Below are 72,089 nucleotides of genomic sequence, written 5' to 3' on the forward strand. Positions count from 1 at the left end.
GGAGGAGACGATGCGGGGTGAGAATGAAGACCCCGCGACAACCTTGCTCTTGTTTGTGGGCCCTAGCCTACCTTCCTTTCGTTGCGGATGTCGGTGTTCTAACCGATGTGTTTCACTAGGACTGCCCCTTGACCGACCATTGCGGCAATGAAACCTATCGCCCGCTCGCGTGTGGGATGGAATGCGGCCCGGTAATGTGACTGCTAGTGATGCTCCAGGTTTAATTTCCCTAGTTCTCGAAAGGTTCTAGAAATTCTAATTTGGTTTTTAATCTTATTGGTTTTTTCTTTTCCTTTTGTTTTTTTTGCTGCGTATGTTGGTTTTCTTCTAGCCTTTTATTTTTCTGCCATTTTTCGTTCTTTTCTTGTGTTTCTTTTTATTGAAATATTTGAACATTTTTCGGCATGGTTCATCGCAAGATACATGTTCGCATGTGCCTTGTGATCTATGAGGTCCTGTCAGCAGGGGTCATCGCAAGATACATGTTCGCATGTGCCTTTTGATCCATGAAGTAGCTCAGATCACGGTAGACAACATCGGGAGAGAGCGGAGTAACTGGAACTTAACACGCCCATCGTAGATCTTCTTCATCCGAGCATAGTTCTCTATGGGCTTGTTGATGAAATTCGCGTCCCTAGGGTGAGTCTACAATGATGAGGTTACTTAGTTCTTCTTCATGTGCAAGCTAATGAATGAAGTTAAACAAAAGGTGCACTGATCTAACCTTGATGTGGGCATAGTATGCATCATCGTCCATCATGTTTGCTGATGTCTTCTCCACCCAACGCACCTCCTCAAGAATTTCCAGCCTGCTGAAATGAACCCACCTTGCTCTCGAGTGCCTCGGGTGGTTTTAGAGCTAGTCGACATCAACTTCATTGCCATTATCTTAAGCTTCAAAGGTGTTCTACTATTTGGAATGAAGCAAGATAACTAATCAACTGAACTTTAAGAAAAATAGATAAGAAAGATTGACTCAAGTGTGTCAGGATTATTCTCAAGTGAATACCCATGTCAAGTCAAAAGAATAATTGGTTTAGCATAGTTGACTTAGCTAAGACTACTTCCTATAGACACTACCAAACCTATATGTCTCCTTTAAAGGGTTTTAATCCTAGGGTTAAAGCATTTGCTCTGATACCAGCTGTGATGACCCAGCGTACCACTGCATGGTGTAGTACACAAGTCGTTGACATAACACAAGTGAAACACCGTTCCACTCATATTACATCCCTCAGAGTGGTACAACAGAAACATATGCGAGTCCAAGGTATGTCTATAGAAGGATACACAAACTGTTTACAGAAGATCAACACAGCCTCCTACTTTACAGTGAGGTAAAACTTCAAATAAAGCTCCAGAAGAACGACTCGTAGTCTGACTTATCGCTAACTCAAGCTTAAGAGCTACTTAGCTTGCTATAGACATCTAGCTACTTAGGTGCTAGGATTAGGGAAAGGCTCCCTTCTATTACTAGACTAAGTTTCCACTCTAGTTGCTGCAGCAATTGACGTCATTGACTTCTTTGCTTGGATTCTTTATCTTGTTGCAGTTGACTCCTTTGTCTTCGAGTTCCACGGTAGTTTATCCTCTGATGCCTCCATAGCTAAGCAGGGGATTTAAGAGTGGGATGAGTACGAGCGTACTCAGCAAGTTCATATTAGGAAATAGGTGTATCATGCACTAGCTATAGCCATAGACCAGAGAGTCATAGGCGAATGCAAGTTTTCATAAACATTTCTTCACAAGGTTTATTTTATTCTGAAAACTATGCCCGCCAGTCTTCACAGGTTGACTAGAACTTCATGGAGTTCCTTTCCTGCTGCGTTCGCAATTCCCTTCCCGGAACAGGGAGTGACAGCCACAATTTTGATACCCTCTTCAGAGGTGCGTTACTTTTTACATAGGAGACCTTATCCTTGTTGCCAACCAGGCGCAAGCTTTCCCGTCCACACTTCCTTGGTGTGAGGCCAGGTGTAAGATCCAAGTCCACACCGCCTTCTCCGCGACCCTGCAAACCCACCCTTTTGTCCATCCGTACACCCCCGGTAGACATCTCCTGATCATACGGCTTTACCCCCGGTGTACTATGGACAATCCTTCATAGACGGTAGAGCCAGTCATCCACACGGATGGGGATTTAAAAGGCCATCCCAACCTACGACAGTGTTCTCCCAACACCCCGCCAGGCTCTATCAAGTCCGTTGGCGTGCAGGAGCGAAAAGATACAGCTGACTTCCCCAGAGCCATTATAGATCTTATGGTTAACGCGATATGTACGACGCTAGAATCACTAGACGGCATTGGTACTTAGTCCTAGATGAATAGTACCTGTGCAATGGAACCTCCACCAATCAACACATACCATGGTTCCATTGCCCACCACATAGTCATATTCATAATTGTATGGGCAATGGAACCATGGTATGATTGATATTTACTTCAAAAGAATTAATTTTGAAGAACAGGTTAACTAAGAACAAGAACTACTATAAATAGAAGCTATGGCCTTCTAGGGTTTACTATTAGATTCATTTTGTTTACCAATAGGGACTAATTGGTTTCTTAAATAGAATTGGTCTATATTTAACAAGTATTAGCAGGTTTATGACTATGGTTGATTATGGGTATCATATCAAAGAATGATGGTCAAGATGTTGCTATGAGTTAGGGTTTACTATGGCTTCACATTTTCTTCACTGAGTAATCACTATGGTTTCTAAGCTAAGTGGTTTATTACTTTCTAAGTAGGGTTTAGTGGGGTAGGAGCATGTTGTGTGCATTACTACACACAATTGGTGTTAGGGTTCATCACTAGGATTCTACTAGGGTTTGATGGTTGAGGTTGGTCCTAATGGTATGGTATATAGGAATAGTGATCAATGGTACTAATCCAATTAACAAGTTAGGATTTGCTCTTAAGTGACACTAGTGAATCATATAGGTTTTAATTAAGAATAGGGACATGAAATGATAATCTCATGTGACTTGGTTTTATGCTAATAGATCATAAGCATGGATTCATTTGTTTCTTACTAGCTTTTATAGGTATAAGTGAAGCTTGCATGATCACATGGGCTAAACTCCTAGGGTTTTAGAATTGAAACAATTTATGAACACATAAAATAATGGTTTCAAGGTCTTACTTATATTAGAACTAGGGTTTCTAAATTATGGTATTACTCTTAAAATGATAAATGACAATAGAGATGTGATCACTAATTACTTTGAAACAAAATTAATAATGGTTTTAGCATTTTATTAATTTTGACAAGAATTATAATTAGGGTAACTCCTATTTAGGTTTAATTAAGAAATCAAGGTTTAATAATCGTTATTAAGTTTTAAAATACTTAACTTGTTAACTAAAGAGGTTTAAGTAAATAAATTTTGAATTAACAAAATAATATTAGCCTTTAGCATTTTCTTGTTTTATTATCATTTAAAGAAAATAGGAAATGATAATTTGCAAATTAGGGTTTATGAATTACCACTAACATTTAAGTTAAGGAAATATGATAAAGAAAACTAATCTTAATATTTTATTTAGTTACTGAGTAGCTAATATTAAATTTTGAAACTTCATTAATTATTAAATTCAAATTGTATTCAAAACAATTGAAAAGGCATAATTAATAAAGTTAAAAATAAGTGAATTTTTATTTTTACACACATTTTTATTTTATATTTTATTTGAATAGAGTTTATTTTTCTGAGCATTTTGATATTTTATTTATATTTTTCTGAGCTAAAATGAATTTTATTTATTTCTTCAAAATTTCAGATATTTACTGGTTTTTAAATTAAACAGAAAATGTTATTTGTACCGATTTAGATCTAGTCCAAGACACTGACTGGTGGGGCCGTTGACTGGGTCAATTGCCACGCGGGCAAAGACCAGTCAACAACTGTTGACGAGGCAGGACACGTCGATCTCGCCGGCGGCTTGACGCCGGCGACCAGACGAATACGGCGACGCCGTTCTGGCCACCCCGCGGATGCGCGGATGTGACCAAACGAACGCCACCAACATGCTGAGCACGATGGTAGTGGCCCCGCCACCTATTGGTCACCGGAGATAGCTCCGGCGAACCCTACTGCGGCGGTGCACTCCGGCCAAGAGGCTAAACGGAGCTACATACGATGCTAAGAAGCGAGAGTAGGCTCTAAAGATGCGTATGCTCACCCTGAAGCTGACGGTGTGGTCGGCTCCGGCGATTGTCGACGGAGACGACGACGATTGGTGATTTCCCGGTGATGTGCTACAGAAGGGATCGACGAAATTCGTCGGCTTGAGGGAGATCCGGCACGATTCCTTCCTCCGAGATGCTCTACGGCGCCAGGCGCTCCTCCACGACCACGCGCCGGAGGCTGGGGTGGCCTGTACCGCCATGTTCTTCCTCGACACCGGCGAACTGGAGCAGATGGAATCGAGAGATAGAGAGGGTCCGAGAGTGAATGAAGGGGTGGAGATGAACAAGGACATCACGAAGGTTCTTCCCTCTCTACTTATAGGCCGGGGGAAGCTCTGAGGCCTCGACACGACGACGACGATGGTCGGGAGGTGGCAGTGCCTGGAGGGTTCATATGGGCGAAGATCTTTTGCTTCTGGATATGCTCGGACGCGAGAAGAGTTGGGCGTGGCTCTGAGATGGTCTGTGACGTCCAGGGTTATCCTTATCGCCGATGAGGTCGTGGCCTACTGTCGCCAACGCGCTGTCGAGCTCGGAGACGACGACGACGAAGGCTTTTCTTCTCGCACAAATTTTAAAGACACCAAAACGGTATCTGGCTTGGGCTGGGCTGCTCCTGGGCTTTGACGGGCTGGTTTGGTGGGCTGCTGCGGTCAGGTCTGGTAAGTTTCCCTCTCTTTTCTTATTTCAAATTTCTGTTTTATATTTTCTGTTTTCTATTTTGTTGTTTGAATTCAAATATGAATTCTATTTTGTTTTGCAGGTTCTAGATTATTTGAGTATCAAGATAATTTAATACTATTACTTTCTGCATAGTTTTGTGGTGTAACAATTATTTAATATATAATTAACTTGAGGTTCTTATAATTTTATGTGGAGAATTGATTATAAGAGTTTAAGCGAAGTGGTTGGATCAACTCTGTATTTACTAGTCTTGTTTATCAAAGTCTTGCTTGAATTATTTAAAATGAATCCTAAGCTCATCATGATTAACTCTCTTGCTAAGGTGATTCTATTTTATTAAACACTACTTTATTTGGTACACTAAACAAATTCCTTGGAAGGCAAAATAGAATTTAATATTGGTTCACTCTACTCACTTAAATATCACTTAAGCTTAGGTATATATGGCTTGGTTTATACTTGTGATACATGATACACAAGTTAGGAAACAATATTTTATGTGAATTGGATCCTATGTGAAAGGGTTTAGGAATTTGATGATGCTTCACTAATTGAAGTATAAAATAGGCATGAGGCATGGCAGGTTCTACTTATGATTCAAAGTAATCCATGGATTGGAATTCCAATGTGGTCTAGGGTTTTAGTTATGTGTCACTAATAGAGCATGGCTCTCATCCCCAAGATTGAAGGTTGGTTTGAACAAGTAAGATTTAATACTACTCTAATATTCTCTAAGATAGACATAGCTATGGTTAGCATCTATAATCTCTCTCACTTCTAAATGTCTTGGAATATCCTAAGGTCTTACTCAAGAGATGATGATATGATCCTCTAAATATATGGTTTGCCTAGGAATTCTACCTTGGTATCATATGTAGCTTGTTCTTCTGAAAATCTGATAAACCTGCATCTTGTGGTATGCCTCCACCTCCTAGCTTCTTCATATTGATCCTAGCTAATGTATGGAGTGGCTCTATGTGTTTTTTTCCTTGTATCATACTACAAGGTGATCAAATGGATGAAGGGTGGGGCTCCTTTTATAGGCTTGAGCAAGCTCTAATATCATGACACATAGGTGGGCGACTCTTGTTTTGGTGTGATAAGTAAGGTGCTTGGTTGTCATGCCCTCATCCATAGCAATCCTTTGAGCATGAGGTGGCATAGCTTGAAGTGCAAGTCATGTAGATATTTTCATCCTATGTGGCATGATCCTTATCCTCTCATATGACTTATCTTTGGATATCCAAGTGGCATTTGTTACTAAATATCTTGTGGATGGTTTTATTATTGTGGATGAGTCACTATATCATATTTGATTGGATTTACATTATAATATTGGTCAAAAGGTCAAGGTTGAGGGTTATTTCTCAATTTTGGATAGTTGGTGTTTGAATTCACCAAGGCATGATCATATGAGTTTCAAATTACTCATAGTTAGTTTTATTCAAACAGTTTGATCTATAATTTGTAATGTAAATGGATTTAGTTTTATGATATTCCATATATTTAATAAGTTATGATTTAACTAAGAATGTGTGACCTTTGTGCACTTTAGACCCTGTGATTTACCTTATTTATTAACAAATTTAGAAGTGAATTAAATTACACACAAAGGTAGTTGCTCACTTGTAAGTGTTAATAAGTTAGGGTTTGATTCTTAAAGAATGTGTTGTTGTAAGGAATGTCATGTTAAGATCTTTTATAAGATCTTGTAGTTGACCCTTACATAAGGTGTTGTCTGTTGTAAAGCTAATTCCATTTGATCTAGCCCATAGATCAAATCATCTCTACCCAAAACAGGGTTTTAGCAAAGATCACAGTGAAGTTTATAGCGCTTGACTTGATGATCTACTTCAATTCCAGCAAGTCAAGTGAAACTTCAGTTACTGTGGTAAGTTTTATTTGAAAGCGCGAAAATTCCCCGGATTTTCTATGCATGAATGCAATGCACACTTTGGTGTTCTCTCATTTTGTAGCCTCTAAACCTGGGATATTACAGGTTACTTAGTTCTTCTTCATGTGCAAGCTAGTGAATGAAGTTAAACAAAAGGTGCAATGATCTAACCTTGATGTGGGCATAGTATGCATCATCGTCCATCATGATTGTTGATGTCTTCTCCACCCAACGCACCTCCTCAAGAATTTTCAGCCTGCTGAAATGAACCCACCTTGCTCTCCAGTGCCTCGGGTGGTTTTAGAGCTAGTCAACATCAACTTCATTGTCGGTGAACTTGAGAAGTTCATGCTTCTTGTAGAACTTTACTCCGGTCATCCCTTCCTTGACCAACCCGCACACCCGGTTCAGCACGAAGGTGGACAGAGCAGCAAGCCATATCACGATGTTCTTCTTCATAATAGGCCAGTACATACCAGACACCTGGATGTACCGGAGAGGCTAAGCCGGCAGCAGAGTTTGCCAACAGATCAGGGGAGGCCGTGTCCTATAGAGATAATCAAAGTACCATAGTGCAAGAACATCATTGTGAATGGTAAGAAAGCAAGCATGCTAACAAGCTTCATGAAACTAGCAAACACCTTCTGTACAAAAACTATCAACATAAGACACAAACACTATGAACATAAGACAATATTAATCTTCTATACACGCAACCATGTAAAAGTGTGAAGTTGAAAGGGCATTTCTCCCGTAATGTTGTTTTGTGTGTTTTTAACAACATTATGATATTTTATTGTGTGCTTATGTGTTCTTGATTCTATCTTTGATAATGTAAGGGTATTTTACCCTTAACCATTATTTTGGTTAACAATGACACCGTTGCTATTGTGTGGACTAATGTTATCTATGAGTATATACACAGGTTTTAGTTCACATATGAGAATGCAAGGCGGCGACAAAATTTTCACTCGGGATACAAGGATAAGAGGTGATGAGAGACCCCCCAATTGTTGTTCTCAACTTGTGACGTTGTGTTGGCCATTTGTCTCTAAGGAGGAGTTCACCAAAGTCACACGAACACATAATCTTCACACCAAAAATGCTGAGAGGAAGAAATGCCGAGGAGAAGAAGATGTTCCGAAGCTCCAGGAAGATTCGGCACACAGCCCGGCAGACCGAGTGTTGTTGCCGGGCAGCTCGGTACTCAGCCCGGTCCATCGGGTGCTGTTGCCGAAAAGGTTGGCAGCCAGCCCGGTGTACCGGGTGCTGCTGCCGGGCTGTCTGGTATGTGGCCCGGTACCATCGGGTCAGCAACCGGATGACTCGAATCTGAAGTGGAAAACGGCTACTTTTCCGGGATGACTATATAAGCCCCTTCTTCTTCCTTGAAGGGGTAAGGTGACCAGTGCAAAAGACTAAGACATTTCTCTCTCTCTCATACTCCATTGTTGAGCTCCAAATCCTCCAGATCTCCCTCCTCCTCGACCCAAACTCAAATCCCTCCGGGGAAAAGCTAGAGGAGATCTTGATCTATAGTTCCACCAAGCAAAATCTTGTTCCCCCTTGTATTCATCAAGATACTTGCTCTCTAGGGTTCCTTGGAAACCCTAGGTGGGCAAGAGTGGTCCGGAATCATCCGGGCTATGGATTCGCTCCTGACAAGATTGTGAAGGTTTGGAGGCTACCTCAAAGTCTACCACAAGTGAATGAGCTATTCCTTCGTGGGATAGGCTCCGGAGAATAGGGGAGCCTTCGTGGCGTTAGGGAATCCTTCGTGGACCTCCACCCCTCCAAACGTGACGTACCTTCTTGCAAAGGAAGGAAACACAAGAATAAACTCTCGTCTCCGCGTGCTATCGGTTATCTCTAACCGAACTCCTTACTTGTGATATAACTGCCTGTGAGAGCCTTCGTGCTTGAGTTACTTGTATCATCATATAGGTTGCCTCACCTAGTTTGCATTAGGCTCACCTTTATATTCCGCAAAGCCTAATATTGCAAAGAAAGAATTAAAATTTGTAGAAACCTATTCACCCCCCTCTAGGTTTACCATCTCTGAACTTTCAGATAAGCATGTCTCAGTTGTCGACCCCTCAAAAGTGAAAAGAAGATGACGGTGCCCGTAGCTTTGTGGTGAAGTGTCTACAGGTGCTCAAGTTCAAGTGTAGGGGTTGGCGATGAATTGTGGTTGAGAGAACCACAATAATTGTGGATGTTGCAGGTTTTCAGACTGGAGACTCCGAACCTGCCATCATCGGAGACTCCGTCCCCTAGGACCGGAGACTCCGGTGAAGTCCTCGGACTCCCGATCTCTAGCATTGATTTGGGTCGTATGCCTCGCTCTCTGTAAGGGGGGTTGGGGCGTGATTTTTTTTTTGGAAGACCCCCGGACTCCCGATTGTGAGCTTTTGGCCCGTGTGCCCCACTCTCGGTATGGGGGTCCAGAATCTTTTCTGGTTAGACCGGGGACTCTTCCGGAGACTCTAGTTTAGGCAGTATTAGTTGCCTAGGACCGGATACTTCGGTCCCCTAGACCAGAGTCTCCGTTCTAAGTGATTTGGCGGACCGGAGACTCCGGACCCAGTTGGCCAACAACGTCTACATTTATTGTGGGGGTATAAATAGCACCATTCTTCTCAAATAAAGGTTGCGACTTCTACTCTCTCTCCTCCATTGTTCCAAAGATCGAAGCTCATAGATCTCCGTCCCTAGCCACTCAATCTTGTATCCCTCTCCGGAATCAAGGGAGGAACCCTAGATCTATACTTCCACCAAAGGGATTTGACTATCCCAACAATTTCAAGAAGATTCATGTTGTGAAATCCTAGCTTTGTGAGAAATCGCCCTCAGACTTTGCTTTGTGTTGTAAAAGCACCATGGTCGGTTGTTGGGAGCCTCCGATTAAGTTGTAGATGCGTCCCAACCTTTGTGTAAAGGTGTCGGTTGCCACCTTGAAGACTACCACTTGGTGGATCATGAGTTAACCTTTGTGGTTTGCTCAATAGGGTGAGGCATTTGTGGCATTGGTTGGCCTTCGTAGCACAACACTCTTCCAACATAGACATATTTCTCCTAAAAAGGATGGACCCACGGGAATCATACCTTTATATCTCCGTGTGCTTCACCTGGGTTACTTCTATCCTTTACCGCACTTTACTACTTGTATCTTGTTCCTTGTGTAGTTTGCTTTCATCTTGTTACATAGGAAAATTCATATAGTTGCATATCTAGAGAATTTACCTTTATGTCAAGCCTAAATTGAAAAAAAATTACAAAAAAATTGATTAGCACCTATTCAGCCCCTCTAAGTGCCCATACGATCCTTTCAGAAGCTGGTACAAGGAGAAGTTACACATGTCGTACAACCAATCCTCGTACCAACTATTGCACTTATACGTGGACTACGCAACTTAGAAGAACACAAGACCAAGTGTTCGACGCAAATACACCGACTCGAAATCCTAGCAATCCACTCTGGACTTACAGGTCAAAGCAAAACTAAGCAAAACCACTTTACGAATACAAATCGAAGCAAGAACTAAGTAAAATATTCTACCCCTACATATCGAAGCAAGAAATAAGCTGAACTACTATAGATTTTCAGATCAATGCAAGAACTAAGCAAAATTAGCAGCTCGAACCATGAATTAAGTTAAGCTACTATAGCCTTACAGATAGCAGCTACCATAGTTTAGATTTAAACTAGGGTTAGGAGGGACAGGGATTCAGTGACATTCAAACACCATGGCACGTTGTGCCATGACCTCCCATCCACCCTACACTCTTCATCTAACGGTTGCAATCAACCGATCTGAAAATTTTACCAAATTTGTTTTTTTGCTGCGACCAAACTATAAAGTATTTTTGATTGAAATTTTTCATAATTACAACATGATTCGTTGGCAACATGTAAATTTTTTAATTTGATTTTTTTGATGATTTTCAAAATATTTTTGAAAATCATCAAAAAAATCAAAATAAAAAATTTACATGTTGCCAACGAATCATGTTGTAATTACGGAAAATTTCAATCAAAAATACTTTGTATTTTGGGCGCAGCAAAAAAACAAATTTGGCAAAATTTTCAGATCGATTGATTGCAGCCGTTAGATGAAGAGTGTAGGGTGGATGAGAGATTATGGCACGTTGTGCCATGGTGTTTGAATGTCACTGAATCCCTGTCGGGTTAGGAGGTACTCACGGTGATCTGACAGTCGGTCTTAACGAAGAAAGACAACAACATGTTAGCGAGGTGTATGAGGATGAACAGCCGCGGCGGAGCTCCACCTGCTTGATGAGAAGAGACCGTCACTGGGTGGGAGAAAACGCATTCAGCCAAATGATGCGACGACAGGTGTTGGCAGCTTGAGAGCGACCTCTGGCCGGAGGCCAACTGAGAACGACCATGTGTCGCTCTTGGAACTCTCTGGTCACTTTAACGGCGGGACACCTGTGAACTTCCGTTGGTTTCTTTAGTCCCTGCTAAATTGTCGCCACTCACGGGCATCCGTTTGATTCTTCAGAAAGTCGAAGAACCAAGGTGTTGGTCAGAAACGAAAGGATCAAGTGAAGTTGATCCGGCGCAAAGTCGGGCCGTCGAACGGAGAAAATAAAACGCCAAGTTATTTGGCGCCACGGCACCACAGGACACGGCGCCTAGAAACCACACCACGCGGCGGCGCCACGCGCCCTGCCACCTCGCCCAAATCTCCCTCCCCGTCTCCCCAACCACCTTCGTCGATCGGCAACACTCTGCTTTGCTTCTGCCTACTCCAGAGTCCAAGCTCGATCGCCGCTGCGCCTCCTCCTCCAGACCCCGAGCGCCTTCGCCGCCTCCAACCCACCACCATGGCCGCGGCGATCCTCCGCCGCCTCAACCCCACCGCCGCGCAACGCGTGGCGCCGCTGCTACCCCTCGCACGAGCAGCCTCCGACTCGACCTCACCGCTCACCATCGAGACCTCCCTCCCCTTCTTCCCCCACAACATCGACCCGCCCTCCCGCACCGTCGCCACCACCCCCGCCGAGCTGCTCGCCACCTTCCGCACCATGGCGCTCATGCGGCGCGCCGAGATCGCCGCCGACTCGCTCTACAAGGCGAAGCTCATCCGGGGCTTCTGCCACCTCTACGACGGGCAGGAGGCGGTCGCGGTCGGCATGGAGGCGGCCATCACGCGCCGCGACGCCATCATCACCGCCTACCGCGACCACTGCCTCTACCTGGCCCGCGGGGGCACCCTCGTGGCCGCCTTCGCGGAGCTCATGGGCCGCGTCGACGGCTGCTCCAGGGGCAAGGGCGGGTCCATGCACTTCTACAAGAAGGACGCCGGCTTCTTTGGCGGGCATGGCATCGTCGGCGCCCAGGTGCCGCTCGGGTGCGGCCTCGCCTTCGCGCAGAGGTACAGGAAGGAAGGGACGGTCACGTTTGATCTGTATGGGGATGGTGCTGCTAACCAGGGCCAGCTCTTCGAGGCGCTCAACATGGCCGCGCTCTGGAAGCTGCCCGTCATACTCGTCTGCGAGAACAACCACTGTGAGTTCTTCTGAATTCAGAGTTCAGAGGGTCAGTGCAATTTCAGATCAATTCTATATCAGTGTGTTCGATTAATACGTGCAGATGGGATGGGGACGGCCGAGTGGAGGGCCTCCAAGAGCGCGGCCTACTACACGCGCGGGGACTATGTGCCCGGGCTCAAGGTACAGAGTTGGATCATCCTCGTCAGTTTGGCTCATCTCACAGTTGATGTGCATAACAAACGGACTGCATATTGGTGATGGTGTGATGGTTTCTGTTCGATGCAGGTTGATGGGATGGATTTCCTCGCGGTCAAGCAAGCCTGTAAATTTGCCAAAGAACATGTTCTTCAGAATGGACCAATCGTACGTATTCAGATAACTTGGACACTTTCTATCCTTTTCGGGATCCGTCAGTGATGGGTTGGGTCGGAATACTCTGCTTGTTGTTGGCTTATTTATCATTCCTCTGTTCCATGGATTCAACACCTAGATGTTATTTTTTGATTCTTCGTGTATCTTTTCCTGTGCTAGCTTAATATTGGTTGCTGCCCTGCTTCAGCAATGCTATACTTACTAGATTAAATGGTGAACTTTAGGTATTGTTGAAGGCTTTTGCTGACGCATTACGAGCAGCAGGCCATTTTCATTCAGATATTGCTCACTTCGTATTGCTGTTCAGTAAACTTCAGGAGGAGGACGTGTAGCCATGTCTTCTATTATCCTGGTTTTAACAACCTTTGCTACAGATTTTAACAACTGAATCTCTTCTTCCTTTTCTGTTAAGTGCTTATTTTGTACCCGTGATCTTGTGTACTAAGAGAGTAATCAGTAGTCGGCGTGCTTTCAAGTCTCAAGTTTCTCATTTACACTTACACACAACACATATCATACTTTATATAATGTTCACTTTGGTTACGAATAGCTTCTGGGTAACATGTTCTTGCGTGTTCACCTGGTGTTTCAGATTCTTGAGATGGACACATACAGATACCATGGCCATTCTATGTCGGATCCAGGCAGCACTTACCGCACTAGAGATGAGATTGCAGGAATAAGACAGGTTACGATGGCTGTTACTATGCTTGAAATTTTTATGTTCCACCACCTACCAAAAGATTGACAATATTAGTTGTTTACCTTTATGTATCAGGAACGTGATCCGATTGAGCGGGTCAGGAAGCTGATATTGGCCCATGACTTGGCAACAGCCCAGGAGCTCAAGGTATGCATTGTAACTAGAAAAAAGGGAATCTGACAGCATAATACCCAGAATGATATATGATTTGGTGGATGGAAAATACAGAGAAAGTCTTAAGTACTGTAGCTGAATATTCTTTTTTCACCATGACAATCTATTCTCTCTTTTAGGACATGGAGAAGGAAATTAGGAAGGAAGTTGACACTGCAATTGCCAAAGCAAAGGTCTGAGATGTAGCTAGATGTCTTAAAAGCTCTTTTCATTTGTTCGAAATAATAATTGTGCTTATGAGTGCCTCTTGCACAATTCAATACCTGCAGGAAAGCCCAATGCCTGACGAATCCGAGCTGTTCAAAAATGTGTATGTCAACGACTGCGGCCTGGAGGTATGCACATGCCAAGGATGAAATGCTTCAGTATTTTTCTTTGCATCCGTACAAATTTACAAAACCTAGTTCACTGAGACCATGTAAATCAAAATCCTATTCAAAATTTTAAAATCACACTGACACTAATTGGACTTGGCCCTTGTAGTATAGCTCGGTGTGATAACATAGTATCAGCTTTAAGTAACCTTCAGAATTGTGTCGGATAACACATGTAACTGATTGTCTCTTTCCCATGATGCAGTCTTTTGGGGTGGACAGGAAGGTTGTGAGAACCGTTCTTCCTTAGGCTGGCAAACGAGAAGCCTGGCTATTTTGTACTAGTACGATGGTATGTCCTGGGTAGGCATAATTCAGTCAGACCAAGGAGTCCTTAGTTGCACTGCGCGTTTTCTGCAGCTAAATAAATACAGTATGTACGTATATAGAGATATATCAACATTTGGATTCTTTACCGTGCTGTATTAGTGTATTGCAGTCATTTTCCAACTTCTTCTGGACCCCAGTTGAGGATGTGCACCTTAGCTTTTGGTGTTATCTTTTTATTAGGGCGTCTGTCGATTATCAGGTCATGCATGTTCGATGGTTTATGACAAAATGAGGTAGTGTACAATATGCAGTTGATTGTGTACTTCTTTTTTAAGAGACTTTAGGGCATCTCCACTGCCATCTCCGTGGCAGCACTACGTATATTGTACCCAAGCATTGGCACCATCGTCCATGCTAGTAGCACATACTTCAACTAATAAGCAAACATGAAGAAACATCAAGGCATTAGAAGGTTTGAGAATTTAAGTGATCCTTCATGGTTTTGGCACTCTCTTTCCTTCCTCGAACAGCCTAAAGATATCCAGCATCCACCAGATTATAATTCCTGATGTACACACCTTCGCGTTCTCTCTATATTGTCCGTGTTCATTGAATTGATTAAAAATCCTCCTTCAACAATCCCCATGGTTGTTGGGCGATTAATAGGGTCGAGCCTCATAATAGTAAGAAATAGCCTATAGGCAAAAAGAATGACGGCGCACCTAAAAAAATTCTACGCCACCGGTATTTGCATAAATACCGTTGGCGTACCGAAATATGGTATGTTACCAGTATTGTCTTACCAGCGACATGTGTTCATCATAGAGTCTGTCATCAAACAAAGAAACAACACAAGGGGATCCAAGCACTTTAAGTCTCCCCAGATTTTGTAATTTAAGACAATCTCAACAAAAAAAGGTTTATATATTGAATTTGGAAACACATATGCAACTTATCTGAGCATAAATTGTCTACAAAAATTTGTATTAGATATGGTCAAACAGCACAAAACTACTAGCACATATTAAAACCAATTACACTGATCACATCCAGTTGCCGAGCCAGGATCCAGCAACGCCCCGGGTCATCCTTTGCTACAGTAGCTACAGTGCTCGCTACAGTGTGAATTTTACTACAGTTAAGCCTAAGTTTTTGGCCCACGTCCCAGGTCAAGGCCCGTGCAGCCTGGGGTCTGGCTCCGCCACCGCTCACATCAACTACAACCAACGCAAGTGTTGTGAGTAGAACCACCCTATATGAAGGAAACTCATCCACACTACATGCACGTGTGATAATTTTGAATTTCGTTGCATACATTGATAAGATTAATCTTTGGTGGAGTTTCCCCTATATATTCAACCATACAAAACACTAAACAAAGAAGGAATGGATGAGAGGAAACATACTGAAGCACAAACCACACTTAATTATAATATTTTCCTTAAACCTACTAAACTTTCTTTCCCCCATTGGCAATAAGTGATAAAATGAGCGAATAAATTTAGAAGCCCAGTATATTGTGAGTTCATCCATAAGTTGTGTATTCTCATAACAAATGCAGGTATCTAGCGATAAATACTTGGAGAAAATCAAACGATGCAGATGATCAAAGATTACAGAAGGATCACATGGTGTAGAAACAATATTATTTTTAGCAAAGCTGGAATTCTAAACTTTTTGCAGATTATGCATATGCACGTTTGCGGCGGTGCTGGATTCGCCCGTTTGGAGATCTGCAACACACCACGACCCTCCAGTCCCCAGCCACAAGACTAGTGATATAAACCGGTTTCCGAGGCACGATGAGTGGGGCATTGACCATAGGTACGGGCGTACGGCATTACTCTCGAGAACCATTAAGGCTCAGTTAATTAGTCCGCGATTGACCGCACAGTGTATGCAGATGGAGATTGCTATTCTTTCTCGTGTGCAACATCTCTTGTGTACATAGACCTACCCGGAAAACAAGACTCCCACTGTTTGGCAGCCGTGTGGTGCCGATCGCTGGAGACCATGGGAGCTTACCAGCCACCGCACCAGTGCAGCCAGAAGCCGTTGCCGTCGCCGTCGCCGTCTCACGGCAGCGTCAGCCCTGGACCCAGAGCCGTCTTCGCCTGGCTAGCGCTCCTCTCCGCCGTGCTCTGCCTGGCTATCCTCCACCTCCTTCGCGGCTCCCAACTCGGAAGGGCCGTGGTCTCGCCTCTGTTCCAGTACATCACCAGCAGCACATATAATCACGGTACGTGTGCGCGCGCGTATGTGATCAAGGTACAAGCTAGATGCTACTACGCAGTACGTTTTTTGCTTGCTGGTTGCAGGAGTGTCGGCGTACAGCTGCGACTACTCGGAGGGGCAGTGGGTGTGGTCGCCGGGGCACGCCCGGCGGTACAACGGCACCGAGTGCAACGTCAAGGACAGCGAGAACTGCGTGCGCAACGGGCGTCCCGACAGTGGTTACCTCGACTGGCGGTGGCAGCCCTCAGCTGCCGCCGGGTGCCAGCTCCCGGACTTCGACGCCGCAGCGTTCCTCGCCGCCGTCCGCGGCAAGCACGTCGCCTTCGTCGGCGACTCGATGGCGCGGAACCAGGCCGAGTCCCTCGTCTGCCTCCTCGCCGCGTCGTTCCCGTACAGCATGGTGTACCGCGACCAGGACCCCGGGACCCGCTTGTTCTGGCGCTGGGCGTTCCCGTCGCACAACGTGACAGTGTCCTCCTACTGGGCGCCGTTCCTGGCGCGGGCCACGGGCAGGTCGGAGAACTACAGCATGACCTACAGCACAGTGTACCTCAACGAGCTCGCCGATCGGTGGTCGGCCGACGCCGAGAGCATGGACGTGGCGGTGGTCAGCACCGGCCACTGGTTCTGGAGGCCCAACATCTACTACAACGGCAGCGAGGTGCTCGGGACGCACCTCCTCTCTGGCCTCAACCACACCGAGATTGGCTTCTTGTCGCCGTACCGGGAGGCCATCCGGACGTCCGTAAAGCGCCTTGCCGGCTCCGGTAGCCGGACCGGTCGCGTCGTGGTGGTGTCGACCTTCTCGCCGTCGCACTTCGAGAAAGCTTGGGACGATCCCACGACGTGCGCGAGGAAGACGCCGTACATGGAAGGGGAGACGGAGGTGGGCGTCATTCCGGCGGAGCTTCGAAGCATCGTGAGAGAGGAGACGGCCGCGGCGGCGACGAGGAACGGTGGGGCAACGAGGATTGAGGTGCTAGACGTGACCAAGCTGGCGACGATGCGCCCGGATGGGCACCCCGGCGTCTACATGCACCGCGACCCGTTCGCGCGCGGCGTGCCGGAGCGATTGCAGAGCGACTGTCTCCACTTCTGCCTTCCCGGACCGGTGGACACGTTCAATGAGATTTTGCTTCAGCTTCTGAACAAGCGTCGGTTAGGCAAGTGAGTGTGAGTATATGGCAGGAGTATGTGAGTATTGTTGGTGTGTTTTGTAATTGTACAACTATCTAGGGACTAAAATGTAAGATGTAATTAATAATATCCCACGGTATGATTGCTGCACCCCCATGGAGCTCTCACAGCGCTTTGGATTTTCGGCCGTCCGATCAAGCTGATGTGGCGCGATCTCGGCCGGCCGTTCGTCCAGGGCGCTGAGGCCCTCCCGCAGACCCACTTTTTATCCATGGGTCGTGTAAAGCCCGCCTGGCCCGGTCGTGCGAGGAGAAACGAGCGCCCCAGCCACACCCACGCCCGTGCCGCTTCGTTCTCCCTCTTCCTCGTGAGAGGCGGCGGCTGCTGCGCCTCCTCCCCCAATCCCTCGCCCGGCGGCGCCGCTCCGCCTCCCTTGCCGCCCGCCGCTCCGGAGGAGGGGAAAATGCGGGTCTGCCCTGGTCGTCTCCAATCCCCTCCTCGTTCCTCTCGTCTCCCCCAAATCCTCTGCATCCTTATCCAAATCCCGCCGGCCGCCAGCAGGTATCGCGCTACGCCGGCCGCCTCCACACCAATGGTTGCCTCGCGAGGTGAGCAGCAAGAAGACGCCATGGGGCGAGCGGTTGACACGCAGAGGAGAAGCCATGGGACGAGGGGGTCGTCGGTGGGGTAAGTGGGGTGCGGCAGGAGCTCGTCCTTGGACGCCATGAGTGGGTACTCGAGGTAATCCACCTCCTCCAGGGTGCAGCACGCGGTGGCCTCCACGAACCACACGCCCTCGCCGGTACAGTCCACGATGAGCTCGCCGATGTCAGACATCGCGAGGCGGCCGAGGATGGGGTATCAGCTCACCAGCGTGGCAGCCAGAGCCCGCTCGATGTCCTCGACCAGGAACTCGCCGGCGTCATCTCCAGCAGCGCGGCCCTTAAAGACGCGCATGGACTCGATGAGGGCGCGCTGCATGGGCTAGCGGTCGAGCCAGGAGAATGGGAGTTCGCCGCTGGGCGTGTGCAACAAAGTGGCCTGCTGCTGCGCCTCGCACGTCACGGGCCTCGCGGAAGCCGCCGCACTCGCTCTGGCGGTCCTCATGGTGGTGGTTGTGGTCAGTGGCGGAGCTTGGGCCAAAATTTGGGGGGGCAAATGGGCCAGGGAGACACTTTGGGCCACTGTTGGGGGGGCAAATGGGCCAAATATAGACTATTTTTAGCCAAAAACTGTCAAATATGAAGGGGTATTAGGCAAATTTTTCTTGGGCTGGGGGGGCGGCGGCCCCTCCTGGCGGCTACATAGCTACGCCACTAGTTGTGGTGGGTGGAGATCTGGTTATTGTGTTGGCACACTCAGCTGCCTAGCTCAGCTGGGAAAACGAAGGTGCGTCCTTTGTTGGTTTTTTATACAAGGTCTTGTGAATTGCAGTGTGGCCACTGTTATGACAAGTGTTTGCGAGTTGTTGTTGATGATATGGAATTGCAGAGCATCAGTTGCGTGGTTATAGGGCAGCAGGCCGGAGCTGGTTTGGTGAAGAAGAGTCGATATGGAATTGAAGAAGAGGGCAGCTATCACATCATTTTTTAATATTCAGCCCAGGGTTAGGATTCATCTCTCCATCTTTTCCCACTACAATTAACTTAAGCTCTTGGTGATAGCTTGTCAATCCATGGCTGCCTTGACCTAGGCAACGTTCCTATCATGATCTTCCTTCGTGCGGAGTCCTCTTCGTGCTTCTTGCATCCCTGTGAAGGTACAACTCGCCCTCTCATCTTACCTTCTACTTTCTTTACACAAATTGGTGGTGGTTCTTAATTTGGATTGGTCTCCAGTATAAAGTACCAATCAATAAAAGTGCGCAATTTGAGTGCCTTTCAGTAATGCAGTGTTTTCTTTAAATTTTGATTTTTTTAAATCATAACATATGTACAATTATATCATGTATAAAGCTGCTTCACCAAATTTAAGGCACACACTTACAGTTCCAGCTATTTATTTATTAGATGAATAAAATCTGTTGTGACCTATGGCTACACATTTGTCATTGTTTTAAATAGTTTCAGTTCAAACAATTCTCTTTGCGATGTATTTCATTCTTCCTAACTTTTAAATTTGGTCTTCTCTGAAATTTTCCATGCATCTAGAGTGCCGGTAATGGTGTGCTTGATTATATAGAAGCCATAAACAGAACACTAATTGATTCAGGGATCACCATCGTCGGAGATAGCGGAGCAGATAGAATCACCTCCTCTTTTGATGCTGGTAAAACCATTTTGACAAGCAAATTCCTATTATATCGTTGTTTCTGCCGATCAAGTTATACATATTTCCTCTATGGTTGATTATATTATGCAGATGCTGAAGAAATGTGACCACATAACCATGTATACAGGAATAGGGAAGAGAAATTAACATACGAGGTACTATCAGATCTTGAGCCCAATATATATATATATATATACCAGGTTGTGCTAGAATGACTTCTTTGAACTGAGTACTCTATCTGCAATTTTTTCTGCAGCCCATGTAATGTGGTTGCAACCGAAGAAAACACTCTTGGCTTCACTTACACCACCTTCACATGCCTTGAAAAATTCTGAAATAGAGAGTCCACCCGTCATCTTAGTTAGTAGTGAAGTATTGTATAAATAAGCACTGATCGGAATGTATATACCAATCCACTCTACACTACGTATTTAGTTGTCTATGGCCAGTTAAGGCTTTCCCTATCTCTCAATTAAGTATGTAAGATTTATTGTTTGTCCAATTCATTTGCCTTTGAAAACACATGATCTGCCATTTTCAACTACAAAATGATCAACACAGGCATTGCGTACATCTTTGGTGATCAAATTGAGGTACGCTTCCTATTGATCAGAACGGCATCTAGCAGCAAAGCTTAATGTAGTAATAATTTAACATGATGTAGTCATATAAGTAACTATGAAATGTCATGAAATCCTCTGCCCCCTGCAAATAAACATGAATTGAAAAGATGTTTCAAAGTTTCTTTCCAATGGTCTGCATACTAAGAGATATTCCTATATGGTTACCCTAAAGCCAGTATTTACCGTCTGCTGATATAGGATTTTTTTTAAATACTGGAGGTGATACTTGTACTCAGATTCATACTGTTTAGTCCTTTTGTGGGGTTTTAAATTGCGTGCCATCATTGTTGTGGATTTAGGATAAAAGAGAGTACTCCGACAGGCCAAAAAAGGAGGAATTGTTTTCCTCCAGATCGGATAGGTTAAATGTGGTTCTACATTAATTTGGTGGTATCATTTATCCTAATTTACTGCTATCAACTCAAGTTATTTCACTTGCGTGATCTCCTTGAACGTGCTATTTTTTTATCAGCTTATGGTTTATACCCCCGAATGAAATAAGATAGGTTTTTCTTCGTATTTTGAAATTCTTTAAGTCGATGTTAAATAAGTTTTGGTTTAGTCTTCCATTTTACCATTATGTTGAGATTGGCAAACTATAGGTACGGTTAGGCTCTCAATGCTTATTTATTTGCCTTGACTTCTGTTTCTTAGGATACATATGAACGTTGTGGAACACCACAAAAGACATCTGCAGTAAAATCTGCTGTTGATGATTTTTCAGGTTAAGTTTTGTACTAAAATCAATTTGTTTCTACCTTGTAATTACTGCACATTGATCTACTACCTTTTATTCTTTTTTACATCAGAATATACTCCATCTAAGTCTGATTCTATGGCGTTCGATGATGTTCCTATGCGCTCAAAGAATTATATATTATCAGGGCATCGCCATCTGACAGAAGAACGAGAGTTGATGATCTTTAAATTTGGTTGTTTATTTTTTCCGTCAAAGAAGAATGTAGAAACATATCAACGCTCTCTTGAAGCTAGGAAGACAGGAACCAAGTTTTTTTGCTTTTATTTCGTATTTGGTTTTGTATAAAATAAATTGCTAAGCTCCATGATTCGTGAGGTATGCTTCCTCTTTTACTTTCTTTGTTTGGCCTTCCTTGCAGATGGCTCCATTATGGTGCCTGATGGTTACGGATTTTGTTTTTCTTTAGATTTGCACCATCTGAGTTTAGCTCCGGCCGCAGCGTCCAACTTCATAGGGCCTGGATTTCGTGTTTTCTCCCCACCGAGGTATGCCAACTTGTCTTCTAGACTCGCTTCAGGATGCTTTGCTTGCTTGTCTGTGTGGTTTTGTTTCATGTATATCCATCCGACTTCATGTGTTTGCTCTCATGCCTAAGAGGTGACAGTCGTGAACAGGTCAGACTGCCTCACAAATATCCACGCGCCCAAGACAATTCTTTGCAGCCTTTTGCGGAGTGCCACAAGCCCTGCTATTTTTCTGGTGCGAGTCAATTTCCTTCCGCATTTTCCTGGTTCTGCTCTGTGGTAATGCGAACATAAATTTAGGAGCAGTTCTTAATGCAATGAACACAAGGCTAGCTTTGGTCACTGTTAAAATCCATATTCCAAGTGAAAAATTGACACTGCTTGTTGTGCAAGTCATATGCTTTCTTTACATGCATAGGTGAAATAGAATGAAATCATGCGTCCATGACTCTCCATTATTTTTGGCCACTACACAGTAGTATATCAAGTTAGTGAAAACCTAACCATATAAGTAGGCTATAAGCTTTACACACGTCTGCGATAATAAATTGCAAGTTCAGTGCATGCAAGAGTAGCAAGAAATTACCTTGCGCTGAGCTTATAAAATTTACGTTCTAACTTCATACCTATATCCATATGTGTTGATACTTCACTGTCATTATAACTAATCAATTATGCATTCCATTTTAGGGATCTGTTTTTGATCCCAAGAATGGTGATTGTTTGCACATTGAGCTAGCAAAGACGAATTCACGCAAACGTAATGGAGGTATTGTCAGTACAATATTGCTAATTCTCTTACTCGTATCAGTTCCCTCCGGCAAAATATAATGAAAGCATTTACACCGTTGAATTGATTAAGATTTCCATGTTAGGTGGTGGTGATGCGTACAGAGTTATTGACAAGCGAGTACATAGAACAGAGGAAAATTCTGGCAATGACAACAACGGTGATGAAGGTGGTGATGATTTATCTGGCAATGGTAATGGTGGTGACAATGATGGTAATGGTCATACTTTTTTGCATGAAATCTCCCATATGTAAGGGAGTTTCTCCTCAAATCCACATAGCTATTACCCTTACTACCTCCATCATTCGCATTTAGACTGAACTTGTTATAAGTGAAATACGGAAGATAAATTTGCTGTCCAGCGATGGCTTCTATTAACTTCCTTGTCCGTTTTTTTCTTGTGGTATCTTCCATGTCTCGAGGAGCACATTATGACTTTTAACACATAATTTTGATATTTGATTAATTAGGGGGCTGCTTCTTCATTTTCTTTTCTCTAGAATTATTTGAGTTCATTTGATTACATAACTAAGAGTATTGCCATCTTACTATGTTAGAAGGATTAAGACTAACATTCATTATGTTGTTCCAACTATTTATTCTGATAGTTGTTAAGTAATGTTTGTCTCTCATTTACTATAGATCATACAACTTAGTTTAAGGGAATGATGAGTGAAGGTGGAGGAGTTGATGAAGACAATACTAAATCCTATAGGGCAATGGTTATTTTTTCACTGCCCAAGGACAAGCTAAGATGGCTCCAAGCTCATATGAGCTCCTCCATTTCGTTAGTTTTTTATCTTAACTGAAGAGGAATTTGTTGACAGTGTGTGATTTCTCTTTGACTTTCGTTGATGTCTAACTTGATGAGCTGGTGAAACAAATCCGTTGCTGATTTACAAATTTCTCTTTGATTTACCAAAAATCTGACTTGATTTTCGTTGCTCTAACTAGATGAGGTGGAGAAAATCACAAAGAGGTGCTTAAGAAATATACACCGTCTAACTTTATGTATTTGATCTTCGTTGTTTTAGGTTGTGGGCTGGTGTAGGCTGTTGTTGCGACTATTCCTCTGATAGGTTGGACCTAGGTACATTTTCGACCTAGGTACATTTTCACCGATTCGATCTTCACGTGTTAGTTATAAAGAGTTACTTTGTTTGATCTAAATATCCTCTTGCATTTTGTATGGCGATGGCAAGTCTATTATCGTCTGATCTGTCACGAGAGCCTTGCTGTAGGAATCACCACCTTGGATTGGATCTAAAGGTATGCTTGAGGCGGCACCTCCGGTTGAGTTTGAAGAGGTGATTCTTTTTTGCACATTAAACACACCATTGCATAATATAATTTCAGTGCAATACAATGTTCATGGTCAAATGATATTCGGTTATGAAACAAGATGGTAAGACAAGTTTAGAAGCTGAATAAATGGACGGTGAAGGAAACACCCACACCCATGCCTGGGTGTACAAAAGTATTTCCCCTTTTGTATAATGTACCAATATCACTTGGCAGGTCAGACAAATATCACTTTGCAAATTTGATTCTCAGTGGAGAAACCAAATATGAAGCAAAGATTAAGGAGAAAGAAAGGACAACAAAAACCACTTTTGTGTAACAAAAGCCACTTTTGTGTAACCAAAATGAATAGCTGGTTATATATAAGTTACACAAATGATGATTTCTTATTGGTTTCTATCTCTGTTATTCTCTAAGTTTAAAGTGTTTGACAATCATTACCCAAATCTTCCCGGTTCCCATCATTAATACCACTTTTACTCACTTGGGACATCCTCTTATTCTTCCTGCCAAAGATAGAGCATCAGCCTATAATTTTGTTATTGATAAATTTAAATTCAAACTCAATACCTACAAGGCTGACAAGCTCTCGCATGCAGCTAGACTTGAACTTATCAAATCTGTTTTTGCTTCCATACCAGTTTACTACATGTCAAATATTCTCTTCTCAAAAAAATTCATTTCCAAACTCACGGCGATTATCAGACATTTCTGGTGGACAGGAGTAAGGGAAGAATCAAATTCTAAGTCTCTTTGTCTCAGAGCTTGGAAAGATATCTGCTCTCCTAAAAATGAAGGGGGATTAGGAATTAGGAATCTCCAAGCCATGAATCAGGCTCTTATTTTAATGGCGGCTTGGAGAATTGCTGAAAAGCCAGATGACTTCCTTCATGCGGTTCTCAAGTCTAAGTATTTCCCAGATTCCTCTATTTGGCGCCCAAACCCAAATACTCCTAAATCTGCTTTTTGGGCATCTGTTCTCAAAATTCTCTCAACTTTGAAAGAAAACTCCTTCTACCAAATCACTAAGGGAAATATTTCTCTTTGGAGCAATCCTTGGTTCAAAGGCTGGAATCAGATTTATGATGGTTTGATCACTCAGCCTCCAGGGTTTGTCTACCCTGCTCAAGTTAAAGATCTCTGGTATCCTAACCATAACTACTGGAACGAACATCTGGTGAATGCTCTTTTCCAGCAACCTTTAGCTGCTGAGATTATAACCACTCCAATTATCTCTGCTCAGGAAGAAGATATGCTCTGCTGGAAACTCACTCCCTCTGGGAAATGTAGCACTAGGAGTGCATATAAAATCTGTCTTCAAAATTTGCAGGAACAGGGAGAACCGAAGCCAAGAGAGGTCAACCAATTGATGCTACAACTTCTAAAAAAGATTTGGGCCAACAAGCAGGTTACTCCGAGGGTGCAAATTTTTGGTTGGAGGCTTATTAGGAGGGCAATCCCATCTGGTGCTCGTGCAGGTAAGTATTCCAGGCACATTAGTAAGCTGTGCTCCAGATGTGGTACGGAGGAAACAGATGTGCATCTTTTCTTTTCTTGCAACTTTGCTAGAGCTGCTTGGTTCTCTCATCCTTGGTACCTTAAAGTGGATGTGTTAATTTCAAATTCTGCTTCAATCACTGCTATTATCTCTAATATGCTTACAATGAATCATCCTCATGCTACTCTTGAAAACATTTTAACTTTCCTTTGGTGTCTTTGGAAGTCTAGAAATGACAATCTTTTTAATAGAATTTCGGGTCACCCATCTCATGTTCATCTTATGGCTAATGCAATCAAAAACAATTTGGAGATGATTGACTTTGTGCAGGATACAAAAGACAGGAATGAGGCTCTAATTAATCAGTCAAGAACTCACAAGCCGGTGGCCAACATTAATGTACAACAGGTTGATTTACTTCGGCAAGGAAGTACTATCAAGACTGATCGTCATATTACAGGTACAAGACTTTACTCCGATGCAGCTTGGAAGACGAAAAAAGTTTCTGGTCTGCTTGCAGGAACATCGACTGGAATTGGAGTGTACTGCCATATTCAAGAGGGTTCGGCATCATCTTTGCTCATGATACAGGCTTCAACACAAAATACTGAAACTGTTCTTCAAGCTGAAGCAGAAGCTCTTCTATTAGCTGTGATGATTGCAGCTAGGCTCAATTTTCAATGTCCTACTTTTCTCACAGATAATTCCACTCTAGCATCTGCTGCAGCTATGGCTTTGTCCAATTTGAAGGAAGTCCCTTGGGAGATTCGCTGGCACCTTGCTCAGTTTTCAAAACTTTCAGATTCACAGGTTTTTCATATAAGCAGGGAATTAAATGGGGTAGCCCATAATTGTGCACATCAGGCTCTAAGGCAATCTTTGTCTCAGCCTATCTACAGTTGCTCTTGTTCAGCTCATAGGAATCAGAATTGTCCGATCATTTTTGCAGTTCAGCAGATAAAATTCACAGATGTTGTATTGCATGCTGTAAACTGTCTATGAGTTGAATAAATTTTGGCGCCTTCGGCGCCTCATCTGTTCAAAAAAAAAAAAAAAGTGTTTGACATAATGTTCGTCCATGCGAAATATGGGCCACGTGCCAAGGTGTGCGCCCTATCATAGTAAAAAAGTATCAGACGAGCTACACAATGATTCTATCCATATATCTGTCTATGAGATTGCTCACCTATTTGGTACACTTGGTTTGCTGCTCTGTTTGTACTTTCATGTGATTTATCCTAATTTCATGTTAATGGCAGTGTTTTGTGAAATCTAAAAAATATTATTATGTTAGAAGTTAATTTTTATCCCTATTAGATAAAATGTACATTGGCACGAGTTTAACGGGATCGTGCGCCAAGGCGTGGCGCACATCTAAATCTAGTAGAGATGAATGGAGAACTGGGAAGCAGAGTTGAGAAGCTCCCAGAAATTCCCCACATCGACATGTTCCTCTACTCTGGCTCTAACACAAATTAGCCCTAAATCCTCAATATGGTATCAGAGCAGGCCGATTCGGCGTGATTTTTCCGCAATTAGTCCTTCTACGGTGCTGTGTCGCCGTGATTTGTTGGTGGAGAAGTGCGATCTGCTGCACAGACCGCCGTTGTTGCGTCGTCGTCGCCCGCGAGCGTACAGAACGCCGCCGCTGCATCGCCGTCGCCGCGAGCTTCCGTACAGAGTGACGCCGCTACGTCGTCGTCCGCGAGCTGCTACACAGAGCGGCGTCGAAGCTGCGGCAAGCTGTGACGGAGGAAGCCGTGCTGCTCTGGGAAGTAGCTCTTCAGTGCAGCTGCACCTGCCTCTAGCTGTCCCTGTCCTCCCTGTCCAAGCAGACGTGGTTTCTTGCAAAGATTTAGCATCCAAGTTTGTTTGCTAGACTGCAAGCTGATTGGTACGTGTACTGGTACAACTCTGCATTTTGCTTCCTGTTGGTAGCTATTATCTGATCTGAATATTGGTTGAGGCTTGGATGAGATAAAAGTAAAGACAAAATGGGTGACTCAAGTATTAATAAGCTATATGAGATGTTCAGTAAAATGTTTGAACAGCAGCAAATCTCTGAAGCCTTAAAGCATACACTTGAGCCTAATCCAGTGAAGTTGCTAGGGCCAGAAAATTACGTTAGTTGGGCTCGACACGCACAATTAATTTTGAGTTCTCATGGATATGAAAGCCTTCTTGTTACTGATAAAGCAGAGGTGAAAGAAATTGACACTAGCAATAAGCAAGCCAATGATAGAATACTTGTATGGTTGTTGGGGAGTATGGACCCAATCGTCCGTGAACAAGTTGAGACTATTGCAACGGTAGCAGGAGTATGGACCTCATTGGAAAGCCATTTTTCCGGGAAGTCAAACAAGAGGCAAGCTAATTGTATTATTCATGAGATGAGTAATTTAAGGCAAGGCTCAAGATCAGTGACAGAGTATGCGGGCGAGGTGAGAAAGTGTGCGACTCGTTCCCCCTCGTCGCTCCCGTGGGCGACGGGAGGGAACCCTAGCCACCACCGGCCCAGACCCCTACCCCCGGCTCCTCCCTCCCCTCGCCGCCGCCGGAGGGCGTCGCTGGGCAAAGCCCGGGCGCTGGCGGCGGCGAGGACTCCTCTCCCCCTCGCGTGGAAGACCTGGCGCGGGCCGGCGGGGCCGGTGAGGGCGGCGCGCTTGACGAGGCGCGCGGCGGCGCGGCTGCCTCAGCGGCAGCGTGGAGGCTTCGTGGCGGGCGGCGACCCCGCGGCCGGAGGCGGCGGCTGCTCTCGGGCAGCCACCAAGTCCGGCGCGGCGGCGGCGCGGCAGCTGTATCCTCGGGTGGCCCACGACGGCGACGGCGGGGATTGCGGCGACGGCGCTGGGACGACGGCGACGGCAGCGGCGGCGGTGGTCTTGGCGGGCGGGAGATGGCGCCATGGCGGCGCGGGCTTGCTGGCTCGGATCTGGGCCCTTCGGGCCCGATCTGGGTTTGGTGGGCCCTGGCCGTTCTGCCCTCCTGCGCCTGGGTGCGGCCAGGCACCTCCTCCTTGTCCGTCCTCCTCGGCTCCGAGCGCATGGTGCTGCTGCTCTGGCCGGGTTGAGCAGAACCCTATGCCATCTTGGCGTGGCGGCGCTGGTGACAAGGTTGACGGTGCTGGGTGGCCGGCGATGCTCTCTGAGGTGGATGTGTGCAGTCCCGCAGCGGCCCACCCCATGGTGGCACCTGCGCCGCTTGCGGCTCGGTAGTGCCCCTCTTAGGCGGCCTGTCCCTTTGGGGGCATGACTGCCCCCGACCTGGCGCGCTGGACGTGCTGCCGGCGGGTTGCGCTGTCGAGGCTAGCGCTTTGAGAGAAAAGGGTCAGCGCACGAGGTCTTGGCGAAGGATGGACAGTGCCTGCACTGGTGAGGAACCTTGCTCTGGGCGAAAGCCCTGCCTTTCGGGGACGGTGACGGCGACGCCTGAGGGCGTCGTTTTCCTCTTGTGGCGTCATCGAGGAGTTTCGGCACCTCCCTTGCCTAGGGTCTCATGCTCCGGGTGAAAACCTCAGATTTGGCTAGCCAAATCGGGCGACGACGGCGTCTTGGACGTCGTGCCCTCCTTGGACGCGTCGTCTTGGGAACTTGAGTCCGGGCCGTAGTTCTTCCTCGTGGATCTCAGCGCTGACCACATGGGAGGTGTCTTGCGATGCAGGTAGCGCGCCGGCCTCTCGAGTGCTATCGCGGTGGCTTGCGCGACGAGGATCTTCCTCGAATAGCGCGAGCATGCCTCTGGATGCGCAGTGGTGGGCTGGCCTCTGTGTTTGTTGGCGGGCTGCTGAAGACTGCACGCTTGCACGTCTGTCGAGGTTGCCGGGAGCTAGCCGCTGCGCCGACGGTGTTCCTTGGATCTGGGTCGAGGCCGGAGCAGCAATGCTCCCAGCTGAGCCATGGTGGGCTCGCGGGATTCAGGTGGTACGCGTCTTGGCTGCGGCTGGCAGGCTCTTGGTAATTTCGACGATGCACAAGCACTGCGACTTTCATCGGCAAGGGTTCTGTCTTGCGGAGGAGCTCACTCTGCAGCGTCCTGGAGGAGCACTCGACGGATTTTCGGCCTTTTTGTCGTAGTCTAGTTTGAGTGTCGGGTGTGTACTGTGGGCGTTCGGCCTTTTCTTAGGCTTGTAATGTAAACTCCTTTTCTATCAATGAATCGAAACGTAAGCTTTGCGTTTTCGCGAAAAAGAGAAAGTTGTATGGAGCATTACATTATTATCATCCATTTAAACCTGTTGACAAGAGGGATCTTGTTGTTCACCATGCTTGGTTTGAGCCAATAGTGAGCAAGCTTTTCTTAGATGGCTTAAATGAAGAATTTGACCTTCGTCGTCGTCAGCTTATCCTCTCTAATGCAGAATGGCCCAGTCTAGATGATATTATCTCAAATGTAGTGGAGGAAGAAACAAGACTAGCTCATCTCAAGGTGGAAAGTAACAAAAATATTGATGGTTCTGTTGAAGTACCTTTGCAAACTAACAACACACTCAGTTCTCAAAGAGAGCGAAATAATGGAAAATTGTTCTCTGCCTACTGCAAGTATGCAGGGCATATAAAGGAGAAGTGTTACAAATCACACCGCTATCCACCTAGGTGGAATAAGGGGAGAACTCAGACAGGGGGAGTCCAAGGCTCGAGTTTAAAGTTCAATCAAGCCGATCGCACAACAACTATGGGTAAAGTACCAGTGGTAGATGTCCATGCTCTTGAGGAGTTCAAATCCAAGCTCAGACTCTCAGAAAGTCCATCTCCCTCCATAGCTTCTTCCAAAGTTGACTCCAGTTTTCATGTATCCTCAACCCAGCCTAGATCTTGGATTATTGACACCGGGGCAACTAATCACATGACTGGAGCATCTAATCTGTTCACTTCCTATACACCATGCTCCGGTAAGGACAAAGTGCGTGTAGCTGATGGATCCACCTCACCTATAGTAGGGCATGGAACTATCCAGTGCACTAAAACACTATCTTTATCACCAGTTTTACATGTACCCAATTTCCCTGTTAACCTTCTATCTTTTAGCTCTATTAGTAAGTCTCTAAATTGTGGGGGTTGGTTTGAGCCTACGTATTGTGCTTTTCAGGAGCTAGGAACAGGGAGACTTCTTGGGACCGGGACCGTGCATGATGGGCTTTATTACCTTGATGAAGGAAGTGATGAAATTGCTCTTGCAACTTGCATGTCTCCATGTCAAGAATTAATGTTACACCATCGTAGGCTTGGGCATCTCTCTTTTGCTGCTTTATCTCGTATTTATCCTTCTCTTTTTAAGTCATGTCCTAAGGAATCCATTGTATGTGACGCGTGTGAATTGGCCAAGCATACAAGGGGTACTTATCCTAGTAGGGGTCTTAGAAGTAACAATCCTTTTGAAGTGGTTCATTCTGATGTTTGGGGCCCTTGTGAGGTCCAATCCATATCTGGACATAGGTGGTTCGTTACCTTTATTGATTGTTTTAGTCGTTTTACTTGGCTCTATCTAATTAAACATAAAAGTGATGTTTTTTCTGCTCTCATTCAAAATCAGTTCGGAACTACTATTAAAATATTACGTTCTGATAATGGTACAGAGTATGTTAACCATGAATTTGAGAATTTCCTTATATCAAATGGCATCGAGCATCAAACTACTTGTGTTAACACTCCAGAACAAAATGGAGTTGCAGAACGTAAAAATAGGCACTTACTTGAGGTCGCTCGTTCTCTTATGTTTACGATGAATGTTCCTAAGTTTCTTTGGGGAGAGGCCGTAAAAACTGCAACTTATTTGATAAATCGTATGCCACTTCGTGTTCTTCACCACAAAACTCCCGCTGAGTCTCTTTTGAAGTCAAATGATTTTGTTGTTACTCCCAAAGTCTTTGGGTGTGTGTGCTTTGTTCACGACTATAGGAATTCTGTTGGTAAACTTGATCCTCGTGCTGTTAAATGTGTCTTTGTGGGTTATTCTCCTTCTCAAAAGGGATATAGGTGTTGGTGCCCGTCGGAACGTCGCTTCTTTGTGAGTATGGACGTGACATTTCGGGAACACGAACCATATTATGGTTCCACCAATGACACTGGAATCGCTCTATCCCCACCTGAACTGCAACAAGAGGGGGAGAGTAACAGTGGAGGTACTCTTGTAGACACTATTCTTGTTCCCACTTCAGATGCATCACACTATCCTAGTGAGGGGGAGGAAATAAATGATGGTAGTGGTGGAAATAATAGTGATCCTTGCCATGGAGACACACAAGACACAACTGAAAATTCGTCAACTCCTTCACAAGGTGTAGAGCTCTCTATGCCTGAGGACCCAGGTACTGACTTGCACTCCCTTAGTCCCGTTGCTCCTACTAGCACAATAGGACATAGTGATAATCAACTTCCTAATTTGGAGCCTCAAGAAAATGAGTTGCCTATCGCATTGAGAAAATCAACTAGATCTTCCAATATTCCACCTCGCCTAAGAGATTATGTTGGATATAAGCATAACATTGCCAACTTCATTTCTTACAAACATTGTAGCCCTTCTTTCCGAAGCTTTATCACCTCACTTAATACTGTTTCCATACCAACTAACTGGAGATCAGCTAAGGATGATCCAAAATGGAGGGAAGCAATGCTTGAAGAGATGAGAGCCTTGGAGAAGAACAAGACTTGGGAGCTTGTGCATCCACCACCAGGTAAGCAACCTGTAGGTTGTAAGTGGGTATTCACAATTAAGCATACACCTGAAGGCAAGGTTGATAGATATAAAGCTCGTCTCGTTGCAAAGGGATATACTCAAACTTATGGAATTGATTATGAGGAAACCTTTGCACCGGTGGCGAAGATGAATTCCATAAGAGCCTTGATATCATGTGCAGTAAATCTAGATTGGGAGATATATCAGATGGATGTGAAGAATGCATTTCTTCATGGTGATCTTCAAGAAGAAATCTATATGGAGATCCCACCAGGCTTTGAGACAAGCCAAACTACTGGGAAGGTACTTCGTTTACACCGCTCCTGATATGGACTTAAACAATCACCTAGGGCATGGTTTGACAGATTCCGACGTGCTGTTATGAAAAAGCGGTACAGGCAAAGTAATGCAGATCATACTTTATTCTACAAGCGCACCATGGACAAAATAGTCATCCTTATTGTCTATGTGGATGATATTGTGATCACTGGAGATGATGCCGATGAGATTGCACACTTAAAAGGCCACCTTGCGCAAGAATTTGAAGTTAAAGACTTGGGGCACTTAAGATATTTTCTTGGGATAGAGGTGTCAAGGGGACCTAAAGGTATTTTACTTTCCCAGCAAAAATATGTTCTAGATCTGCTACAGGAGGCAGGCATGCTTGGGTGTCGTCCAGCTACTACTCCAATCGAGCCAAACCATCGCCTGATCAGCGACATGGGAAAGCCAGTGGACCGCGAATCTTACCAAAGGATGGTTGGTAAGCTTATTTATCTGTCGCATACTCGGCCAGATATTGCATATGCTGTAAGTGCTGTTAGTCAATTCATGCATGATCCAAGGTCATCCCATATGGATGTTGTGACTAGGATCTTGCGCTACCTGAAGGGATGCCCCGGGAAAGGTTTGTTGTATACACACCATGGAAATCTTCAAGTTGAATGCTATACTGATGCTGATTGGGCTGGATCATTAGATGATCGACGATCAACATCTGGCTATTGTACCTTCGTTGGTGGAAATTTGGTCTCATGGCGCAGCAAGAAGCAAACTGTTGTGGCCAGATCTACCGCAGAAGCTGAGTTTCGATCTATGGCACATGGTGTATGCGAGGTCTTGTGGATGCGTATTCTTCTCATGGAATTGGGGCTATTTAAGTGCACACCATTGATGTTATATTGTGATAACAAGGCTGCTATAGATATTGCAAATAATCCAGTGCAACACGATAGAACTAAGCATGTGGAGATTGATCGTCATTTCATCAAGGAGAAATTAGAGAGTGGAATAATTTGCATGCCGTATGTGAACTCATCCAACCAAGTGGCAGATATTCTCACAAAGGGACTACCAGAGAAATATTTCTCTATATTTTCTAGCAAGATGGGTCTTTATGATGTATTTGCCCCATCTTGAGGGGGAGTGTTGGTGTGTTTTGTAATTGTACAACTATCTAGGGACTAAAATGTAAGATGTAATTAATAATATAGAGATGAATGGAGAACTGGGAAGCAGAGTTGAGAAGCTCCCAGAAATTCCCCACATCGACATGTTCCTCTACTCTGGCTCTAACACAAATTAGCCCTAAATCCTCAATAAGTATCTAGAATTATGTTGGAACTTTGCCCTAAATTGACCCTGCCCATTTAACAAAGTCTACAATACTGTCAATCTCAAAGGCTTAAGTGACTGATTCATGCGTAGCAAGAGGTGCGATAAAAGTTCAAATGGATTATTTTACTTGTTGTACAAACATTAGAAGAGAACATCTACATGCCTCCTTCTCCTGCTCTACCGCCTGTTCTCCTTGTGTGCAGAGATCATACCACTCCTAAAAGATACCCCACGCCTCACCACATCCTATGAGCCTACTACTTGGTTCCAGAGCATTGCACGACGCATAGGTCTTCTCCATCCCGTCAACCAGCGTGCACTATAGAACAGGACAAGAGACCTCCGCAACCCCGTGTCTTGTAACCATGTCCGAGAGAGAGGCGATAAATCTTTGGGGGCGCTTTAGCACGACTACTGGCTTCTGTTATCATCAGATTTTGGCCAAATCAGGAGGTGGGCCGTAAGGAAGATGGGCTTGAAAGATTACACGCGAAAGATCTCTGAAGCGGCCTTGCACGAGGAGTTTGGGCTGGATTGCCCGTGTATCTTTAATTATGGTAGATTGTATTTTAGATTAAAAGTTAGAGTTTGTATCGTGCACGGTGGGGATTATTCCCACGTTAGAAAGTCCCTTGGACTATAAATATGTATCTAGGGTTTATGGAATAAACAACAACACACGTTCAACCAACAAATCAATCTCGGCGCATCGCCAACTCCTTCAACTCGAGGGTTTCTACCGGTAAGTGACATGCTGCCTAGATCGCATCTTGCGATCTAGGAAGCACAAGCTCCACGTTGTTCATGCGTTGCTCGTACTGAAGCCTTGTTGATGGCGAGCAACGTAGTTATCATAGATGTGTTAGGGTTAGCATAGTTCTTCGCGTAACATGCTATCGTAGTGCAACCCTTGCATGTCTAGCCGCCCTCACACCTATCTTAGGTGTGGGGGCGGCACCCCGCTTGATCATTATTTAGTAGATCTGGTCCGTTACGGTTGCTCCTTGTTCTACAAGGATTAGTTTAATATCTGCAATAGTTAGGCCTTACAAATGGGGGGGAGGATCCAGCGGCACGTAGGGTGTCGTTTGCTAGTCCTAAACAGGATGTTCCGGGGATCAACTTCGTGTTGGTTTTTAGGCCTTGTTTAGGATCGGCTTACGATCACCGTGCGTGGCCGCGAGGCCCAACCTGGAGTAGGATGATCCGATTATGCGGTGAAAACCCTAAATCGTCGTAGATCTAATTAGCTTTATCTTGATCAAGCAGGACCACCATATATTCGTGCACCCCGTACGAATCATGGGTGGATCGGATCCTTGAGCCGATTCACAGGATAACCTGAGAGCCGATCGAGGCTCGTATTTAATGTTTACATGTATGCCATGCAGGAAACTAAGCGAGGCATCTCCATCACCTTCCTGACCAGGTATAGGTCAGGTGGCACGCCCTTGCAATCAGCATCGGACGTGTGACCAGAAAGGCTTTGCGGGCCGTCGCTCGGAGGGACCTCAGCCAGCCGCAGCTCTAGGTTGTTCCCGGCTCTACCGTGTTGATCGTCGCTGCCCGCCGGTGGGTTTTGACAGTCAACACATTCTGGCACGCCCGGTGGGACAGGCTTCTACATCAACCACATCGCCATCTACATCTGAGATGGCGGACGGCACGCCAGTCACCTACGAGGAGCTGCCCGACGAGCTCAAGAAGAGGTATGACGAGATCAAAGTCACCCTCGAAGCCGACCTCATCGGCTCTTTTCAGAGAACCCGTTCCCATGGCATCAGATGGAAGGGGTTCTCACCGCAAGGTGCACTCGATGGGATAGACCTCTCTGCCCCGTCGGAGGAACGCACCAGGTCCCTGCGGCAGGAGATCAACTACTTGGTGGCTCACTCGCTACACCGTCACTCTGAGAACCTGGTCAACGCGTTGGAGCGTGTCGCTCTTCGCGTGATCCAGGAGATCATGAGGCACCAGTACTCGCCGTCAGGACCAGCCCTCGGGACGCATCAAGGAGAGTTGCCACTCCAGTCCCGTCCACCGCTGCCATATGCGTTGGCAGCACCAGAAGTGCCGGCTACACCGGCATTCGTCGTCTACAAGATTGGTGGTGACCCTAGTGACTACCAGTTCTTGCCCGAGGCGCCTAAGGAGATCCCTCACGGGTACACATGCACGTATGTGCCGGATTGTGGCAACTGGGCACTCACAAACCAGGCCACAACATCAGGGACTTCTGGGAAAACAGGAGGAACGTCAGCCGACGAGCTTGAGAAGCGCACGTGGCTAACTAAGTACGCCACCCCGACGAACCTCCAGAGCTCAGCTCCTGCAGTTGGCTCGAGCTGGAAAAGCAAACATGGCTGGCTAAGTACGCCACCCCGGCGAGTCTTCGTAGTTCAACTCCTGCAGCCCACCACGGCGGATCAAATCAGTACCATGCGAGAGACCGGTTCGGCATGGTGCCGAAAAGGAGGGCAATCGGCTATTCCAAGCCGTACCCGACGACTACGAGATGATCCCGCTACCACCTAAATATCGGCTCCACTGATTTCTCCAAATTCGGTGGATCGGATGGTTCCAGCTCCATCGAGCACGTCGGCCGATATTTGGCGCAACTAGGACCGGCTTCGGTGTCGGATCAACTACGCGTGAGGCTCTTCTCACGGTCCCTCACGGGATCGGCTTTCGGATGGTATACCTCTTTGCCACCGGACTCCATCCGGACTTGGAAGCGATTGGAAGAGCAGTTCCATATGCGGTACCATTCGAGAGGCTTCCGAGTCCGGCATTGCTGATCTAGCACAACTACGTCGAAGCGTGGAGAAAGCGTCACAGAATACATCCGGCGCTTCAGGAATCTTAGGAACCGATGTTATTCGGTTCGTATAATCGAAAAAGAAGCGATCGAGTTGGCGTGTGCAGGCCTTGCAACACAGCTCAAGGACATGGCCTCCCAAGCAGATTATCCCTCACCGGCGCACATGGTTCAGAAACTATCGGCATATGAACAGCGCCACCCGGACCTGTACCAAGACAAGTTCAAGCGTGCGGTAGTCCCGGTCGATGCGAGAGGAAGACGAAGTTCTGCGGGAGACCAAGAGGTAGCGATGGCTGAATGGACTCGGGGAGGAACCCCCGTGTCTGCAAATGGGTAAAGCCACCAGGCCCGCCCAGGGGATTTGATTTTGACGTGACCAAGACTGAACAAATCTTCGACCTCCTGCTCAAGGAGAAACAGTTGACGATTCCTGAAGGTCTCAAATTCCCCACGGTGCAAGAGCTGAACGGAAAGCCATACTGCAAATGGCACAACTCGCTCTCCCATGCCACCAACGACTGCAGGGTATGGCGTCAGCACATCCAAGCGGCGATAGAAAAGGGGCGTCTAATTTTCAACCAGTACGCCATGAAGGTCGACACCCAGCCCTTTCCCGCCGTTAACATGGTGGAGTGCACTTACCCTGAAGGTTGCCAGCCAGGATCCTCGTTCAGCATCAACATGGTAGGACCCGGGAAACACGCTGGCAAAGATGGAGACGAGGGCAGCTGCTCTCGTAGCAAGGATACAGAGGAAGCCGCTCCACGCGATCGGCTCTATCACGATGGCAAGCGCTACGTCACAGAGGGAGAAGTGAAGAACATCAGATATCAGCGACCCCTCTCTGATCACCTCCTCAACAAATATGTGAGTCAATATGACCAACGCCGACGATCCAGCGATGATGATGAAAGAGATCGTCTGGCTAGAGAAGCCAGAAGACATCGTCGGCACGATCACGATGAGGAGGAGCACGAGCGCTGTGCCAAAGAAGAATCAAGGGAGCAAGATGACAGCGACAGACACTGGGACTGCCCCTTCTTCAGACACTGCTGGGATTCAGGAATGAGCCGATTGCCCACAATCGGCAATTGCCCAGAATGCAACCAGAAAAAGAAGGATGCAGCCAACGTGTCTGTGTTCAGGCGCTTAGGGCCTCTCCCGCCACAAAGCAAACGTGCTGAGTCCCCTCGGTGGGCAGATATCGAGGATTCCGAAGACGAGGGACAAGAAGAAGAAGAGGACAGGTACCACCGTCCAAGGTGGTGCCCTGACGGACTCAGCCGTTCACAAAAGCGCAGGGTTCAGCGATTGCGCGGCCTGGAGGAAGCCGAAAGGTTATACCTGCATACGCTAAGGAAGGCACGGCCTGATCTAGCTGCGAAAGTTCAGCGAACCCTGGATGAAGAGGGTCGTCCACGGAAAATGGAGTGGCGTCCCAAGCAAAAGAAAGCCGATGATGAAACATCGGCTGGCACGAACATGGTGCTCGTCCTTCCGACGGAGCTTAGTGCTCCACGATTCTACGATGCGCTCAAGGTGGACGACAGCAGGCGCATCAAGTCAGAGGTTGGGCTGGTTTTATCCACCAGCCTGACCGAGTAGCAAGATTAAACCAATGAGCAAACGGGGCGAGGCTGATCCTTGTGATCGGCCCCAAAATTATGAAGGAACATTACAGAACCTTCAGTCATCGCTCCAATGGATATGGAGGCCGATTCCAGCAATCGGCCAAAATTATCTTCACCACATGTTCTGCTTGTGTTCAGCATCGATCCACTGGGCAGCGGCCACGTCGGCGGATGAAAGTCAGCACGAATCCTCGCGGAGCCAACGTGCAAGCGCAGTACCCTGGCTAACCATAAAAGCCGATATCTGCAGTCATCTGGCAGATTCGGCTCGGGGGGCATATAGTCAGATGAACATGTGCAGATAAACATGTGTAAACATGCGTGCAGTGAAACATTGGGTGCAGTGAAACATGTGTTATCACCAGATTTTGGCCAAATCAGGAGGTGGGCCGTAAGGGAGATGGGCTTGAAAGATTACACGTGAAAGATCTCTTAAGCGGCCTTGCACGAGGAGTTTGGGCTGGATTGCCCGTGTATCTTTAATTATGGTAGATTGTATTTTAGATTAAAAGTTAGAGTTTGTATCGTGCACGGTGGGGATTATTCCCACGTTAGAAAGTCCCTTGGACTATAAATATGTATCTAGGGTTTATGGAATAAACAACAACACACGTTCAACCAAACAAATCAATCTCGGCGCATCGCCAACTCCTTCGTCTCGAGGGTTTCTACCGGTAAGCGACATGCTGCCTAGATCGCATCTTGCGATCTAGGCAGCACAAGCCCCACGTTGTTCATGCGTTGCTCGTACTGAAGCCTTGTTGATGGCGAGCAACGTAGTTATCATAGATGTGTTAGGGTTAGCATAGTTCTTCGCGTAACATGCTATCGTAGTGCAACCCTTGCATGTCTAGCCGCCCTCACACCTATCTTAGGTGTGGGGGCGGCACCCCGCTTGATCATTATTTAGTAGATCTGATCCGTTACGATTGCTCCTTGTTCTACAAGGATTAGTTTAATATCTGCAATAGTTAGGCCTTACAAAGGGGGGGAGGATCCAGCGGCACGTAGGGTGTCGTTCGCTAGTCCTAAACAGGATGTTCCGGGGATCAACTTCGTGTTGGTTTTTAGGCCTTGTTTAGGATCGGCTTACGATCACCGTGCGTGGCCGCGAGGCCCAACCTGGAGTAGGATGATCCGATTATGCGGTGAAAACCCTAAATCGTCGTAGATCTAATTAGCTTTATCTTGATCAAGCGGGACCACCATATATTCGTGCACCCCGTACGAATCATGGGTGGATCGGCTCCTTGAGCCGATTCACGAGATAACTCGAGAGCCGATCGAGGCTCGTATTTAATGTTTACGCGTATGCCAGGCAGGCAACTCAGCGCGGCAACTCCATCACCTTCCCGACCAGGTATAGGTCAGGTGGCACGCCCTGCACTCAGCATCGGACGTGTGACCGAAGGCTTTGCGGGCCGTCGCTCGGAGGGACCTCGGCCAGCCGCAGCTCTAGGTTGTTCCGGCTCTACCGTGTTGATCGTCGCTGCCCGCCGGTGGGTTTTGACAGTCAACACATTCAGCACGCCCGGTGGGACCAGCTTCTACATCAACCACATCGCCATCTACATCCGAGATGGCGGACGGCACGCCGATCACCTACGAGGAGCTGCCCGACGAGCTCAAGAAGAGGTATGACGAGATCAAAGTCACCCTCGAAGCCGACCTCATCGGCTCTTTTCGCAGAACCCGTTCCCATGGCATCGAGATGGAAGGGGTTCTCACCGCAAGGTGCACTCGATGGGATAGACCTCTCGCCCCGTCGGAGGAACGCACCAGGTCCCTGCGGCGGGAGATCAACTACTTGGTGGCTTACTCGCTACACCGTCACTCGAGAACCTGGTCAACACGTTGGAGCGTGTCGCTCTTCGCGTGATCCAGGAGATCATGAGGCACCGGTACTCGCCGTCGGGACCAGCCCTCGGGACGCATCAAGGAGAGTTGCCACTCCGGTCCCGTCCACCGCTGCCATATGCGTTGGCAGCACCAGAAGTGCCGGCTACACCGGCATTCGTCGTCTACAAGATTGGTGGTGACCCTAGTGACTACCGGTTCTTGCCCGAGGCGCCTAAGGAGATCCCTCACGGGTACGCGTGCACGTATGTGCCGATTGTGGCAACCGGGCACTCACAAACCAGGGCACAACATCGGGGACTTCGGGAAAACAGGAGGAACGTCGGCGACAGAGCTTGAGAAGCGAGACGTGGCTAACTAAGTACGCCACCCCGACGAACCTCCGAGCTCAGCTCCTGCAGTTGGCTCGAGCTGGAAAAGCAAACATGGCTGGCTAAGTACGCCACCCCGGCGAGTCTTCGAGAGTTCAACTCCTGCGGCCCGGCCACGGCGGATCAAATCAGTACCATCTTGAGAGACCAGTTCGGCATGGTGCCGAAAAGGAGGGCAATCGGCTATTCCAAGCCGTACCCGACGACTACGAGATGATCCCGCTACCACCTAAATATCGGCTCCACGATTTCTCCAAATTCGGTGGATCGGATGGTTCCAGCTCCATCGAGCACGTCGGCCGATATTTGGCGCAACTAGGACCGGCTTCAGTGTCGGATCAACTACGCGTGAGGCTCTTCTCACGGTCCCTCACGGGATCGGCTTTCGGATGGTATACCTCTTTGCCACGGACTCCATCCGGACTTGGAAGCGATTGGAAGAGCGATTCCATATGCGGTACCATTCGAGGCTTCCGAGTCCGGCATTGCCGATCTAGCACAACTACGTCGAAGCGTGGAGAAACTGTCACGAGAATCACATCCAGCGCTTCAGGAATCTTAGGAACCGATGTTATTCGGTTCGTATAAGCTGAAAAAGAAGCGATCGAGTTGGCGTAGCAGGCCTTGCAACACAGCTCAAGGACATGGCCTCCCAAGCAGATTATCCCTCACTTGGCGCACATGGTTCAGAAACTATCGGCATATGAACAGCGCCACCCGGACTGTACCAAGACAAGTTCAAGCGTGCGATAGTCACAGTCGATGCAGAAGGAAGACGAAGTTCTGCGGGAGACCAAGAGGTAGCGATGGCTGAATGGACTCGGGAGGAACCCCGTGTCCTGCAAATGGGTAAAGCCACCCGGCCCGCCTGTGGGATTTGATTTTGACGTGACCAAGACTGAACAAATCTTCGACCTCCTGCTCAAGGAGAAACAGTTGACGATTCCTGAAGGTCTCAAATTCCCCACGGTGCAAGAGCTGAACGGAAAGCCATACTGCAAATGGCACAACTCGCTCTCCCATGCCACCAACGACCGAGGTATGGCGTCAGCACATCCAAGCGGCGATAGAAAAGGGGCGTCTAATTTTCAACCAGTATGCCATGAAGGTCGACACCCAGCCCTTTCCCGCCGTTAACATGGTGGAGTGCACTTACCCTGAAGGTTGCCAGCCAGGATCCTCGTTCAGCATCAACATGGTAGGACCCGGGAAACACGCTGGCAAAGATGGAGACGAGGGCAGCTGCTCTCGTAGCAAGGATACAGAGGAAGCCGCTCCACGCGATCGGCTCTATCACGATGACAAGCGCTACGTCACGAGAGGGAGAAGTGAAGAACATCAGATATCAGCGACCCCTCTCTGATCACCTCCTCAACAAATATGTGAGTCAGTATGACCAACGCCGACGATCCAGCGATGATGAGGAAAGAGATCGTCTGGCTAGAGAAGCCAGAAGACATCGTCGGCATGATCGCGATGAGGAGGAGCACGAGTGCCGCGCCACAGAAAAATCAAGGGAGCAAGACGACAACGACAGGCATTGGAACTGCCCCTTCTTCAGACACTGCTGGGATTCAGGAATGAGCCGATTGCCCACAATCGGCAATTGCCCAGAATGCAACCAGAAGAAGAAGGAGGCAGCCAACGTGTCTGTGTTCAGGCGCTTAGGGCCTCTCCCGCCACAAAGCAAACGTGCTGAGTCCCCTCGGTGGGCAGATATCGAGGATTCCGAAGACGAGGGACAAGAAGAAGAAGAGGACAGGTACCACCGTCCAAGGTGGTGCCCTGACGGACTCAGCCGTTCACAAAAGCGCAGGGTTCAGCGATTGCGCGGCCTGGAGGAAGCCGAAAGGTTATACCTGCATACGCTAAGGAAGGCACGGCCTGATCTAGCTGCGAAAGTTCAGCGAACCCTGGATGAAGAGGGTCGTCCACGGAAAATGGAGTGGCGTCCCAAGCAAAAGAAAGCCGATGATGAAACATCGGCTGGCACGAACATGGTGCTCGTCCTTCCGACGGAGCTTAGTGCTCCACGATTCTACGATGCGCTCAAGGTGGACGACAGCAGGCGCATCAAGTCAGAGGTTGGGCTGGTTTTATCCACCAGCCTGACCGAGTAGCAAGATTAAACCAATGAGCAAACGGGGCGAGGCTGATCCTTGTGATCGGCCCCAAAATTATGAAGGAACATTACAGAACCTTCAGTCATCGCTCCAATGGATATGGAGGCCGATTCCAGCAATCGGCCAAAATTATCTTCACCACATGTTCTGCTTGTGTTCAGCATCGATCCACTGGGCAGCGGCCACGTCGGCGGATGAAAGTCAGCACGAATTCTCGCGGAGCCAACGTGCAAGCGCAGTACCCTGGCTAACCATAAAAGCCGATATCTGCAGTCATCTGGCAGATTCGGCTCGGGGGGCATATAGTCAGATGAACATGTGCAGATAAACATGTGTAAACATGCGTGCAGTGAAACATTGGGGGCCGATTAAGAAAAATCGGCCAAATAAAAAAAAATTGCGCAAGAAGCGAAGCCGATGCGCAGCCATCGACTCTAGTACAGTTATACAAGACCAAGACCTGCTGGCTATGTGCTCAAAGTTTGCATCAACATCGACGTTCAGTAAAAGAAAGCTGATCGGTGACCTGTGCATCCTCGCCTATATTCTCGCCTTGATTAAGGCTCGGGGGGCAGTTAACTTGGTGGATGCTCTGATTTGAGAGCCGATTGGAGTCACATCGACTGGCCCTGTATTAGGATCTTCTCTGAAGTAGTAAGGTGTTGCAGAAGAAGACTACTGAAGCTATGGAGAGGAATCGGGAAAGGAGGCCGTCGGCTTTTACAGGTTTTGGACCGTCTGCCATTTTGCAAAAGGATTTGGATTCTCAAAATAGCCGATGAGTAGTCATCGGCTAAGGGATTGCGAAAAATTATGGTCAGATATCAAATCGCGATGCGAGATTGAGAAGTGCTTGACCAACGGGCTAATCGGCATGTGAGTCCGGCTTCACGGGCGTCCAAAAGAAAAGAAATCCGATACGTTGCTATCGGTCTTGGCATGACAGGCGGAAGGAATGAAATTGGAGTGATTGAAGGATGAATTGAAAGAACAATTTCATTGATTCAAAGGAGCGGCTTTACAAGAAAGAGCCGATGGCTCTCAAAAGAGGGATTTGGTGCCTAGTGCACTGCTACTACTAGTCCTATTCTACTAGTCGTCGCTGTCCTCGTCATCGCCGCCGTCGATGTCGTCGGCGCTGCTCCCAGGAAGCTCCTCGTCGCTGCTGCCCCAGCCCTTGGCCGGAGCCTCGTCCTCCTCGCCATCATCATCATCCTCGCTGTCCGCCCAGGAGCGGAAGCGCTTGGTCGGCGGATACCCGATGGAGGAGGAGGATTCATCCTCCTCCTCTTCCTCCTCGTCATCATCTTCGTCCTCGCTGTCCGCCTGCACACGGGAGCGCTTCTTCGGCGGGAGCTTGGCGGAGGGGGAGGCCTTGGCCTTCGCTACTTCTCCTTCTTTCTTCTCATTGTCGGAGGAGAGGGGGTTCACCTCGGAGTGAAGGTTGTCCTCGTTCTTCCTCTTCGGCGAGGATTGGAGGGGGAGGCCTGAGAGGGAAGAGGAAGAGGAAGACATTGCTACAGGAGGAGGGGGTTTTTTGGTGCCGATGGCTGGAACAGAGGAAGGGGATAAAGAGAGCTAATCAATCGGCATAGTTAAATAATGAGAAGCCTGGTGGGAATTTAATGCCATTGCAGTTTCCGAGGAAGTGATTGATGGCGTGTATTTCACACGTTCGTTGGGCAACCCCAAGAGGAAGGTATGATGCGCACAGCAGCAAGTTTTCCCTCAGAAAGAAACCAAGGTTTATCGAACCAGGAGGAGCCAAGAAGCACGTTGAAGGTTGATGGCGGCGGGATGTAGTGCGGCGCAACACCAGGGATTCCGGCGCCAACGTGGAACCTGCACAACACAACCAAAGTACTTTGCCCCAACGAAACAGTGAGGTTGTCAATCTCACCGGCTTGCTGTAACAAAGAGTTAACCGTATTGTGTGGAAGATGATTGTTTGCAGAAAACAGTAGAACAAGTATTGCAGTAGATTGTATTTCAGTAAAGAGAATTGGACCGGGGTCCACAGTTCACTAGAGGTGTCTCTCCCATAAGACGAACAGCATGTTGGGTGAACAAATTACAGTTGGGCAATTGACAAATAAAGAGAGCATGACAATGCACATACATATCATGATGAGTATAGTGAGATTTAATTGGGCATTACGACAAAGTACATAGACCGCCATCCAACTGCATCTATGCCTAAAAAGTCCACCTTCAGGTTATCATCCGAACCCCCTCCAGTATTAAGTTGCAAGCAACAGACAATTGCATTAAGTATGGTGCGTAATGTAATCAACAACTACATCCTTAGACATAGCATCAATGTTTTATCCCTAGTGGCAACAGCACAACACAACCTTAGAACTTTCATCACTTGTCCCGGTGTCAATGCGAGGCATGAACCCACTATCGAGCATAAGTACTCCCTCTTGGAGTTACAAGCATCTACTTGGCCAGAGCATCTACTAGTAACGGAGAGCATGCAAGATCATAAACAACACATAAGCATAACTTTGATAATCAACATAACAAGTATTCTCTATTCATCGGATCCCAACAAACGCAACATATAGGATTACAGATAGATGATCTTGATCATGTTAGGCAGCTCACAAGATCCGACAATGATAGCACAATGGGGAGAAGACAACCATCTAGCTACTGCTATGGACCCATAGTCCAGGGGTAGACTACTCACACATCACACCGGAGGCGACCATGGCGGCGTAGAGTCCTCCGGGGAGATGATTCCCCTCTCCGGCAGGTGCCGGAGGCGATCTCTGGATCCCCGAGATGGGATCGGCGGCGGCGGCGTCTCCGGAAGGTTTTCCGTATCGTGGTTCTCGATGCGGGGTTTCGTCACGGAGGCTATTTGTAGGCGGAAGGGCAGAGTCGGGAGCCGGACGAGGGGCCACACAATAGGGCGGCGCGGCCCCCCCCGGGCCCGCGCCGCCACGTGGTGTCGCCACCTCGTGGCCCCACTTCGTGTGTTCTTCGGTCTTCTGGAAGCTCCGTGGAAAAATAGGCCCCTGGGCTTTGATTTCGTCCAATTCCGAGAATATTTCCGTACTAGGATTTCTGAAACCAAAAACAGCAGAAAACAGCAACTGGCACTTCGGCATCTTGTTAATAGGTTAGTTCCGAGAAAATGCACGAATATGACATAAAGTGTGCATAAAACATGTAGATAACATCAATAATGTGGCATGGAACATAAGAAATTATCGATACGTCGGAGACGTATCAGCATCCCCAAGCTTAGTTCTGCTCGTCCCGAGCAGGTAAAACGATAACACGAGATAATTTACGGAGTGACATGCCATCATAATCTTGATCATACTATTTGTAAAGCATATGTAGTGAATGCAGCGATCAAAACAATGTGTATGACATGAGTAAACAAGTGAATCATATAGCAAAGACTTTTCATGAATAGCACTTCAAGACAAGCATCAATAAGTCTTGCATAAGAGTTAACTCATAAAGCAATAATTCAAAGTAAAGGCATTGAAGCAACACAAAAGAAGATTAAGTTTCAGCGGTTGCTTTCAACTTGTAACATGTATATCTCATGGATATTGTCAACATAGAGTAATATAATAAGTGCAATAAGCAAGTATGTAGGAATCAATGCATAGTTCACACAAGTGTTTGCTTCTTGAGGTGGAGAGAAATAGGTGAACTGACTCAACATTGAAAGTAAAAGAATGGTCCTCATAGAGGAAAAGCATCGATTGCTATATTTGTGCTAGAGCTTTGATTTTGAAAACATGAAACAATTTTGTCAACGGTAGTAATAAAGCATATGCATCATGTAAATTATATCTTATAAGTTGCAAGCCTCATGCATAGTGTACTAATAGTGCCCGCACCTTGTCCTAATTAGCTTGGACTACCTGGATTATCACCGCAATACATATGCTTTAACCAAGTATCACAAAGGGGTACCTCTATGCCGCCTTTGTACAAAGGTCTAAGGAGAAAGCTCGCATTGGATTTCTCGCTTTTGATTATTCTCAACTTAGACATCCATACCGGGACAACATAGACAACAGATAATGGACTCCTCTTTTAATGCTTTAAGCATTCAACAACAATTAATTCTTTTCTCATTAGAGATTTGAGGATGTTTGTCCAAAACTGAAACTTCCACCATGGAACATGGCTTCGGTTAGCGGCCCAATGTTCTTCTCTCACAATATGCATGCTCAAACCATTCAACTCAGAGTAGATCGCCCTTACTTGGACAAGACGAACATGCATAGCAACTCACATGAAATTCAACAATGAGTTGATGGCGTTCCCAAGTAAACATGGTTATCGCACAACAAGCAACTTAATAAGAGATAAAGTGCATAATTACATATTCAATACCACAATAGTTTTTAAGCTATTTGTCCCATGAGCTATATATTGCAAAGGTGAATGATGGAATTTTAAAGGTAGCACTCAAGCAATTTACTTTGGAATGGCTGGAAAATACCATGTAGTAGGTAGGTATGGTGGACACAAATGGCATAGTGGTTGGCTCAAGTATTTTGGATGCATGAGAAGTATTCCCTCTCGATACAAGGTTTAGGCTAGCAAGGCTTATTTGAAACAAACACAAGGATGAACCGGTGCAGCAAAACTCACATAAAAGACATATTGAAAACATTATAAGACTCTACACCGTCTTCCTTGTTGTTCAAACTCAATACTAGAAATTATCTAGACCTTAGAGAAACCAAATATGCAAACCAAATTTTAGCATGCTCTATGTATTTCTTCATTAATGGGTGCAAAGTATATGATGCAAGAGCTTAAACATGAGCACAACAATTGCCAAGTATCACATTACCCAAAACATTTATAGCAATTACTACATGTATCATTTTCCAATTCCAACCATATAACAATTTAACGAAGGAGAAACTTCGCCATGAATACTATGAGTAGAAACCAAGGACATACTTGTCCATATGCTACAGCGGAGCGTGTCTCTCTCCCATAAAGTGAATGCTAGGATCCATTTTATTCAAACAAAACAAAAAACAAAAACAAACCGACGCTCCAAGAAAAAGCACATAAGATGTGATGGAATAAAAATATAGTTTCAGGGGAGGAACCTGATAATGTTGTCGATGAAGAAGGGGATGCCTTGGGCATCCCCAAGCTTAGACGCTTGAGTCTTCTTGATATATGCAGGGGTGAACCACCGGGTGCATCCCCAAGCTTAGAGCTTTCACTCTCCTTGATCATGTTGCATCATACTCCTCTCTTGATCCTTGAAAACTTCCTCCACACCAAACTCGAAACAACTCATTAGAGGGTTAGTGCACATTATAAATTGACATATTCAGAGGTGACACAATCATTCTTAACACTTCTGGACATTGCATAATGCTACTGGACATTAGTGGATCAAAGAAATTCATCCAACATAGCGAAAGAGGCAATGCGAAATAAAAGGCAGAATCTGTCAAAACAGAACAGTTCGTATTGACGAATTTTAAAATGGCACCAGACTTGCTCAAATGAAAATGCTCAAATTGAATGAAAGTTGCGTACATATCTGAGGATCATGCACGTAAATTGGCTTAATTTTCTGAGCTACCTACAGGGAGGTGGACTCAGATTCGTGACAGCAAAGAAATCTGGAACTGTGCAGTAATCCAAATCTAGTACTTACTTTTCTATCAACGGCTTAACTTGGCACAACAAAACACAAAACTAAGATAAGGAGAGGTTGCTACAGTAGTAAACAACTTCCAAGACACAAAATAAAAACAAAGTACTGTAGGTAAAAACATGGGTTGTCTCCCATAAGCGCTTTTCTTTAACGCCTTTCAGCTAGGCGCAGAAAGTGTGTATCAAGTATTATCAAAGGGTGGTACATTCTCAGCGGGGTGCGGAGTTTTCTCAACCAGGCATAGTATATTAGATACATAAGTTTTAGCATCTCCCTTTTCATTAGTCTTAGGCGTGCTACTCTCATCAAACAAATTTTCAGGAACAAGCCAAGCATAGTTATTTTCTAGTGCATCATTCATAGCTAGGAGTTTACATGGTATTGGTGCTTTGATCTCCCCTCCATCATTAATATTATTAGTGTACTTTATTCTATCCATATCCATATTTTCAAGGAGACTAACAAAATTAGTATGAGAACCAAGCATATTAAATTTAGCAAAGACCTTTCTAGCTTCTCTTGCTAGACCACCAAATTCTCTAAGAAGGGTTTCTAAAACAAAATCTTTCTTTTCCCCTTCTTCCATATCACCAAGTGTGAGAAACATGTGTTGGATTATAGGATTAAGATTAACAAATTTAGTTTCCAACAAGCGGACTAAATGCGCAGCAACAATTTCATAAGTAGGCGCAAGGTCTACCAAGTGTCTATCTTCAAAATTTTCAATAGTACTAACATGATTGAAAAATTCTTCTATATTATTTCTCCCAACTATAGACCCATGTCCTACCGGTATGTTTTTCGTGGTAAAATTAAAAGGAAACATGATGAATAAAGTAAATGCAAGTAAACTAATTTTTTTTGTATTTTTGATATAGCAAACAAGATAGCAAATAAAGTAAAACTAGCAACTAATTTTTTTTGTATTTTGATTTAGTGCAGCAAACAAAGTAGTAAATAAAACTAAGCAAGACAAAAACAAAGTAAAGAGATTGAGAAGTGGAGACTCCCCTTGCAGCGTGTCTTGATCTCCCCGGCAACGGCGCCAGAAAAAGAGCTTGATGGCGTGTATTTCACACGTTCGTTGGGCAACCCCAAGAGGAAGGTATGATGCGCACAGCAGCAAGTTTTCCCTCAGAAAGAAACCAAGGTTTATCGAACCAGGAGGAGCCAAGAAGCACGTTGAAGGTTGATGGCGGCGGGATGTAGTGCGGCGCAACACCAGGGATTCCGGCGCCAACGTGGAACCTGCACAACACAACCAAAGTACTTTGCCCCAACGAAACAGTGAGGTTGTCAATCTCACCGGCTTGCTGTAACAAAGAGTTAACCGTATTGTGTGGAAGATGATTGTTTGCAGAAAACAGTAGAACAAGTATTGCAGTAGATTGTATTTCAGTAAAGAGAATTGGACCGGGGTCCACAGTTCACTAGAGGTGTCTCTCCCATAAGACGAACAGCATGTTGGGTGAACAAATTACAGTTGGGCAATTGACAAATAAAGAGAGCATGACAATGCACATACATATCATGATGAGTATAGTGAGATTTAATTGGGCATTACGACAAAGTACATAGACCGCCATCCAACTGCATCTATGCCTAAAAAGTCCACCTTCAGGTTATCATCCGAACCCCCTCCAGTATTAAGTTGCAAGCAACAGACAATTGCATTAAGTATGGTGCGTAATGTAATCAACAACTACATCCTTAGACATAGCATCAATGTTTTATCCCTAGTGGCAACAAGCACAACACATCCTTAGAACTTTGTGTCTCTGTCCCTGGTGTCAATGCAGGCATGAACCCACTATCGAGCATAAGTACTCCCTCTTGGAGTTACAAGCATCTACTTGGCCAGAGCATCTACTAGTAACGGAGAGCATGCAAGATCATAAACAACACATAAGCATAACTTTGATAATCAACATAACAAGTATTCTCTATTCATCGGATCCCAACAAACGCAACATATAGGATTACAGATAGATGATCTTGATCATGTTAGGCAGCTCACAAGATCCGACAATGATAGCACAATGGGGAGAAGACAACCATCTAGCTACTGCTATGGACCCATAGTCCAGGGGTAGACTACTCACACATCACACCGGAGGCGACCATGGCGGCGTAGAGTCCTCCGGGAGATGATTCCCCTCTCCGGCAGGGTGCCGGAGGCGATCTCCTGGATCCCCCGAGATGGGATCGGCGGCGGCGGCGTCTCTGGAAGGTTTTCCGTATCGTGGTTCTCAGATACGGGGTTTTCGTCACGGAGGCTATTTGTAGGCGGAAGGGCGTAGTCGGGAGCCGACGAGGGGGCCACACCATAGGGCGGCGCGGGCCCCCCCTGGGCCGCGCCGCCACGTGGTGTCGCCACCTCGTGGCCCCACTTCGTGTGTTCTTCGGTCTTCTGGAAGCTCCGTGGAAAAATAGGCCCCTGGGCTTTGATTTCGTCCAATTCCGAGAATATTTCCTTACTAGGATTTCTGAAACCAAAAACAATGACAGAACAAATCGGCACTTCGGCATCTTGTTAATAGGTTAGTTCCAGAAAATGCACGAATATGACATAAAGTGTGCATAAAACATGTAGATAACATCAATAATGTGGCATGGAACATAAGAAATTATCGATACGTCGGAGACGTATCAGTGATGCCAAAGTTATCGAATTTGGCAGAGAAGCTGAAAGACAGGTCATCATGATGAGGAATACTGCAACGGCTCTGCGCTGCCACGACATGACCCTTCGAAGGAAAAACAGAGTGGTTTTGGAATTATCATTGCCAAAACCAGGGGGGCATGTGTTATCACCAGATTTTGGCCAAATCAGGAGGTGGGCCGTAAGGGAGATGGGCTTGAAAGATTACACGTGAAAGATCTCTGAAGCGGCCTTGCACGAGCAGTTTGGGCTGGATTGCCCGTGTATCTTTAATTATGGTAGATTGTATTTTAGATTAAAAGTTAGAGTTTGTATCGTGCACGGTGGGGATTATTCCCACGTTAGAAAGTCCCTTGGACTATAAATATGTATCTAGGGTTTATGGAATAAACAACAACACACGTTCAACCAAACAAATCAATCTCGGCGCATCGCCAACTCCTTCGTCTCGAGGGTTTCTACCGGTAAGCGACATGCTGCCTAGATCGCATCTTGCGATCTAGGCAACACAAGCCCCACGTTGTTCATGCGTTGCTCGTACTGAAGCCTTGTTGATGGCGAGCAACGTAGTTATCATAGATGTGTTAGGGTTAGCATAGTTCTTCGCGTAACATGCTATCGTAGTGCAACCCTTGCATGTCTAGCCGCCCTCACACCTATCTTAGGTGTGGGGGCGGCACCCCGCTTGATCATTATTTAGTAGATCTGATCTGTTACGATTGCTCCTTGTTCTACAAGGATTAGTTTAATATCTGCAATAGTTAGGCCTTACAAAGGGGGGGAGGATCCAGCGGCACGTAGGGTGTCGTTCGCTAGTCCTAAACAGGATGTTCCGGGGATCAACTTCGTGTTGGTTTTTAGGCCTTGTTTAGGATCGGCTTACGATCACCGTGCGTGGCCGCGAGGCCCAACCTGGAGTAGGATGATCCGATTATGCGGTGAAAACCCTAAATCGTCGTAGATCTAATTAGCTTTATCTTGATCAAGCAGGACCACCATATATTCGTGCACCCCGTACGAATCATGGGTGGATCGGCTCCTTGAGCCGATTCACAGGATAACCTGAGAGCCGATCGAGGCTCGTATTTAATGTTTACGTGTATGCCATGCAGGAAACTAAACGAGGCATCTCCATCACCTTCCTGACCAGGTATAGGTCAGGTGGCACGCCCTTGCACTCAGCATCGGACGTGTGACCAGAAGGCTTTGCGGCATGTGTAAACATGCGTGCAGTGAAACATTGGGGGCCGATTAAGAAAAATCGGCCAAATAAAAAAAAATTTTGCGCAAGAAGCGAAGCCGATGCGCAGCCATCGGCTCTAGTACAGTTATACAAGACCAAGACCTGCTGGCTATGTGCTCAAAGTTTGCATTAACATCGACGTTCAGTAAAAGAAAGCTGATCGGCGACCTGTGCATCCTCGCCTATATTCTCGCCTTGATTAAGGCTCGGGGGGCAGTTAACTTGGTAGATGCTCTGATTTGAGAGCCGATTGGAGTCACATCGACTGGCCCTGTATTAGGATCTTCTCTGAAGTAGTAAGGTGTTGCAGAAGAAGACTACTGAAGCTATGGAGAGGAATCGGGAAAGGAGGCCGTTGGCTTTTACAGGTTTTGGACCGTCCTGTCGCTGCAAAAGGGACTGGATTCTCAAAATAGCCGATGAGTAGTCATCGGCTAAGGGATTGCAAAAAATTATGGTCAGATATCAAATCGCAGTCTGAGATTGAGAAGTGCTTGACCGACGGGCTAATCGGCATGTGAGTCCGGCTTCACGGGCGTCCAAAAGAAAAGAAAGCCGATACGTTGCTATCGGTCTTGGCATGACAGGCGGAAGGAATGAAATTGGAGTAATTGAAGGACGAATTAAAAGAACAATTTCATTAATTCAAAGGAGCGGCTTTACAAGAAAGAGCCGATGGCTCTCAAAAGAGGGATTTGGTGCCTAGTGCACTGCTACTACTAGTCCTATTCTACTAGTCGTCGCTGTCCTCGTCATTGCCGCCGTCGATGTCGTCGGCGCTGCTCCCAGGAAGCTCCTCGTCGCTGCTGCCCCAGCCCTTGGCCGGAGCCTCGTCCTCCTCGCCATCATCATCATCATCATCATCATCATCATCCTCGCTGTCCGCCCAGGAGCGGAAGCGCTTGGTCGGCGGGTACCCGATGGAGGAGGAGGATTCATCCTCCTCCTCTTCCTCCTCGTCATCATCTTCGTCCTCGCTGTCCGCCCACATACGGGAGCGCTTCTTCGGCGGGAGCTTGGCGGAGGGGGAGGCCTTGGCCTTCGCTACTTCTCCTTCTTTCTTCTCATTGTCGGAGGAGAGGGGGTTCACCTCGGAGTGAAGGTTGTCCTCGTTCTTCCTCTTCGGCGAGGATTGGAGGGGGAGGCCTGAGAGGGAAGAGGAAGAGGAAGACATTGCTACAGGAGGAGGGGGTTTTTTGGTGCCGATGGCTGGAACAGAGGAAGGGGATAAAGAGAGCTAATCAATCGGCATAGTTAAATAATGAGAAGCCTGGTGGGAATTTAATGTCATTGCAGTTTCCGAGGAAGTGATGCCAAAGTTATCGAATTTGGCAGAGAAGCTGAAAGACAGGTCATCATGATGAGGAATACTGCAACGGCTCTGCGCTGCCACGACATGACCCTTCGAAGGAAAAACAGAGTGGTTTTGGAATTATCATTGCCAAAACCAGGGGGGCATGTGTTATCACCAGATTTTGGCCAAATCAGGAGGTGGGCCATAAGGGAGATGGGCTTGAAAGATTACACGCGAAAGATCTCTGAAGCGGCCTTGCACGAGGAGTTTGGGCTGGATTGCCCGTGTATCTTTAATTATGGTAGATTGTATTTTAGATTAAAAGTTAGAGTTTGTATCGTGCACGGTGGGGATTATTCCCACGTTAGAAAGTCCCTTGGACTATAAATATGTATCTAGGGTTTATGGAATAAACAACAACACATGTTCAACCAACAAATCAATCTCGGCGCATCGCCAACTCCTTCAACTCGAGGGTTTCTACCGGTAAGCGACATGCTGCCTAGATCGCATCTTGCGATCTAGGCAGCACAAGCTCCACGTTGTTCATGCGTTGCTCGTACTGAAGCCTTGTTGATGGCGAGCAACGTAGTTATCATAGATGTGTTAGGGTTAGCATAGTTCTTCGCGTAACATGCTATCGTAGTGCAACCCTTGCATGTCTAGCCGCCCTCACACCTATCTTAGGTGTGGGGGCGGCACCCCGCTTGATCATTATTTAGTAGATCTGGTCCGTTACGGTTGCTCCTTGTTCTACAAGGATTAGTTTAATATCTGCAATAGTTAGGCCTTACAAAGGGGGGGAGGATCCAGCGGCACGTAGGGTGTCGTTTGCTAGTCCTAAACAGGATGTTCCGGGGATCAACTTCGTGTTGGTTTTTAGGCCTTGTTTAGGATCGGCTTACGATCACCGTGCGTGGCCGCGAGGCCCAACCTGGAGTAGGATGATCCGATTATGCGGTGAAAACCCTAAATCGTCGTAGATCTAATTAGCTTTATCTTGATCAAGCAGGACCACCATATATTCGTGCACCCCGTACGAATCATGGGTGGATCGGCTCCTTGAGCCGATTCACAGGATAACCTGAGAGCCGATCGAGGCTCGTATTTAATGTTTACATGTATGCCATGCAGGAAACTAAGCGAGGCATCTCCATCACCTTCCTGACCAGGTATAGGTCAGGTGGCACGCCCTTGCAATCAGCATCGGACGTGTGACCAGAAAGGCTTTGCGGGCCGTCGCTCGGAGGGACCTCAGCCAGCCGCAGCTCTAGGTTGTTCCCGGCTCTACCGTGTTGATCGTCGCTGCCCGCCGGTGGGTTTTGACAGTCAACAGCTTCTTCATCACGGACATCAACACGAACGCCGACGCCTTCTTCCCCAACGAAGACTTCTTCCCGGACATCAGCGATCTCTTTTGTGACATGGCTTTCGACGGGGACAACGCCAACGCTGGTTCTTATTTTTATCCATATATAGTCTTACCTTGTGCCTATGAAATCTTCCTCAAACACCATTTCTAGCAATATGTTTAGACTGGTTGTTGCGCAACATTTTCTCCCTAGCAATCAGTTTAGATTTTTCGCTTATTTGTTCTATGATGATTTGCATGACTAGTTTAATCTCAACGAATTTAGTCATGTTTTATCTATTGTTTTCATGAACTAAATCATGGGAAAAATTCAGGCTTCAAACATCCTTCCCTTGAGCGACAAGTGGCAAGTGCTAAGGGTGCCTCTGGGTTTGTTTGTTTTGTTAGAGTTGAAAACGAATGACAAGCATGTTTAAATCAAATTCTGTTTTCACGGTTGTGCTAGTTGCATGAAGTTCTACAAAACTAAATCCCAAATTAATATATTTCGACGATTTGTTTCTGCACCATCTCTGTCTTGTAGTTCAGGAACGGTTTAGTCTCTGTTTTGGAGTGCACACGCACTACCTAGCCCCGCGCATGCATTACGTTGCTGCCAGACATGGACCTCATCGCTCTCCCGCGGGATGCCACGTGTTAACGCGGAACTATAAATAGATCAGCGTTTTCGGTGGCAGACCCTATTTGATGCTTCATGCGAAGGTTATCCGCGTGAATCTTAATCGGGCTGCCACAGTAGGCATTCGGGGTCATGGTTTTTTTCTGGTGTTGGGAAGGAACCTTCTCGGCCGAGTTTCTTGGTTTTTCAGTTTTTCTCTGATTTTTTGATCGGTTTTCTTTCATGTTTTCTTTTTCTCTTTTCGATTTACCTTTTTCATTTCTGTTTTTTTTCCTTTTTCTTTTTTTTCCTAGTTTTGTTTATCAATCCGTACATTTCTATTTTGAACATTTTCTAAAATTTGAATATTTTTTCAAAATCTGAACTTCTTAAATTTTGAACATTTTTAAAATTATTTCATAAATTTTAACATTTTTCAAAATCTGAACCTTTTTGAAACTGGTCGTTTTATTCAAAACCTTAAAAAGTAAACTTCGAAAAAATGTACAAAATTTTGAGAATGTTTAGATAAAAAAACAAAATAAAACAATCAAGAAAACAAAAAATTATGTTCGGATCCGGGGAGGGCGGTTCCGCTTATCGATGTGGAATCCCGAACTAGAGGAACCAACCGAAAGTGTTAAGGCCTTGTTTGGCAGGCCGGTTTTCACGTGTATTTCTGTGTCTTTTCCCGGCTCAAACCTATACACTTGAAAACACTTCGCTGACCGTTTAGCAGCCTGGTTTTGGTTGGGCTGAAACCCAGCAAACCCCACAAACCACGTCGGGTAGAAGTGTATTGGAGACGCTTGGGTCACCTCGCGTTTTATACTCGTCAAATCTTGACGAAGCGGACCGACGAACCTGACGCTCGCGCTGCCGCGCTTCTCCACGCCTTTCTCTCAGTGCGTCCTCTCCGGCTACCTGGCTGCTCCTGATCGCACGCTGGCGTATAACTGTATGAGCATGGTAGTGCAGTAGTTGATTTGTCACAATTACCAGACGATTTTCAGTTTCCATCGTCGCACGTGCTACCGGATCAGCATAGCTTGTTATTCTCCCTTGTGGAAATTGAATTATTGGTGGTACATTTATTTTTATTTTTTGAACAAATTGGTTCTAGAATTTCCCTCTTCGCCAAACAGATAAATCAATGGGGAGTATTAATGGGGAAGGAGATTGTGGTGTAATAGAGTGTTTTTGCTGACAGAAGTGTTTTCACCCAATACACTAAAAAAAACACTCCCAAATACTCAATGATACACTTTTACCAAACGAGGCCTAACGGGGCCAGCCCATGTACGACGGAAAAGGTGAGCAGAGGTACGCGTCCGCTGCTTCGCTTGAAGTGCTGATAGGGAAACCCATTTCCATGTTCCTGGTCTCTAATGTTGGGAGCCCCTACTTATGTGTGGTGCATGGCCTAAAGCCGATCTCGAATGGCCCGGCCCATTAGCTCGTTCGATCAACAAAACAGGTACTATACAGTCTTCTTTCGTTTTGCTACAACAAATGAGCCATATGGCAGTGGTGTCAGCTCCTCCCCTCCTCGGCAGAGACCAGAGATCAATTGCCCAGTCTACATATACAATATTTTCGAACTTAAACTAATTTTTAAACCGAGCAAAATTTAAATCTAAGCAAATTTCAAAATCGGGCAATTTTTTTAATGAAATTTCAAAATCGGGCAAAATTTCAAAACCGCACAAAAAATTAAAATTTAGTCGGATTTGAAAGTTGCTCCAATTTTATTTGCTCGAATTTAAAAATATGTTCAGAACAGAAAAAGCAAAAAAGCAAAAAAAAAAGGAAACAACCAAAACTGAAAACCCCAAAAGAACAAGAAAAAACTAACAAAAAAAGAAAAAAATTAAACCGGCAGAAAATCGCCCGAACCAGGAAAAGAAACGAAGAAAAAAACAAAAGAACCAAGTCACATGGGTCGTGGCCCACTTGCTCCCGCACGTAGGCGAGCGTTAATCCGCTCCACGGCTATGCGGGAAATAGTTTTTTCTCTTACATTCACTTCACCCATTCATTATTTTGTGTATAGAACGTCCCACTCATTATTTTGTGTATAGAAGGTCGTATTGTAATATTAAAAAACGGGGCGGTCTACCTACCTATTTTTGAGAACCCTCGCTTGCTTTATTCATTGTTCAAAAAGCTTACAGGAAGATTGAATCTCTCAGGAGGGAATGTAAACCAAACATGCCGGCCAACATCTAGTGTTACCCAACCTAACTAATTTGTGCGCTTCTTCATTGAAAGCTCGTCTCTCATGGAAGAAGGAAATACCACCACGACCTCTAGCACTGACACCTATCTCCTGGAGAATGTGACTGAATTGGCCATAATACTTGCCCTGCAATCCTTGGACCACCTCCAAGCAATCAGTAGCCACAATCACCTCGCTCACAGGCGAGGGCCTCTCTACAAGCCAGAGCTTCGAGACAGCCTGGGTGTGTAATCCCATCGTATACATCCACTGATGCTCCTTGGAAAAACCCATCAGCCGAACGGCAGACGACCCCGATTGCTCCGTGCTTCTGGGTTTTTGCAACTGCACCATCCGCGTTCACCTTTAGCGTCCCTGGCGGTGGAGCGATCCAGCGCGGAGGTTGCGCTGTTCGCTATGGGATCCGGTTGCAATTCTCCTTCTCCGACTGGCTCGAACCCATGTCTCGAAGATAACTCGCCACGAACTGAAAAGTTACCGTCGGACTCTGATACACATATTCGTGGATCACCTTCCTCCTCGCATGCCAAATAGCCCATAAAGTTACGACCATGCTTGTGAACTCATCAAGCTTCATAGACTACATCATCGAGAATAACCACTCCCGGGTAGAGGGCTTCGTAGTGAGGCTAACATGCTCAACAACACTGCGATCAGCGAGGGCCCACACACAGCACGACATTGTGCACTCGATAAGGGAATGTCTCCGTGAGTCCTCTTGGCCACAAATCAAACACACACTTGAGGGCGCCATGTTTCCATGGGGACGCACCTCCCCCGTGGGCAATGAGCAACGTGCCAACCTCCAGAGACCTAGCTTAGCTTCCCCGTCCTTTTTGGACAATTATTATTTCAGGGCAATCCTTATGGGCTATTGCGTGATGCTGATCAGATCACTGAGCTAGGCTGAGCTGGGCTCAATCTATTTTTTTTAGGGTAAAACACAATATATTAAGCTAGCAAGCCGCCTCATTAAAAACCTTCCAGTCCCCTTCGGTACCCTGGTAAGGAAAAGAATGTGTCTGGAACTTGCTGCCCGATTTTAAAACAGAGTTACATCAGAGATTACATCACTAAGCACATGATCCGGAGGATCATCTTCCCAAACTATAACTCTGTTAGCATCAAAACTAAATCTAGCTAAATTGTGAGCTACCCTATTTGAGTCCCTCGGACAATACTTAAAATAAACAGATCCTATTCTTTGAGCAATCTCAAAGCAGTCCATTAAAATAGCTGTACTTGGAATCCAAATATCACCCTCTCCATTGCAAGTATCCACCAAAGCCATGTTATCTGATTCAACTATTGCTGGTGAGCACTTTATTTTCTCAAGTAATTCCAGCCCCCTCTTCAACGCCAAAGCTTCCGATGTAGATACATCCAACATATTAGCCAACGGCCACGCTCCTCCCGCCATCGCTGCACCTTTTGAATCTCGGATCACTGCCGCCACCGCACCAACACCTGAGGGGAAGAAACATGCATCAACATTCATTTTATAAGACCTTGGTGGGGGTTTTGTCCATCCATTTTCCTTCGGAACTGTCACATGTGATGACGCCCCATAATTTGATGTGATTGCCTGGATCGAGAAAACCGAATTCTTTACCGGAGCCACAGTTTCTCCCTTCACTACTTCCCGATGTTGCCACCAAATATACCAACCAGCTACAAGGATTGTTTCCTTCAGACCTAACAGACCAGCAACTGGTGACATAGGCAAACCCAATGGGCCTGCCGAAAGTGGTACCCGGGGTTTAATGAAGGCCCACGACCCGAAGAATAAGAAGATTCGGATGCTCAAGATATTGTTAAGGAAAGTTAGAGTTGTAATAGAAGTTATCGTTTGTAATCTTGCGGGACGGGTCAGGAACCCTCCCGGAATCTGTAAACTTGTGTATTACGAAACCCTCGACTCCACCTCCTATATAAGGGGGGGTCGAGGGACAAAGAAGGGAATCGAATCTATTGTCAACACAACCCTAGTTTTTACATTGTCGAGCACTTTTCGGCTGAAACCTTCGAGATCTACTTGCCCTCTACATCCAACGAAACCCTAGTCTACAATCCGTAGGCATTGATAAGTTAATCCCTTGTCAATTGGCGTCGTCTGTGGGATTTAGAGGTTGCAAGGAGCTGATCTCGATGGCACGTCCAGAATCATCAACTTCGTCGGTAGCAAGCAATGCGATGGATCGAGGTAAACGGGAACAAACTGATCTAGTCGATTTTATTCCTCACCCGCCCTCCCGTTTGGATGCATGTGCGTATCTGGAGGAGCCCATCGTCATGACGTTCGGAGAATTCCGATTTAGCGTCAACAAGGAAGGATCTTATCGTCTCGAAGTTCCGATCTCGTCGGAATTTTCAGCGATCGATTCTGACTTTTCATCGAGCGATGAAGAATTTTCGTCGCCACGCTTCATCAACACCAAGGCAGGCGGAAAGTTCGCCAAGATCTTCAGCGACACATCCTTCGGGTCGTCTGCGGACTCCTTTATAAGCAGCGACTCTGACAACGTCGACAGCTTCAACTTCATCGACAAATCTGCTGCCATCGGAAAGGTCTTCACCAAACTCTACGATGGTGTCACCAATCCTGACAAAAATCAACACCCAAAATATCATCAAGTCTATGCAATCGAGGAGGCAAGCCGAGCAACACCAGAAACGTCAGAGGCTTTCGACGATTTGGGAAACCCATACGTCGATCCCGCTGATCTTAGAAGAGGCCTAGGCACTAAATATGCCGGGTCTTCGCCTCGCGAAAGAGTCCAACTCCCACAAGCAGCGTGGGATAGAGCCGCAAGAGCTATGGACGGTACAGAACCAATGACTACAACCGCTACTGTCGAAGAGTTACAGGCCTATCAATATAGACTTGCTCGTGTGAGTAGGGAACTGGAAAAACAAACAGCTTCCTTGAACAGGAGAAAGGAAGCAGCTTCCGCGTCAAGTAGGCGAAGAGCAGAACTAAGCCGACAATCAGGAACTTCGGGAGATAGTCACAGAGAGGCTCGAAGGAGAGCAAGATCTCGACTGCAAAATATACCCGAAGCAGAGAGGGATCATCTGATTCAAAACCTCGACATGTCTTTCATGACGATCGACACCAGGGGAAATATTATCCCTAAAACACCAGAAGCTGGGTACATGGCAACGCAAGCTTATATCCTCGCGTCCAGACCACCCCCTGGGGATCCGAGAGAAGCGTTATTCAACATGGCAATGGCAGGAGTTGGAGTCATGGGAACAGCATTCACAGCTACACCTCCCGAAGGAACCGCAAGGCAAAATAGTCCACGACCCACTGCAGCAGTGCAAGATCCACCGAGAACAAGTGGGGCAAGAGATACAACGGCTCAAGCAAGGGTAGACAGAGCGCGACAAGAAAGAAGAGAACATCAGCATTCACCAGAAGTTGCAGATGAAGATCTGTGCGGGCTCCCGTGCTTTACGAGACGAGTCCAAAAAACTCGAGTCCCGTCAGGGTTCAAGCTACCCGAAAACTTCAAGAAATTCGACGGATTACAGGATCCTGAAGATTGGCTCGTTGACTACCTCGAGATGGTGAAGTTGATAGGAGGAACCAGGGCAACAGCTATGCAAAGCATCCAGGTACATCTGAGTGGAGCCGCACGATCTTGGATAAAGAAACTTCCCCCAGGTTCTATCGACAACTGGGATAGTTTCGAAGACATCTTCGTAAAAAATTTCCGGTCCACCTGCAAGAAACCAGCATCATTGGAAGAGTTGAGGGCGTGTAGACAGAAACACGGCGAATCTATGAGAAAATATATACAGAGGTGGAACATCATCAAAAACTCGGCAGAAGATATATCTGACGAGAGGGCAATAGATGCGTTCGTGGCAGGAATTCGGCGAGGAGATTTTGTCGAGGACCTAGGAAGAACTAACCCAAAAACAATATTGATACGTCTCCGACGTATCGATAATTTCTTATGTTCCATGCCACATTATTGATGTTATCTACATGTTTTATGCACACTTTATGTCATATTCGTGCATTTTCTGGAACTAACCTATTAACAAGATGCCGAAGTGCCGATTCTTTGTCTGCTGTTTTTGGTTTCAGAAATCCTAGTAAGGAAATATTCTCGGAATTGGACGAAATCAAAGCCCAGGGGCCTATTTTTCCACGGAGCTTCCAGAAGACCGAAGAACACACGAAGTGGGGCCACGAGGTGGCGACACCACATGGCGGCGCGGCCCAGGGGGGGCCCGCGCCGCCCTATGGTGTGGCTCCCTCGTCTGGCTCCCGACTCTGCCCTTCCGCCTACAAATAGCCTCCGTGACGAAAACCCCAGTACCGAGAACCACGATACGGAAAACCTTCCAGAGACGCCGCCGCCGCCGATCCCATCTCGGGGGATCCAGGAGATCGCCTCCGGCACCCTGCCGGAGAGGGGGGAATCATCTCCCGGAGAACTCTACGCCGCCATGGTCGCCTCCGGTGTGATGTGTGAGTAGTCTACCCCTGGACTATGGGTCCATAGCAGTAGCTAGATGGTTGTCTTCTCCCCATTGTGCTATCATTGTCGGATCTTGTGAGCTGCCTAACATGATCAAGATCATCTATCTGTAATTCTATATGTTGCGTTTGTTGGGATCCGATGAATAGAGAATACTTGTTATGTTGATTATCAAAGTTATGCTTATGTGTTGTTTATGATCTTGCATGCTCTCCGTTACTAGTAGATGCTCTGGCCAAGTAGATGCTTGTAACTCCAAGAGGGAGTACTTATGCTCGATAGTGGGTTCATGCCTGCATTGACACAGGGACAAAGGATGTGAAAGTTCTAAGGTTGTGTTGTGTCGTTGCCACTAGGGATAAAACATTGATGCTATGTCTAAGGATGTAGTTGTTGATTACATTACGCACCATACTTAATGCAATTGTCTGTTGCTTGCAACTTAATACTGGAGGGGTTCGGATGATAACTTTGAAGGTGGACTTTTAGGCATAGATGCAGTTGGATGGCGGTCTATGTACTTTGTCGTAATGCCCAATTAAATCTCACTATACTCATCATGATATGTATGTGCATTGTCATGCTCTCTTTATTTGTCAATTGCCCAACTGTAATTTGTTCACCCAACATGCTGTTCGTCTTATGGGAGAGACACCTCTAGTGAACTGTGGACCCCGGTCCAATTCTCTTTACTGAAATACAATCTACTGCAATACTTGTTCTACTGTTTTCTGCAAACAATCATCTTCCACACAATACGGTTAACTCTTTGTTACAGCAAGCCGGTGAGATTGACAACCTCACTGTTTCGTTGGGGCAAAGTACTTTGGTTGTGTTGTGCAGGTTCCACGTTGGCGCCGGAATCCCTGGTGTTGCGCCGCACTACATCTCGCCGCCATCAACCTTCAACGTGCTTCTTGGCTCCTCCTGGTTCGATAAACCTTGGTTTCTTTCTGAGGGAAAACTTGCTGCTGTGCGCATCATACCTTCCTCTTGGGGTTGCCCAACGAACGTGTGAAATACACGCCATCAAGCTCTTTTTCTCGGCGCCGTTGCGGGAGATCAAGACACGCTGCAAGGGGAGTCTCCACTTCTCAATCTCTTTACTTTGTTTTTGTCTTGCTTAGTTTTATTTACTACTTTGTTTGCTGCACTAAATCAAAATACAAAAAAATTAGTTGCTAGTTTTACTTTATTTGCTATCTTGTTCGCTATATCAAAAACACAAAAAAATTAGTTTACTTGCATTTACTTTATCTAGTTTGCTTTATTTACTGTTGCTAAAATGGCCAACGCTGAAAATACTAAGTTGTGTGACTTCACAACCACAAATAATAATGATTTCTTATGCACACCTATTGCTCCACCTGCTACTACAGCAGAATTCTTTGAAATTAAACCTGCTTTACTTAATCTTGTTATGAACAATCAATTTTCTGGTGTTAGTTCTGATGATGCTGCTGCCCATCTCAATAATTTTGTTGAACTATGTGAAATGCAAAAATATAAAGATGTAGATGGTGATATTATTAAACTAAAATTGTTCCCTTTCTCATTAAGAGGAAGAGCTAAAGATTGGTTGCTATCTCTGCCTAAGAATAGTATTGATTCATGGACTAAATGCAAGGATGTTTTTATTGGTAGGTATTATCCCCCTGCTAAAATTATATCTTTGAGGAGTAGCATAATGAATTTTAAACAATTAGATACTGAACATGTTGCTCAAGCTTGGGAAAGAATGAAATCTCTGGTTAAAAATTGCCCAACCCATGGACTGACTACTTGGATGATCATCCAAACCTTCTATGCAGGACTAAATTTTTCTTCACGGAATTTATTGGATTCAGCTGCTGGAGGTACCTTTATGTCCATCACTCTTGGTGAAGCAACAAAGCTTCTTGATAATATGATGATCAACTACTCTGAATGGCACACGGAAAGAGCTCCACAAGGTAAGAAGGTAAATTCTGTCGAAGAAACCTCTTCCTTGAGTGATAAGATTGATGCTATTATGTCTATGCTTGTGAATGATAGGACTAATATTGATCCTAATAATGTTCCATTAGCTTCATTGGTTGCACAAGAAGAACATGTTGATGTAAACTTCATTAAAAATAATAATTTCAACAACAATGCTTACCGGAACAATTCTAGTAACAACTATAGGCCATATCCTTATAATAATGGCAACGGCTATGGTAATTCTTATGGAAATTCTTACAACAATAATAGGAGTTCACCCCCTGGACTTGAAGCCATGCTTAAAGAATTTATTAGTACACAAACTGCTTTTAACAAATCTGTTGAAGAAAAGCTTGGGAAAATTGATATACTTGCTTCTAAAGTCGATAGTCTTGTTGCTGATGTTGATCTTTTGAAATCAAAAGTTTTGCCTAATGAGAATCATCATAATAAAATTGTTACTACAGCAAATGCCATTCAAGTTAGAATTAATGAGAATATAAGATTAATGGCTGAACTGCGTGCTAGGTGGGATAGAGAAGAAAATGAAAAACTAGCTAAAGAGAAGAATATAGCTAAAGTTTGGACTATTACCACCACTAGTAATGCTAATGCTACACATGTTGCTGCACCCTCTACTCATACTAATAAAAGAATTGGTGTTAGCAATGTTTCCACTTCTAATGCAAAGCGCGAAAAATTGCACAGAAAGCTGCTAAAACTCATTAAAGCTGCCTGTGATAAAGCTGCTGAAATTTTTTCCAACATTGGGGATGATGATCCCATTGCTTTAGATTATAATGGTTTGAATTTTGATGATTGCCACATCTCTGAAGTTATAAAGTTCTTGCAAAAACTTGCTAAAAGTCCTAATGCTAGTGCTATAAATTTGGCTTTCACGCATCATATTACAAATGCTCTCATAAAAGCTAGAGAAGAGAAACTAGAGCGTGAAGCCTCTATTCCTAAAAAGCTAGAGGATGGTTGGGAACCCATCATTAAGATGAAAGTTAAAGATTTTGATTGTAATGCTTTATGTGATCTTGGTGCAAGTATTTCTGTTATGCCTAAGAAAATTTATAATATGCTTGACTTGCCACCGCTGAAAAATTGTTATTTGGATGTTAATCTTGCTGATCATTCTACAAAGAAACCTTTGGGTAAAGTTGATAATGTTCGCATTACCGTTAACAATAACCTGGTTCCCGTTGATTTTGTTGTCTTGGATATTGAATGCAATGCATCTTGTCCCATTATATTGGGAAGACCTTTTCTTGAACTGTTGGTGCTACCATTGATATGAAGGAAGGTAATATAAAATATCAATTTCCTCTCAAGAAAGGTATGGAACACTTCCCTAGAAAGAGAATGAAGGTACCTTTTGATTCTATTATGAGAACAAATTATGATGTTGACACTTCATCTCTTGATAATACTTGATACACACTTTCTGCGCCTAGCTGAAAGGCGTTAAAGAAAAGCGCTTATGGGAGACAACCCATGTTTTTACCTACAGTACTTTGTTTTTATTTTGTGTCTTGGAAGTTGTTTACTACTGTAGCAACCTCTCCTTATCTTAGTTTTGTGTTTTGTTGTGCCAAGTTAAGCCGTTGATAGAAAAGTAAGTACTAGATTTGGATTACTGCACAGTTCCAGATTTCTTTGCTGTCACGAATCTGGGTCCACCTCCCTGTAGGTAGCTCAGAAAATTAAGCCAATTTACGTGCATGATCCTCAGATATGTATGCAACTTTCATTCAATTTGAGCATTTTCATTTGAGCAAGTCTGGTGCCATTTTAAAATTCGTCAATACGAACTGTTCTGTTTTGACAGATTCTGCCTTTTATTTCGCATTGCCTCTTTCGCTATGTTGGATGAATTTCTTTGATCCACTAATGTCCAGTAGCATTATGCAATGTCCAGAAGTGTTAAGAATGATTGTGTCACCTCTGAATATGTCAATTTATAATGTGCACTAACCCTCTAATGAGTTGTTTCGAGTTTGGTGTGGAGGAAGTTTTCAAGGATCAAGAGAGGAGTATGATGCAACATGATCAAGGAGAGTGAAAGCTCTAAGCTTGGGGATGCACCCGGTGGTTCACCCCTGCATATATCAAGAAGACTCAAGCGTCTAAGCTTGGGGATGCCCAAGGCATCCCCTTCTTCATCGACAACATTATCAGGTTCCTCCCCTGAAACTATATTTTTATTCCATCACATCTTATGTGCTTTTTCTTGGAGCGTCGGTCTGTTTTTGTTTTTGTTTTGTTTGAATAAAATGGATCCTAGCATTCACTTTATGGGAGAGATACACGCTCCGCTATAGCATACGGACAAGTATGTCCTTGGTTTCTACTCATAGTATTCATGGCGAAGTTTCTCCTTCGTTAAATTGTTATATGGTTGGAATTGGAAAATGATACATGTAGTAATTGCTATAAATGTTTTGGGTAATGTGATACTTGGCAATTGTTGTGCTCATGATTAAGCTCTTGCATCATATGCTTTGCACCCATTAATGAAGAAATACATAGAGCATGCTAAAATTTGGTTTGCATATTTGGTTTCTCTAAGGTCTAGATAATTTCTAGTATTGAGTTTGAACAACAAGGAAGACGGTGTAGAGTCTTATAATGTTTTCAATATGTCTTTTATGTGAGTTTTGCTGCACCGGTTCATCCTTGTGTTTGTTTCAAATAAGCCTTGCTAGCCTAAACCTTGTATCGAGAGGGAATACTTCTCATGCATCCAAAATACTTGAGCCAACCACTATGCCATTTGTGTCCACCATACCTACCTACTACATGGTATTTTCCAGCCATTCCAAAGTAAATTGCTTGAGTGCTACCTTTAAAATTCCATCATTCACCTTTGCAATATATAGCTCATGGGACAAATAGCTTAAAAACTATTGTGGTATTGAATATGTAATTATGCACTTTATCTCTTATTAAGTTGCTTGTTGTGCGATAACCATGTTTACTGGGGAACGCCATCAACTCATTGTTGAATTTCATGTGAGTTGCTATGCATGTTCGTCTTGTCTGAAGTAAGGGCGATCTACTCTGAGTTGAATGGTTTGAGCATGCATATTGTGAGAGAAGAACATTGGGCCGCTAACCGAAGCCATGTTCCATGGTGGAAGTTTCAGTTTTGGACAAACATCCTCAAATCTCTAATGAGAAAAGAATTAATTGTTGTTGAATGCTTAAAGCATTAAAAGAGGAGTCCATTATCTGTTGTCTATGTTGTCCCGGTATGGATGTCTAAGTTGAGAATAATCAAAAGCGAGAAATCCAATGCGAGCTTTCTCCTTAGACCTTTGTACAAAGTGCGGCATAGAGGTACCCCTTTGTGATACTTGGTTAAAGCATATGTATTGCGGTGATAATCCAGGTAGTCCAAGCTAATTAGGACAAGGTGCGGGCACTATTAGTACACTATGCATGAGGCTTGCAACTTATAAGATATAATTTACATGATGCATATGCTTTATTACTACCGTTGACAAAATTGTTTCATGTTTTCAAAATCAAAGCTCTAGCACAAATATAGCAATCGATGCTTTTCCTCTATGAGGACCATTCTTTTACTTTCAATGTTGAGTCAGTTCACCTATTTCTCTCCACCTCAAGAAGCAAACACTTGTGTGAACTATGCATTGATTCCTACATACTTGCTTATTGCACTTATTATATTACTCTATGTTGACAATATCCATGAGATATACATGTTACAAGTTGAAAGCAACCGCTGAAACTTAATCTTCTTTTGTGTTGCTTCAATACCTTTACTTTGAATTATTGCTTTATGAGTTAACTCTTATGCAAGACTTATTGATGCTTGTCTTGAAGTGCTATTCATGAAAAGTCTTTGCTATATGATTCACTTGTTTACTCATGTCATACACATTGTTTTGATCGCTGCATTCACTACATATGCTTTACAAATAGTATGATCAAGATTATGATGGCATGTCACTCCAGAAATTATCTGTGTTATCGTTTTACCTGCTCGGGACGAGCAGAACTAAGCTTGGGGATGCTGATACGTCTCCGACGTATCGATAATTTCTTATGTTCCATGCCACATTATTGATGTTATCTACATGTTTTATGCACACTTTATGTCATATTCGTGCATTTTCTGGAACTAACCTATTAACAAGATGCCGAAGTGCCGATTCTGTTTTTTCTGCTGTTTTTGGTTTCAGTAATCTTTGTATGGAAATATTCTCGGAATTGGACGAATTCAAAGCCCAGGGGCCTATTTTTCCACGGAGCTTCCAGAAGACCGAAGAACACACGAAGTGGGGCCACGAGGTGGCGACACCACGTGGCGGCGCGGCCCAGGGGGGGCCCGCGCCGCCCTATGGTGTGGCTCCCTCGTCTGGCTCCCGACTCTGCCCTTCCGCCTACAAATAGCCTCCGTGACGAAAACCCCAGTACCGAGAACCACGATACGGAAAACCTTCCAGAGACGCCGCCGCCGCCGATCCCATCTCGGGGGATCCAGGAGATCGCCTCCGGCACCCTGCCGGAGAGGGGGGAATCATCTCCCGGAGGACTCTACGCCGCCATGGTCGCCTCCGGTGTGATGTGTGAGTAGTCTACCCCTGGACTATGGGTCCATAGCAGTAGCTAGATGGTTGTCTTCTCCCCATTGTGCTATCATTGTCGGATCTTGTGAGCTGCCTAACATGATCAAGATCATCTATACGTAATTCTATATGTTGCGTTTGTTGGGATCCGATGAATAGAGAATACTTGTTATGTTGATTATCAAAGTTATGCTTATGTGTTGTTTATGATCTTGCATGCTCTCCGTTACTAGTAGATGCTCTGGCCAAGTAGATGCTTGTAACTCCAAGAGGGAGTACTTATGCTCGATAGTGGGTTCATGCCCGCATTGACACAGGGACAAAGGATGAGAAAGTTCTAAGGTTGTGTTGTCTTGTTGCCACTAGGGATAAAACATTGATGCTATGTCTAAGGATGTAGTTGTTGATTACATTACGCACCATACTTAATGCAATTGTCTGTTGCTTGCAACTTAATACTGGAGGGGGTTCGGATGATAACCTGAAGGTGGACTTTTTAGGCATAGATGCAGTTGGATGGCGGTCTATGTACTTTGTCGTAATGCCCAATTAAATCTCACTATACTCATCATGATATGTATGTGCATTGTCATGCTCTCTTTATTTGTCAATTGCCCAACTGTAATTTGTTCACCCAACATGCTGTTCGTCTTATGGGAGAGACACCTCTAGTGAACTGTGGACCCCGGTCCAATTCTCTTTACTGAAATACAATCTACTGCAATACTTGTTCTACTGTTTTCTGCAAACAATCATCTTCCACACAATACGGTTAACTCTTTGTTACAGCAAGCCGGTGAGATTGACAACCTCACTGTTTCGTTGGGGCAAAGTACTTTGGTTGTGTTGTGCAGGTTCCACGTTGGCGCCGGAATCCCTGGTGTTGCGCCGCACTACATCTCGCCGCCATCAACCTTCAACGTGCTTCTTGGCTCCTCCTGGTTCGATAAACCTTGGTTTCTTTCTGAGGGAAAACTTGCTGCTGTGCGCATCATACCTTCCTCTTGGGGTTGCCCAACGAACGTGTGAAATACACGCCATCAAATATCAGCATTGATGGAAATAGCAAACAAGTGGGCAGATGGAGAAGATGCTATACATAACAAGCGACACAGGTCGCCAGAGGAGGACCGCAGTCGAAATTTTCAAAATAGAAGGCGATTTTCTCGCCAGTTCTACAACAATGATGCTCCTGGCCACATATCGGCTGGGTTCCGAGGAAACCCTGGAGGAAGCAATCAAGGTAATTACCAAAGAGGTAACGGGCAACAAAGCGACAACAGAAGTGACTACCGTGATAATAGGCAAAATAGTGGACCAAGGTTTCAGAGACCATATGTGTCTCCCGAGGAAATGATGAACGGACCATGTCAGATGCATTTTTACCTTGATAATGATGGGAAGAGGCAGTCAGGACATCTGCAGAGGGATTGTCGGAATTTTCAAGCAATGTTGCGAGCCGCAGGGATGGCCAACGCTCAAGCGATGAATAGAAACCCCCAGGGACCAAGGAGCGAGATACATCTACCACCTCCTCCCGCAATTACGGACGAAAATCGACACCAGCTCAGAATAGCGGCAGCACCACAACCACCTCCATATGTCGACCCTAACTCTAATGGTGCAGTCTTGATGATTCAGAAAGCCAGGCCATCTAACAGGGCGTAGAAAGTAATTTCGCGGCAAGTATTCATGGCAGAAAAGATGCCTCCACTAACAGTTGACTATCTAAATTGGTCGGGACAGGACATTGGCTTCACAATTGCGGATCACCCGCAGCAGGTTCCTCGACCAGGGCAATCCGCACTTATCTTACCCGCAGTAATTGCCGGTTTTGACATGTCGAGAGTCTTCATAGATGGCGGCAGCAGCTTAAACCTTATGTACGCAGATACATTAAAGAAGATGAACATATCCCTAGCAAATTTAGCACCAACTGATACACGTTTCCACGGGATCACGCCAGAGAAACCAAGTTATCCGTTGGGCAAGATCAATCTCGACGTTCAGTTTGGGACCCGAGAAAACTACAGGATAGAGAAATTGGAGTTTGAAGTCGTGGATTTCCCGTCGCAATATCACGCTTTGTTGGGACGACCAGCATATGCCAGGTTTATGGCGGTACCTCACTACACGTACTTATTGTGGAGGTTGCCTGGACCCAAAGGACCAATCACAGTCAAGGGAAGCTTTGCGTTAGCTGACAAGTGCGACAGAGATTTTCATCAACCGTCAGAAACTTTCGGGATGCAAGCAGAATATACGGCGCCAAGGCTCACTGATTACGATGTGTTATCAGACACAGGGAGGCCACTCAGAGAACCAACCTTTAACACGACAAAGGATTCAAAAGAGGTGCAGATCCACCCGACGGATCCGAAGAAAACAACGTCCATCGCAACAAATATGGACCTCGCATAGGAAAGCGCGCTCGTCGAGTTCCTCCGTGAGCACTGGAAAATCTTCGCATGGTGTCCAGCTGACATGCCAGGAGTACCCAGGGAACTTGCCGAGCACCACCTAAACTTGGATCCTATTGCGAGACCAATCAAACAACCTTTGCGGCGTTTTTCGGAACCAAACCGCAAAGCTATGCTGTCAGAAATCGATCGACTCAAAGATGCTGGTTTTATTAAAGAGATATCTACAGAAGCCACGTGGGTAGCTAACCCAGTGATGGTGCCGAAGAAAAACACGAAAGTCCTTCGCATGTGTGTCGACTTTACGTGCCTCAATAAACATTGTCCAAAGGATCACTTTCCCCTCCCAAGGATCGATCAAATTATCGACTCCACGGCAGGATACGAACGTCTTTCCTTCTTGGACGCATATTCTGGTTATAACCAGATCCGATTAAAAGAAGACGACGAAGCCAAGACAGCGTTCATCACACCGTATGGCGTGTTTTGTTACAAAACAATGCCTTTTGGTTTGAAAAACGCGGGAGCAACATATCAGCGGATGATGCAAAAATGCCTAGCAACACAGATTGGAAAAAACGTACAAGTCTACATCGACGATGTCGTCATAACTTCAAAAAAGGGGGAAACACTGATCGAGGATTTGAAAGAAACTTTTGCAAACCTCGACAAGTTCTGTCTCAAATTGAATCCGACGAAATGTTCTTTTGGCGTTCCTGCGGGAGAACTTCTTGGGTTCCTAGTCTCGGCAAGAGGGATCGAAGCAAATCCCGAAAAAATCCAGGCTATCGTAACAATGAGGAAGCCAACAAAGTTGAAAGAAATACAGCAACTAACCGGGCGAGTCGCAGCTTTAAGCAGATTCGTCGCCAGGCTGGCAGAAAAGGCGCTACCGTTTTACGCCTTAATCAAGCAAGGAGAAAAGTTCCACTGGAACGAAGAGGCAGACAGGGCTTTCGAGGATCTTAAACGGACAATCTCGACACCACCAATCTTGGTGGCGCCAAAAGAGAAGGAACCCCTCCTGCTATACATTGCGGCTACACCCCAAGTGGTCAGCACGGCACTAGTTGTCGAAAGAGAAGAAGAAGGAAAACTCCACGGAGTGCAAAGACCGGTATACTTCATCAGTGAAGTTTTATCGCCTTCAAAACAGCGGTACCCGCAGTACCAGAAC

At 45.7% G+C, this 72,089-nt stretch overlaps 2 protein-coding genes and 2 long non-coding RNA genes across 32 annotated transcripts; all 4 read left to right on the forward strand.

Moving 5' to 3' along the window:
* The first annotated feature begins 11,473 nt into the window (after positions 1-11,473).
* Positions 11,474-14,518, forward strand: LOC127317433 (pyruvate dehydrogenase E1 component subunit alpha-2, mitochondrial). The gene is made up of 8 exons (XM_051347993.1): positions 11,474-12,307; positions 12,392-12,471; positions 12,577-12,654; positions 13,256-13,351; positions 13,442-13,513; positions 13,660-13,713; positions 13,810-13,875; positions 14,120-14,518. The coding sequence occupies exons 1-8, from the start codon at positions 11,623-11,625 to the stop codon at positions 14,162-14,164; spliced, it is 1,176 nt and encodes a 391-aa protein (XP_051203953.1). The 5' UTR covers positions 11,474-11,622; the 3' UTR covers positions 14,165-14,518.
* Positions 14,519-15,839: 1,321 nt separating this feature from the next.
* LOC127313201 (xyloglucan O-acetyltransferase 1-like) lies at positions 15,840-17,612 on the forward strand. The gene is made up of 2 exons (XM_051343755.2): positions 15,840-16,423; positions 16,503-17,612. The coding sequence occupies exons 1-2, from the start codon at positions 16,198-16,200 to the stop codon at positions 17,588-17,590; spliced, it is 1,314 nt and encodes a 437-aa protein (XP_051199715.1). The 5' UTR covers positions 15,840-16,197; the 3' UTR covers positions 17,591-17,612.
* A 1,263-nt stretch (positions 17,613-18,875) lies between these two features.
* LOC127317432 (uncharacterized) lies at positions 18,876-24,164 on the forward strand. 29 transcript variants are annotated; one of them, XR_011748055.1, is made up of 13 exons: positions 18,876-18,945; positions 19,048-19,162; positions 19,250-19,315; positions 19,707-19,824; positions 19,918-19,982; positions 20,084-21,174; positions 21,260-21,525; positions 21,617-21,695; positions 21,825-21,909; positions 22,365-22,443; positions 22,550-23,572; positions 23,668-23,772; positions 23,984-24,164. It is a non-coding gene; the product is annotated as an uncharacterized lncRNA (long non-coding RNA). The 29 variants fall into 29 exon arrangements; XR_011748053.1 differs by having other exon boundaries at positions 23,707-23,772; XR_011748052.1 differs by having other exon boundaries at positions 22,550-23,555.
* A 4,897-nt stretch (positions 24,165-29,061) lies between these two features.
* Positions 29,062-30,735, forward strand: LOC127317431 (uncharacterized). Its single transcript, XR_011748091.1, has 2 exons — positions 29,062-30,153; positions 30,351-30,735. It is a non-coding gene; the product is annotated as an uncharacterized lncRNA (long non-coding RNA).
* Positions 30,736-72,089: the final 41,354 nt, after the last annotated feature.

This window comes from Lolium perenne, chromosome 7, assembly GCF_019359855.2.
Source record: "Lolium perenne isolate Kyuss_39 chromosome 7, Kyuss_2.0, whole genome shotgun sequence".
NCBI lineage: Eukaryota > Viridiplantae > Streptophyta > Magnoliopsida > Poales > Poaceae > Lolium > Lolium perenne.

Coding starts and splice junctions, on each gene's coding strand:
- LOC127313201 (XM_051343755.2), top strand. CDS start 16,198: ATGGGAGCTTACCAGCCACCGCACCAGTGCAGCCAGAAGCCGTTGCCG. Junction 16,424..16,502: donor CAGCAGCACATATAATCACG/GTACGTGTGCGC, acceptor TGCTGGTTGCAG/GAGTGTCGGCGTACAGCTGC.
- LOC127317433 (XM_051347993.1), top strand. CDS start 11,623: ATGGCCGCGGCGATCCTCCGCCGCCTCAACCCCACCGCCGCGCAACGC. Junction 12,655..13,255: donor TTCTTCAGAATGGACCAATC/GTACGTATTCAG, acceptor CTGGTGTTTCAG/ATTCTTGAGATGGACACATA. Junction 13,352..13,441: donor AGATTGCAGGAATAAGACAG/GTTACGATGGCT, acceptor TTTATGTATCAG/GAACGTGATCCGATTGAGCG.